The sequence below is a fragment of the Anolis carolinensis genome, chromosome 3, assembly GCF_035594765.1.
Source record: "Anolis carolinensis isolate JA03-04 chromosome 3, rAnoCar3.1.pri, whole genome shotgun sequence".
NCBI classification, from domain to species: Eukaryota; Metazoa; Chordata; class Lepidosauria; order Squamata; family Dactyloidae; genus Anolis; species Anolis carolinensis.
The window spans coordinates 168,560,414-168,632,502 of NC_085843.1; the positions used below are offsets into that span (position 1 = coordinate 168,560,414).

Sequence of the window (72,089 nt, forward strand, 5' to 3'; positions counted from 1 at the left end):
AAAGGTGTTTAGAGTGGCTTGTAGATCTTCTTCTGAATGTGCACAGACTACATTGTCATCAGCATATTGGAGTTCTATAACATATGTTGTGGTGACCTTGGTTTTGGCTCTCAGTCTGCTGAGGTTAAATAGCTTGCCATCTGTCCAATAGATTATTTCCACTCCGGTGCGAAGCTTCCCATCAACAAGGTTGTTGTTGTCCTTGTTGAGGACAGTATCACACAAGGCAGGCAAAGAGGGATTGCAGCGGGATCATCACCTTTAGTAACAGTTCCTATCTTACAGTGCTATGTGCATCCTGCTGAGATTCTGTCTGTGATTCTCCCAACAGTAGCTGCCAATTCTGCAACCTTTCTGTCCCCTGTTTTGGTGCAATGAATACATTCTGCATGCCAAAAGTAAAGTGATATCAGGCAGTGAAGGTCTCCTTCTCCCACCTCCCCCTTGCCATTTCCAAACTGTTCATTTTCGTGTTCATTTTCATGTATACTTTCTAGTTATATTAGCCTTTTTTTCAAAGCTGGAATTGCAAAATTGTTCTACAAGTAAAATAGATAAAGTTAAGGAACAGCACAGAGAGGGAAGGTGGGGTTAGAAGAGTATGTGGAAGTTCCACAAATTGGACATTTGAAGAGAGGTGCAATATCAAAATTGTTCAACCCAGTATGCATCTGCTATCAATGATAACATGACTGTAACAGAATAGCAAGTTTGTGTGATAAAGTCTTAAATTAGCAAGTCCATTCTTAACAGTGCGTAAGGAAAGCAGGTACTACTTTTACTGTTACGTACACACTGTTGTTTTCTACTATCAGCTTCTAACTACTAAAAAGTGTTATTTTTCTAATGGATATGAGCAAAAGTAAAGATTTAAATGGGCAGGGAGGGTTTGTCAGTAAAGCTCTTTCAAGTCACATGGAATCTGTTTTAAGTAGCATTTCAAGAAATGCCAGGAAATTGCTGCCGTTGATACAAAAGGTCACCTGCATTAATAGCCTAGAGAACAAGATCATTGGGGAGAATTATTCACAAGTGCCAAAACAAAGAAAAGAGGAGAATTAAAAGCCAGAGAGACACGGAAACAACGTGAAACAATTGCTTTCTATTGTTATTGCAACTGTATGGTAAAGCAGTGCCTGTTCTTTTGAGATTAATTTGAAGCTGTCTACTATTCTTTTCAAAGGCATCAGGATATATACAGCATATTTCCATTGTTTACTGTTGTAATTAAAGTTTTATTGGCAGAAAGGTTTTGAGAAAGAATATGCAAGGGCTGTCAAAATATGTGACAGCCGAAGCCTCTAACTAGTGTTAAAATCACAGTAAATTCCGGAAATGTTTGGACTACAATCTGGACCACAATTCTACTAAAAATACCACAGCAGAGATTTAAAGGTCTGATGAGAAAACTGGGAAAGTTCTGGAAAAGGGAGGTATTTTCTTCACATTTTATCTTTTCTGGCCACTTCATTTCCATCTGAAATGAAAGTATTAGAAACATATAAACTGGGAGTGGAGGAGCAAAATTCTTATGAAATATATTTTTTCTGTTGGAATGTTGGAAAGGAAATTAAACATGTTTGGAAAAAATAAGGTTGGAGGACTTCTATGGAATTGTTCACTAATTAAAAAAAACGGGTTTCAAATTAATGTTATTGATGCTTATTGAAGTTTAAACCCATGTTACTACACGGAAGTGTTATCTCAGCTGAATGCCTTGGACAGCATTCTAGATGTTTATTTTTAACAGTCACTTGTTCTTCCCATACTGCAAAAATGGCTTCTCCATAGTCCCTTAAAATGCCACATGGGGCTTATTGTTTTGCACAGAGAAAGCCTCGATCGTAAATTTCTGCTTCGTTGTAACATCTTTAAAGAATGTTTCATGTCATAGTTACTTTCAACCATCTTTGGTCCACCTATATTCTGTATTAGGTACTTAGCTCTATAGTCAGGGTAAGCAGAATGTTTTGAAGTAGATAATATGAAGAAAAAAAATAGCCAAAATTATTAATAGATAATCATGAATGTCATACATTGCTTAGGAAGGTATTGTATGTCAAACAATGGTGGGTTGAAATGACCCATGCTCTCCAGTTTAATCCTAAACAAGAGGCCCATTTACAGTACATGATTATATTGCTCCCAAACCAGTGAAATAATGAATCAACACAATAGTGTGGGTTAACTTTTATTAAATGTTACCAATCATTTTCTATGTGAACTGCCAACCAATTCAAGGGCATGAATTTGGTGTGTAAGTAAACCAAGGCAGTGGCCATTCAAGACCTATTCATCTATCAAGGGTAAGACACCATGGTCCCCAGCTGCAACAGCTGGTGATTCCAGGGTGACCTTTAAGGCAAATAGATGGATAATTCCGACCCAATTCCAGAGGATATTGATACCCAACAAGTCCTGCCCGGGACTATTTTATAACTTTCAATTCACTGCAAGGGAGCAAAGTGCTATCCCACCCACATATTGAGGTGGGGAAAGCAAGTCTCTTGATTCCCCTGTAACTTTCATGCTTCCATGTTGTAGAATTCTAGGGTACATAGAATTCTTGGAGTTTTACTGCTTCATCAAACTATGAATCGCAGGATTCCACAGTATTTTTTTTTACCATGCTAGTTAAAATAGAATTACAGAGCTAGATTGTAGTGTAAAATAGTCCCAGGTTAATAATTATAAAATGAAGTAATACAAGGTATAAGTTGGACGCATGTATAAGTCCATGACAAGTTTGGAAGCCAAAATTATGAATGTGGATATGACTTGTACTTAAGTCAAGGATGATTCTGCAGAGAGACCAGCACCTCTCCAGCCACCACTGACACTTTTCCACTCTAGCCAACATACAGATAACAGTAGACAGAAGTTTCTGTGACTTGCACCAGTGATCTATAGTATGGCAATCAGAAGTAGGATTTCCATTGCAATTCCTTCCCGCACTTGAGATTTTTGAACTGGAAACATCAGTCTGCAGGAAGAAGAGACATCTATTATTTGCAGGGCAAAACTGGGAGCACCCTAATTTAAGTTAAACATTCATAAGTGTAATTGTAATTAATTCATCTTTTCGTTCCTAGAATTCACGACTAAAAATGGTACTCTAACATCTGAAGAAAACTTCATAATCACACTCCTCTGGAAGACAAAACCTTTTCCATATCTAGTTCTTCCATACTGAGGTATTTTTAAGAATAAATATTAATCCACTGTGGCTTACCAATTTGAGAACTGTGAGAGGAATTCATCCTGCCAGTTCATCAATACTCTGCAAAATTGACTTTAAAAGATGAAAAAAGTCATATTTATATAGGTGCTTTTTGATGTGGATGAAGCAACAATGAATGATTAAAGCTTTAAAAACTCTGCACACATAGAGAGAAGTCAATACAGCTTTCCGTTATAGTCCCATCTCAGTCTGAATGCAGAACAGAAAATAATTTTTGCTAGAAGTTAAAGGTTATTCATATTTTTTTTCTTTTTGCAGCTGATCTCTGCCTCTCTTTTGTCTCCTTTGCTCTCTTTTCTCAAGCACTTCTGATCCTTGTATACTTCAGAAAGGGAGGGCTGTGAGCAATGTTTGCCATTTCACATACATAGCTAATAATGATGACTGGAAGCTTGTTCACAGGCTGGGAAGCAAGAAGTAAACAGATATAATCCTTGATGGTATGTTTCTTCTTCTTTATGTTTTATTGAATCTAACAGGGATTACATCCAGTACACATTGCATTATGAATGATTTCAGCTTCAGCACACTGATAAGAGTCCATCTTGTGAAACTTAATACAAGGTAGGAATGGATAGAATACCTAGGCTGAAAAACAGGGTTCCTGTCAGTTGAGAAATCCCATCAGGAAGAATAACAGATATGTGAGTATCTTGCACATTTTTTCTCTTATTTAAATGTTTCAATGTGGTCAGATGAGTTTTTCTGTTAGGAAAGAAATATATTTTCAACAAAAATAGTTTCCTATAGGAAATTTCCTGTAGGAAATTTTTTTCTGTGCAAAACACTGAATTTTCTTTTTCAATGCAGAATAATTCCTCTGTAACATTTTGGGACATCTGAATACAACACAGGGAGAATACTGCAAGGGAACATTTGTTTGCACTCACAGTGGGGGAAAAACCTATTGTGAAGATCCATTTCATATGCAATATGACTGGTGACCTGCTTGATCCTGTATTTTTCTTTGTAGCAGGTAGGAATAGTCTCACTGCCTTGGTGGAGATATGGACTGAGTCCATTAGCATTCTAACCACTACATTATTGTATTGACATCTCTATTTCATTTCTGAAAGAAGACCATATGAAAGACTTCAGGAGCCAAATGAAATTGATAAGAGAACTCCTAAACACAGATGGGACAATTAAGGATTGGAAAACGATAAAGGACAATTGTAGTCAATGTAACTGGCTTCTATGGAATAGACTGAACCAAAGGGTTTATTTATTTATTTATTTACAGTATTTATATTCCGCCCTTCTCACCCCGAAGGGGACTCAGGGCGGATCACATTACACATATAAGGCAAACATTCAATGCCTTAACATAGAACAAAGACAAGACAAACACGGGGCTCTGAGCTGGCCTCGAACTCATGACCTCTTGGTCAGAGTGATATGTTGCAGCTGGTTGCTCAACAGCCTGTGCCACAGCCCGGCCCAATTGGATTATGAATTGGAGGGAAAAGAAAGGTCCAGAAACAGATTTTGACCAAATTTTAAAATGAAAATTAGAAAAGGAGAAAGGCCTGATTGGTTTTATATACAAGAAATTAGTTGAAAAACAATATAAATTGAAACAAACATTAGTCAAGATATAGTAAGAGGGCCTGAATATCAATGAGTTAGATATTGAATACTGGATCAATTCAATAAAAAATCAAGCATATAAGGATTAGAGAAACAGAAAGGAAAATACTGTCTAAATGGTACAAAACCCCAATTCAATTCACTCATATCACTAAATCAATCACAAAATTGTGTTGGCATGGATGTGGCAAAATTGGCTCATATATGCATATGTGGTGGGAATGTGACAAAGTACAAAAAAATTATAACAAGGTAAAGAAGGAAATGGAAGATTTAATAGGACACAAATTGGTATTGAATAATAAAGAATTCTTCATCCAGAAATTAGACAAGAACGAAAACATTAAGAATTGGGGGGAAATTATAAAATGCATGATAGTTGCTGCCTAAATAACTGTTGCCTTGGGTTGGAAATAGCAAAGAAATTGGGAAGTTAAAAAAATGGTATGGATACCCAGCTGACTTTATACTCTAGGATGACATCCTTGAAAGGAGAACCAAATTTAAATCTGGCCGCATCAAAAAGAACTGGGATCTGAAATGGGGAAGATTGATAGATAAAGTCAAAGGAAAAGGAAAATACAAAGAACTGAACCATTCTCTTTTTACGATTGATAAATTAAAATAATATCTGAATGAAGGAAAGTATTGTTCCCAGAGGGTGGGGGAGCGGGGAAGGGGGAGGGATGAAATACCGATAGACACAAGTGGGAGGTAAAGGTGGAATCAGCAAAGTTAAGATTAAGAAAATAACATTTTATATATATATATATAAAAATGGTGATGGAGTTTGATATGATTCTACCTGTGTTTACAGTGAAATGATATTGAAAATAAAGGAGCCCAATGAAAACATGTTGTTCCTTAAAGTTCAAGATAAAACTGGCAGTGGATTCATCAGCTCACTAACATATCAGCCAGCAGATACTCTTTGCCATTTCTGGAAATGTGGACCATTTTAGGATCATTTGTGACCATACATTTTAGTTCATAGAGAAGAACATTTTGTTTGGAGGAGCATCAGAGAACAGTCGTATGTAATCCAAGTTAATGATAAAGATAAAGAAACTTAAGAAGAGAGAGTAGTGTGAGGAGGAGACTGTGCAGTAAGGACACGTCAAATATTCACAACCTTTCCTGGTCTCACAACATGGAGATGAATTTTTATGTAAACACTATTAAAATTTCCCCATTTGCATTCATACAGTTGATGCTAGCTTGTGTCCTTTTATGCCCCCTTTCCTCCTCAAACATTTTCTTTTCTTTGGCAAAATATCTGTGCAATCCTCCTAAGCCCCTACTTCTGGACCTCTTCTGTAGACTCCTGCTGCCAAAACTTTGAAGTGGTATGGATGTGTGGTTCTGTTTCTTTCTCTACAAACAGCAAGCTCCATTTCCAAAACTCTTCTCTGTTTCAGAATGTAAGAAAGCTGCCATGACTGGAGGGAATAATATGGAATGAATGAATTATGAAATACTTTGGATCTAGACCAGAGTCATTTCTTTATTCTTTCACTCATTTGAGAGAGCAGAAGGATCCAGCAATTTTCAGTATGAAGTATGAATGTGAAACAAGTTGAAGATGAAACAAGTTGTCAGCATTTCAATAGGAAAAAAATCTTATCTAATTACATCAAAGGCTAGGCAAGGGGAAAGGGTGAGCATGACTGCCTTCTCTGGTTCCCATGGCCAAGGAACCTAACACTACTTTAGAAATCAGGAAGTGTCAGAGCTCTTTTTTCTTAGACACAAACTTTTATGATAAATCAGAATGTTTTTTTAAAACTTCTCTTAGGTTCTGTGTAACTGGCGGAGTGACATGTGAGACTGTTACTTCTTCTACAGCTCTCTTGCTTGGTGGAAAGTTCAGAGCATAAAAGATAGACCTAAACAGCATGGATTTGCTCTAACAGTTGGCATGCTGAGCATGAAAACAGGAATGCCTATTCCCTCAGAAGGGTGGAGAAGGAGACTGTTGAAAAAAAATTATATGTTCCAATTATACCATCCCTAGTAGTGGAGACCTCAACTACCTAATCTCTTACCTCCTTGTTATCAAATTGTCATGAAACTCATAGAAGATCTCAGATAGGCTTACTCATAACAAAAAGATGAAAATATTGAGTCTTTCACATTAAGAATTTCTCTCTTTGGTTCAGTGGTTGCCAAATGATTACCTAGGGCAGTGATGGCCAACCTATGACACGCGTGTCAGCACTGACACACCTAGCCATTTTTGCTGACACGCTGCCGCATGCAGATTGATTGGATGACTATGTCTTTTGTGGCCAAATTTGATGCGATTTGGTCCAGTGGTTTTGTTGTTTACTCCATGGGAATTATGCACATTACACACACACACACACACACACACACACACATATATATATATTCATTCTATTATTGTTGTAATATTATCATATTATCACTATTATATTATTATTCATTATTCATGACTACATTGAAACTAGAATAAAGAGAAATCAGCATGGAAACTGCAAAAGGTACCATAGATTGTTGTACATGGAAATAATGGTAGTAAATAGTTTTTGATTTATTAAATACAGTTATATATTACAATTATATATTTTTGTTATTTAAACTAAACATATTGCGAAATTATGGTTTTTTCTCTCAAAGTGACACGCCACCCAAGTCATGCTGGGTTTATTTTTGGTGAATTTTGACACACCAAGTGCAAAAGCTTGCCCATAATTGACCTAGGGGCTCACATATATGTTTTATACAGTTTTAAAGTGAGTGAAGATTTAACTAGTAAATAGCTTTGCTTATAGCTTAGGTAAAAGGTTTTCCCTGACATTAAGTCTAGTCGTGTTCGACTCTGGAGGTTGGTGCTCAACCCCATTTTTAAACTGAAGAGGTACCTATTGATCTATTCCCATTTGAATGTTTTCAAACTGCTAGGTTGGCAGAAGCTGGAGCTAACAGTGGGAGCTCACCCTGCTCCCCGGATTCGAACTGCCAACCTTTTGGTCAGCAAGTTCAGCAGCTCAGTGGTTTAATCCACTGCACCACAGGAGGCTCCAGCTTTGCTTATACTACTCTCCAATAAGTACACTAAATGACATGCCTAACGGGGAGCTTGCGAGAAGACTGGAAAAGGAGAATTCGAGTAGTAGAGAAAGTAGGTGAGACCTAGATTATTGGTTTGACTAGAATTGGGAGTCCCAGGTTCAGATACAGAGAGAAGCAAGAAAAGTTTAAAGAATTGAGGTGAAATCTTTAGGCCATCAAGTAGGCCTTGTACTCTCATTTTTTCTTACAAGCAAGGATTTCTGCAGTATCTCATCAGGAATACACTTTTACACACAGTTTACAACTCTCATGTGCCTGGTAGAAAAAGCAGACAACATAGAAACTGTGGACTTCATGTAATCTTTCATGCCTGACAGTGTGGCCAACTTGAGTTGATGGGCTACTGTTCCCATCATGTTTTGGAGTCCAGCCAAAATCTTTTAGGATTTTTTATAGTACATTCAGTGGTGATAACAATGTTAGTAGGGGAAGGATGAACTGCGGAAAGATTCTGGGCCAGTGGCATTTACTGAAAGCAAAAAAATAAATAAATCACAATTTCTGCAGTAGTCATTTGCTAGAATTCCAAAGCATAGTATGAATACCAGAACACTGTACTTTAAACAGCCACAACATTAATGCAACCACCTACTGTTAGTTCCTCGTGATACAACAGGGCATCATAGGTGCTTTTCGCTTTCAAATCTTAATTTGAATGCGTGCTTTGGACTTTGCAATGTTCATGGAATGGGAGCCCCAGAAATTCTTATGGAAAGAGCTATTTTCCTGTGTATCAGCCTTGAATTCAAATACTTACAGGCTAAGCTGCATTCAGATCAATTGTGTCCTTTTATTGTCCCCCCTCTCAATTTATTTTCTCTCTCTGTTTTTATCCTCTCCCCTACCCAAATTTCTTGAGAAAATCTGTCATGGGGAAAATGAAAGTCATGGGAGGGAGGGAGAAAGGAAGGTAGGAAGGAATTTCATGAGCACCCGCAGCTAGTATTTTTGGCTACAGTTACCTTGAGTCTTCTGGACATGAGGCTGTGATCTGTAGGTTGCAACGTGGGTCAAACTTATAAGAACAACCCTTTCTCAGCCCTGGTTTTCTTCTGATGGCCTGATTATATTCTTGATGCTCAGCAACTGACGCGCACAAGAAGCAGACTGAAGGATCACTGCACATGTGTCAATAGAATTATGCAAAACCCATTATGAGCACAGGCGTAGCCACACAAAGAGCAGAATTTAGCAGACATGACTTGGGGAAATTCATGCATCCCCAATGATTCCAGTCTGGCTGTCTTGTGGGCTATTTTTATTTTCTCACTCCATCCTTTCCTCTCACTCCCTTGTCATAATGTCAGAAACAATCTTGCATTCTCATCATCGTCATGGCTGTGGGCTCCCAAGTTAGAAACCAACTTAGCCTTCTTCACTCTCCCCAAACAAATGTAACTTTGGTTTGCTTTATCTATCCCAGCAAGATTAGTGGTAGCCTGGGCGATTCTTCAAGACATAAAGCACCAACGCCTACTGCTGTCAATGGGACCTTCAAGGACATATCCAAGGGGGTGAATGTGGGCAGCTAAACATGGAAAGGCAGCATCAACTAGACAACCAGCACGATTAAAATATTGCAGTATGTTTTATCTGTTGCATTTTGCTTGGTCCATAAACCTCAAGGGACAGATTTATTCTTGTATGGGTCACTCAATCCTAAAGGCACAGACATCTCAGAAGCACATTTTAAATGGCCCATCATGTTCTTTGCCCCTTTCCTGATTACACAGGACTAACTTGGAATTATATTTGGTGGTGGCAGGGGATATCTTTTTAAAGTAAAACAAAATGAAAGTTAAAGACAAAACAAGAGTCCGGAGGTGAATAGATTTTCTTCACCCATAGGAATTCAGCTAATTTTGTCAACCATATGTTAGCCTCTCTTGAAATTACCTTCAGAGGGTTTTTAATAATCTATCCTGTTTTTATTATGATTTTACCATTTATGTGTTTTAAATGCAATTTTTTATCCTGTATTTTTGTTTTAATTGATATATTGTATTACTGTTTTATCTTTTTATGGTGTGATTTGTATAATGTTGCCTATGTTTTGTTCTATGTTATTTGGGCCTCTGCCCCATGTAAGCCGCCCCGAGTCCCCACAGGGAGATGGTGGTGGGGTATAAATAAAGTGGGTTTTTTATTATTATTATTCATATTTTACCTCAGGAAAATTGTGGTAAACATGGTGAAAGTTCCTTCTTTGGAGGCTTTTAAGCAGAGGATAGATGACCATCTCTCAGGGGTGCTTTGAATGTGATTCTCCTGCTTCTTGGCAGGAAGTTGGACTCGATGGCCCATGAGGTCTCTTCCAAATCTATGATTCTGTGATTCTAAGTTCCAAGTAACGCTCATTAAATAAAAATGTTGCAATTGAAGAAATGATTACAAAGAGGGGAATAAAACTCTCCAAATATTGGTAACTTTTACAAACATCTGATCATTTTTACTATTGTGGATTTTCAAACCGTTCCTGATTTAAGATAACCCGTGGCAAGATTTGTTCAGAATTGGTCTGCCATTGTCTTCCTCTTCAGGTAAGATGGTGTTATTTACCCAAGGTTACTTTATGGATTTCCATGATTGAGTAACGGCGCTCCATGCAGTCATGCCAGCCACATGACCTTGGAGGTGTCTACGGACAACGCCGGCTCTTCGGCTTAGAAATGGAGATGAGCACCAACCCCCAGAGTCGGTCACGACTGGACTTAAAGTCAGGGGAAAACCTTTACCTTTACCTATGATTGAGTATGGATTTGAATGCTGGTCAACCTGAGTCCTAAGCCCCTTCTGCACAGGTGAATAAAATCCCACATTATCTGCTTTGAATTGGGATATATGACAGTGTGGACTCAGATAACCCAGTACAAAGCAGATATTGTGGGTTATTCTGCTTTGATATTCTGGGTTATATGACTGTGTGGAAGGGCCACTAGTCTACTAATAAAGAATAAATACAGCCATATTCTGTAATGGGATTTTTCCATGGCTGCTCCCAGTCTCTAGAATTTCTTAATTGGGGAACTAGACAGGTCTCTCCTTTTTGTACATCTGCTAACAGCCAGAGATGCTGATTACTGAAGGTAATCTTTGGATGGTGTATTTTTCTTAACGAGGCACTTTCCATTTTTTTCAAGTTTTTAAATTAATTCTGCTTAATCCTTGATCTTGTTTTGTGTTTCAATTGTATTACAAGTTGCCTTCAATAATTTATTGTAGAACAGTAAGATATAAATCTAGTAAGTAAATAAGTACGACTATAACCACCTAGACTTTAAGTTAACTGCACCCATGGGAGTTGGTAGATGCCGGATAAATGTAGTTTCCAGTTGCTTGAGAATTATTATTTTAAATAGGTCTAATGCCACCTATGTGCAGATGACACTCAACTTTACTACTCCTTTCCTCCTGATGCCATGGAAGTTGGCATTGATCTCATTTTGTGTTTCAATTGTATTACAAGTTGCCTTCAATAATTTATTGTAGTAAATAAGTAGGACTGGATGGTGTATTTTTCTTAACGAGGCACTTTCCATTTTTTTCAAGTTTTTAAATTAATTCTGCTTAATCCTTGATCTTGTTTTGTGTTTCAATTGTATTACAAGTTGCCTTCAATAATTTATTGTAGAACAGTAAGATATAAATCTAGTAAGTAAATAAGTACGACTATAACCACCTAGACTTTAAGTTAACTGCACCCATGGGAGTTGGTAGATGCCGGATAAATGTAGTTTCCAGTTGCTTGAGAATTATTATTTTAAATAGGCCTAATGCCATCTATATGCAGATGACACTCAACTTTACTACTCCTTTCCACCTAATGCCATGGAAGCTGTCCTGATCCTAAACCAGTGTCTGTCATCAGTAATGGACTGTATGAGGGCAAACAAATTGAAACTTAATTCAGACAAGATAGAGGTACTCCTGGTCAGTTGGAAGGCAGATCAGGGAATAGGAATTCATCCCGTGCTGAATGGGGTCACACTCCCCCTGAAGACACAAGTCTGCAGTTTGGAGGTCCTCTTGGACTCGGTACTAAATCTGGAGGCCCAGGTATCAGTGGTGGCCAGGAGGGCCTCATTACACCTCCCAACAAAGGATTCTCCCAGGCAGAAATCAGCCAGCTTTGAAGCTGAAAGGCCATTACATGCTAATCATTATGGCTAATTGCAAAATTAATACTTGCCTCCAACAGACAAAAAAAAAAAAGAAAAAAGAACAACCAGTATTTTCGTAAGCTTTAGGAAATAACATATACTAACTACCACCACGTCCTCAATACTTTATTTCCCATACCACCAGACTTCACCACAACAGCGCATGGCAGGATACAGCTAGTATTATTAATAAAGAAGAATGGAGTCCAGTTTTCTATAGTTTCACAACATCTCTGTGAATATTGGTATTGGATTTTGCATGTAAGCTTCTGATTGTTGTACACAAGTTATATCCATGTCAGGTTCTATTATTATGCTTCCTCTTTCCTTCTTCCTCCCCTGCTCTGACATCACCCCCAGATTGACATCTGCATTTAATTGCTTGGTATTAAATTCGATTCTGAGAAAGTGACTCTTCTAAACCAAGTAAAGGTGGATGGATTGAGAATAGTTTCAATAGTGCCTCCTCACTGAAATCTCAGATGACATGACTCAGAAATCAATGCTAATGGCAATTATGTCACTAACGGTTCCAGCTCACTGCTATTGATGCTGCCATTGCTTCCAATGTATGCATGGTGAAGACCTAAAAAACCAGAATGGCTTATATTCTTTCATGCATTAGGAATGTGCCAATATGCTATCTTTTTGGGATGTACAGGGAAATGGAAACCAAATAAAAATATAAATAAGATCAAACCTCTATCTCTGACAAAACTACCTTTGTTAGTAAAACTACCAGTGACAGGCTCTCACACTTGTATTCCCTTCCACGTACTCTCAAGAGGTCTGGAGAACTCTTCAGTGTAGTTTTTCAGGGGGTTACAGAGAGTTGCTGGGGAAAGACAAGAGGAAAATGTCCCTGAGAACAAGCAGATGTACACTTCACTTCACTTCACTTTATTTCTTAGTCGCTCTCCACCCGAGTGCTCCAAGCGACTTACAATTGAAAATATCATTCCACAATATAAAAACATTCAACATAAAAACATTCAACAGTGACTATTTGGCAAATTAGATCTGAATTACTTAAATGCACAACCAAACAGCCAAGTCTTGAGCGCTTTTACAAAAGGTTGCAACTCCGACATTGCTCTAACATATGGAGGCAATGAGTTCCACAGAATTGGAGCATAGATCGAAAAGGCTCTATGCCTTGTAGCTTCCAGGTGTTACCTCCCTAGGGTCCGGTAAATATAGGAGACTTTTCTGGGAGGATCGAGGTGACCACTGATGGAAAAAAGGAATGAGGTGGTCCCTAAGATATAATGGTCCTTGGCCATTTAGAGCTTTAAATGTCAGGATCAGTATCTTGTAAGAGATCCGATGTTCTATTGGCAGCCAATGCAGTCGTTTCAGAATTGGTGTAATATGGGATCTTATAGATGATCCCACTAGCAGCCTGGCAGCCGCATTTTGGACCATTCGGATCTTCTGGGTTTTTATCTTCGGAAGGCCGGCGTATAAAGCGTTACAATAATCCAGCCTAGTGGTGACTATTGCATGGATTACCGTTGCCAATGCTTCTTTCGAAAGGTAGGATGTCAATTTCCTTGCCTGGCGAAGATGAAAAAAGGCCTGTTTACTTATGGCAGTGATCTGGGCCTCCATCGTCAGTGATGAGTCCAACACAACCCCAAGGCTTTTAACAGTAGCAGACGGAACCAGAACTTCCCCATCAAAATCAGGCTGTGACTGGATTAACTCTGGTGGCTGGCCGGGCCAGAGTATCTCAGTTTTTGCGGGATTCACTTTTAGTCTACTTGCTTGCAGCCAACTCATCACTTGAATGACACTGGATTCTCTCCTCCCACCCCAAATAATAATCACATAGTGAGCATTTACATAGCACTCATTTGGTTTTTAAAATACTTTGTATTATGAGCCCATTGATCTCAATCACAATTCTGCATGGCAAGCCTATAATTATCTTCCCAATGCTGATGGGGAAACTATAGCTGATCTGAGGTCACCTAGTGAGTTTTTGGCTAAATATCAGACAGACTTCCCAGCTTACATTTGTAGATACCACAGTACAACTACTCCCAGAGAATAAAGAGCATAAATAATTTGGTTGCTGTATATTTTCCCTCTCATTAAAATAATTCACAGCAGTGGATGGGATCAGAACTGTTGCTTCACACTGCAGGGTCCAAAGAAAAAGGGAAAAGACTGCCTGGCTGAAAAGAATAGCCTTGATACTACTGAACATATTGTCCAGTGCAAGTTCTGTTTCACGTATTAATAATGGCCCAATGGCACAGGAAACAAGACAGAAAGAAAAAGTGAATAGCCAGAAAACAAAACCTAGAAATAGGAATAGTTGGGAGCTACACAGGACCAGCCTTACAGCAAACATAAGTAGTTGCCTCAGAAGGCATATGCAGAGACTTTTTCACATCAGGCAGCAAATTCCTTGGCCCACCTGTAGACTGTGCTTTGTTGCTAAGAAAAAAATTCAGCAGGAAACAGGAGTGAACAAAATTGTGGCAGTGTCAATCAATATAGTATCTGTAAATATGAAATATTTGCTGGCATGAGTGTATTATGTGTAAGCATCGTGTGTCTGAATATGTTAGCAAAATGGATGAATACAACCAGGAAAGAAGGAGGTACGAAAAGAACAAAAATTAAGACAAGGTATTATAGACCCATGCCCTAAATGTGCCTCATCTTTTTGGATTTTGGATACTAAGGGAGACCACTCTGGTTAGGGGAGACCATAAAATAAAATGCCAGGTTCTGTATTTTAGAGGAAAGGAATACCACTTTTGGATATTATTTATCTAAGAAAATCCTGCAAAATTCATGAGGTTGCCATAAGTCAACAGGCAATTCGAAGGTATATACGGACGTTATAAGTACAAAACATATCCAAAAATATATGCAGTCCATCTGTGGACTTCTAATATTCTCTCCTGCCCTTGATGTTTCAGTGTGTTCTGCAGTATGACAACAAAAGCTGCCTCCAAATGAATGTACTATGTACAAGCTGTTGTCCAGTTATTAAACTTACATTACAGTGGGTATACACAGGAGACACAGATTCTAAAATTTAGCAATGTGGACTTAATCCAATTGATGTATCCAGTCTAGGAAAGGGAATATTTTTCGTCCCTTTGCTGAGGTTGTTTTCGGGAAAAAAGGTGTGCTGGTCAATAATGTATGTAGCTGACAGTTTTATTCAGAATGTTGTATAGCAAGCATTTACTTCTTTTGAATGATTTTATCATTTGTGCAGCTTTGGCACTCTCAAATAAATAGTTAACCTAAGATCAGGGAGCTCATCCATCCATACACCTCCAGAACTCTGTGCATTGTGGAGCCAACAGAGGGCATGAATTATTTTCTGCTTCTTTATAAAGGCCAATGGATAAGTGAATTCCTGCAAAACTATTCCAAACAATGGTGTGGTGCCACTCATCCCACTTACACAAAAATCAACTCCAAAATAAAATTTATTGTTGAATGCTCATGTTACTCTCTCTCTCCATGTTAACCTCACAACAACTCTATGAGAAAGGATAGACATAGAGAAAGGGAACGACTGGCCTAAGATCACCCTATGAGTGGAGAGCTTAACCTGGATCTCCTAAGTTTCATTCTGGCTATTTCTACACAGCAACATAATCCTGATCATAATGTGGATTGAAAAATCCAGTTCCACTCCAGAAAGTCCATGTATCCCAGGAACCACGAAAAGCTCTCCTTATGCCAAATCAATCCAACGGAATGACATTTTTTTCTTATCCCATTAGGGGAAATGTTCTGAACTGCAGTACATCACCAGATGACTGTCGGCAATGGGACTAATCTTCCAACTCAAAAAGAAAAGTGGGGGGAGCAGTTTCTTAGAAGTGGGAGAACGTGTTTGGTTACTTTTCTGAGAGTGTCATATCCAAAATTTCCAGTAGTGATGCTGTTTACATGAGTGCTGTGCATGTTCCTCTGAAATTTCTGTTCTGCACCATCTATACAATGATCATCTGCAACACATTTTATTGCTGATTTTGGAGTTTTGGACTTTTTTAAACACATGTTTTCCATGCACATGCACATTACAGCATACATTAGGGGTGTGTTTTCTTGTGCACCCCTCTTATAATCCACATCATTCTGGTTTTAGATATGGCCTCTGATACTCCCATGGGCTACTCAACAAGCCAATAGAAATAGGAAAACAAAAAGTAGAACACCCACCCATACACACACACCCCTGTGTGTGTTATGTGTATTATAAATAGATAAAAAGAAATTGAAAACAAATCTACATTAAAATTATTGACAATAAATACATGAGCACAACAGTTTTGTATTAACACTGGGGGCAAAACACTGTATCTGTGAAGATCAGTTTGCCATGAATATTTGCACTGGTAAAAGACTAATGAACATTAACATAACAAAGCCAACATTTGGACCAAGGCAAAATGCTTTCTGACACAACTGTTTGTCTCAGTGGCCATTAGAGAGCAACTTAGCAGTTCTGGTATCCAGAGTTTTAACTAACTGCTTCTGACAAAAAATGCCCTCCTTAGAAATTTGCCAGGTCTTCCAGGTGACTCCATGGTATGCTTCCATTTGAAGTTACCATCAAATCACACTGGAAGATCTAGAAACTGCTAGGAATTGTGGGAGCTGAAGTCCAAAACCTCTGGAGGAGCACAATTTGAGAAAATCAACTCTAGAAAATTAATAGAGAAAATACCTCTCTAGGATTTTTCAGGTCCTCCAGAAAAATTCTATAGCAATTTCCCATGGAAGTCATTCATTTCAATAGGGCTTACTATTATCCACAGTTTCTTGTTGCCAAGGTAAGTTTTGGATATAGGATTAGGAGTTGTTCTGCATTGTCTGTTTCAGAAATCTTTTAATTTCTTCAAGCAGTCAGAGCCTGACATTTTATTTTAAAAGAGCTGCACAGACATGCTTATATCTAGTTATGTACGATTGATTTAAAAAGTTTCAAAAGTCATTACAAAACTGAGGAGTGCTGGTGTTTCATTTGTAAAGTGTTTCTAAAGTATCATTAGAAAAAAATTGTTACTATAATGACACATTTTTGTTCCTTTTTTGTTATAATAATAACAAGTCGCAAGGGGAAAATCTGCTGCAGATTTGTTCAGCATATGTGCTGATATGTAAGCGTGTGTTTGCAGGCTTTTAATAAAAATAAACATAAAAAATATTTATGGGAAAATAGCAGTTGCTGGTCTGCCTGCCAGCATTTGTTGCGCCCCAGCCATGGGACATGTTTTCACCCAGACACCATGCAGAGATGAGAGAATCCACTAAGTAAAGTTTATTAAGAAAATCATAAAAGATAAGAAATATTACTGTATATGCATGTATTTAATTAAGTTTCTGTGGGATCACTACTTGTGTATGTGTGTGTTAAGGGAAAAACACCTGGTCAATTACAACTCATAGTTGTAATTAGAACAACTCATAGTTGAGTAATTAGAACAATCAAGGCTAACAAGCTTGAACCACTCCCTGAATGGGGTATATTTGGGAAATGTTTGTAATGTCGTTTGGGGACTTACTGAATACTTGCTGAGAGCCTACTATGAAGATGCATGAGTTTAATGCAAGGAACTTTATGTGAGTTTTGTTGCTGGAAGTTTTATTGTGATTTTTTGACTCTGCTACCTAAGAGCAATTTTTTTTTGATTTTCTTCCATTTTCCTGGCTTGTTTCTTTTGCTCATTGTGGATACAACAAAGGACTGGATAAGTCTGGACAGGACTGCACGCAGTTTGTTTTTCAACAAACCCGTAACAAGAAAAAGCACCATAAAAATACAATCCAAAGACAAATCCAGAAACTCCAAAATTGCTGATTATAGGTGGCATTCAGTTTCATGAATCAAATTACAGGAATGCAAAAACTTGGAACTGCACTTAGAGACAATACAAGGAAACAATGCAAAATCCATACACTTCATCAAAATTACATCCAGAACTTGAGAACAAAACAGAGCATAATCCAGACCAAAAGCCATGAACAGGAATTACAATTCAGAAACTTGAATATGAACAAGACACACAGTCCAGAAATGTATACATTTGTAGCAAGGCCATAGAACTTAGGAGTTGTATCCACTTGAAATGCAATGTGTTTCTCACAAAGAACTACACTTGAAGCCCACTGAAAAGCCCAAATTGCCTTCCATGACATCATTCCTTGTACACTTGCTTTTTCGCTGCTTATCTTGAAGCCACTGGGAAAAGCGAGTCTGTCTTTCTTTCACATTCTCACACTCCCCCACATTCCTCTAAGGAGCAAACTATGGCAGAGTCTAATGGAAACAGATTTTGCTTACTCTAACATCCTGAGAATTCTCCATGCCACTTCCATCCTTCAAAACTGCCTCTTGAGACCCCACAAAATCCCCTTCCTCATCCTCTGAAGGATCAGATTCTTCACAAACCACAACAGTATGTTCTTTGTAGAGGTTCTGTTAAAGAAAAATCATCTTTATTCCAGTGTCCTTGAAGAACTACAAATTGGATTGGTGAAATAGGGCTGTGTTCAACAATCTTGGTTGCTCTGGAAATTATTAAGCTGTCATAAACACATATCAGTTGGGATATAAGTGAAACAAAAATTCCACCTCTGATGCAAATAACTGGGGAAATATTAAAGAAATACTATGAGAAAGAGATTACATGACTTTTGTATAAATCTGAGGCTATATTTTTTAAAGATATTAACTCCACATTGTTATCCCCCTTCCCCTCAGAAATGTATTGTGAACTTATGAAAATTGACTGAGAAGTATGCTAACTGTAGCAAAGGCTTCATTGTGATCAGTTTTTAGCAATAGAAAAGATAGAAGCCCTTCCATAAACAAGCACAGACTGGACTGGTATGTGAAAGTATTGCAGGTGAAAAATGGGAGTAAATAAGAAGGCATGATCCAGAGTGCATGGTCCATGGCTCTTTTCTTTAACATTTTGTTGCCAGATTCCACCAAGGTCCAGTTGAGATGACTGTCTCCTTCCCTAAAGTACAATAGAGCATTTTGGAAACAGTATTGACTGTTTTTGTTTTGAAGTTATTCTGCTTTCTGTGACCCTTAGCCCACCCTCACTTTGATCTGTGCCTCACTAAGAACATAAGAAGAGCTCTGCTGGATCATATTAAAGACCTACCAAGACAGGCTTCTCACTTCTTGCAGTGGACAGCCCTCTATCCTCACTTTTCTTTTTTCTGTCTTTACAGTTCCACTGAGTAAGTCTCACATCTGTTCCTATTTCCAACCCGCAGGTATTGTCCACAGCTCAGTTTTCCGATAATCTGTGTCTCTATATATACTGTTCTGCTTGCACCATCCCTATTACTCTCCTCTTTCTTCTGCTCCTTCCCTTGCCCCTCCTCATTCTTGTTTCTCATTTACCATTACAAAGATATCTTTCTGATAGCATTCTCCAGTCAGCACTCAGTGACATTCCATTCTCTGAAACCTCAGAGTCAGAACTTGAGACTGAGTCAGGCATGAGATGTCATTGGGTGGCTCATTGTGATGTCATAAATGCAAGGGATAAAAAAGTGGCAGGGGAATTTCAGGTTTCTTGTGATAGTGAAAATGGGCGTGGAGGACAAAACCTATCTAACAAGGTAATACAGCAAGACAGAGGTGGGGGACATTATTTGCAGGCAGCATATTTTGAAGGCTGAAAGATACATCCAGCAGCTGTGTAAGTTGCCTACCCTCTTACTAGCAGCTGCATTCTGCTTAGCTTTACCTACAGTGCATACAATATATGTCTTTTAAGCCATACATGGGTACTTTGACTTGTGGAAGCTGTAACACCAGTTGTTCCTCCCTAGCTCCCTTGTCAATCACATGTTGAGGGACTAGGAAGTAGAGATGCAGAGCCTCAGGTATGTATCCTTTTACTCTGCCTTTTCTAGGGTTGGATTTGGGGAAACATAAACAGTGGGAATCCAGCCCATGATCAGCTATGTTGAACTGGCTCCAGCATAGCTGGCTATTGGGTCAGTGTCTCTTCACTGAGGTTGGCTCAGGATACCCTGTCAGGATCTGATTCCAGGTTTTCCGCTTTAAACTGGATTACATGAGTCCGCACTGTCAGATAATCTGGGATAAACAGAAAACCTGGGATCAGATTCTGAGCCCCAGTTGTATTGGGATGATAACTCTGAATATCATAATTACTGGGGATAATCAGTATTGGAGAACAAAATGTCTAGTAAGCACCTCACTTATCTCACTAAGAAGGGTAGTTCTATTCTCAGTCATAATTCTCAATTCCCTATGTTCTTATATCACAAAAATTATTGGCATGTGCAGAGGCGGTTCAACCACCAGGCCAACTAGGCAGTTGCCTGTGGTGCCATCTTGTTGGGGGTGCCATCGAGGCAACTCCTGTCTCCTGCGGCCTGCCTCTGCAAGGTATTGAACTGCTTTTTCTGTTGATTTGTTGTAAAACATGATGTTTTAGTGCTTAATTTGTAAAATCTTAATGTAGTTTGATGTTTAATAGGCTTTTCCTTAATCCCTCCTTATTATCAAACATTTTCGCTCATCCAACACTTTTATTTTTCAGTGATTGGTTTTAGGGGGTGCGCCAAATTTCTGTTTGCCTACACTTGAAAAATACCTAGGGCCGGCTCTGGGCATGTGCACAACATTTTAGTTTTGTAGTTACTTAGGTATTATATGTGCTTTTTGACTTACTTTTTCTTTTTGGTTCCTTCTTTGTTTTCTTTATACATGCTTTAAAATTTAATAAGTATAACTTTATTTTTTTTTCCCCATGTGATGCTACTCAAAACTAAGAAGAGTCAAAGGTCTATGCAGTTTAGTCACTGTGGTGTTTCTCAAAACTAAAAATGAGTCAAAGGCTTAGGTAAACAGAATAGCCAATCAGTTTCTAATTGGAAGCCCAAAAGCAGGATGAAAGTGCTTGAGAAATCTCCCATTCATGTCACCCATAGCTGACAGAGAGAGACATACCACTGTGGATGTTGGACCTGACTAAATATAGACTAAATATATCTGATATTTCTCTGTACACATTGTGAACTTATTTTTGTAATTTAGTGTCCCAGCATTTCTTTTTAAAAATGATTTATTTTCCTAAAAGGAGATTAGTTTTTGTTGTTTTCAGAAAGATAGAAAACTAGCTTTCTTTTAAATAAATGTAAAAATGGAAACTAGCAATCAAATCAATTTTATATGTATCAGGATAATGGACAGTATAATTTTTTTTAAAAAAAATTACAGGCTGGAATCCCTCCTTATGAGGTGTCTATATGGCACATAACCATGTCTCCATAGCTACATCTATGGGGAGGGGGATCCATGGAGGCACATCCAGCTATACTCTTGAAACTGGACATGTTGTAATAAGGAACTGCAGGTACATCTAAGAATTCTTAGGAAGTCACTGAAGATAATGATCACATAATACATCCAGTTAGAAGAAAATAGTGGTTGTGTCTCTGTTGTGCCCCCCTCTTCAATGTTATAGAAAATATGGGTTAGGAGACTTTGACTATTGTGCAATCAATAAAGAATTCTGACCTCTGTAACATTCAAGAGAGTGAGTCACAATAGTGTAAGTCTGACTTAATGCCATAACAATCCACTGACATCAATCTTGCAATTATACAAAAAACAATTCAACCCCTCATCTGCAGGATTGGTACCCATGGTTTCATTTATCCACCTACAACAAAATATTTCCTCTTTAGGCATTTTCTAAGTCCCCCAACATGGCTCTGCAATATCCCTGAGCTAGAAGTCCTTCATTTCAATAGAATGTGCTATTATTTGCAGTTTCATATGCCCACACAAAATCCGAGATGTATTCCCCATGAATACTGGAAGTAACCTTCAGTGGCACAATGGGTTAATCCCTTGTGCCAGCAGGACTGTTGACTGAAAAGTCATTAGTTCTAATGGGGTGAGCTCCCGTCTGCCAGCTCTAGCTCCTTATGAGAGAAGCCTCCCATAGTATGGTAGTGAAGGTAAAGGTTTCCCCTGACGTTATGTCCAGTCATGACCGACTCTGTGGGTTGGTGCTCATCTCCATTGCTAAGCTGAAGAGCTGACATTGTCCATAGACACCTCAAAGGTCATGTGGCTGGCATGACTGCATGTAGCGCTGTTACTTTCCCGCCTATTGATCTACTCACATTTGCATGTTTTCGAATTGCTAGGTTGACAGAAGCTGGTAAAGCATCAAATATCCAGGCATCCCCTGGACAATATCCTTACAGACTGCCAATTCTCTTACCACAGAGATGACTTGCAGTTTCTGCAGTTGTTCCTGACACAGAAAAAAAAACTTTAGAGGGAACCTTTTCTAATCTGAAGTCAATTTAGATTGAATTTTTTTAATTAGGAAGCCCTTTTTTCCTTCCCAGGAAACATTGAATATTTGGTTCCTAAGAGAAAACAGATTATCTAAAGTTGCCTGAGAGCAATGCTTATTAACAAAAGACAGCCAAATTGTCTTCACATTTAACTTTAACTAGCAAACTATGCAGGAATATACCTGTTGGGGGAATAAGTCATCTAACATTTCTGCTTTAATCACAGGTATGAAATCTTCATAATGAGTTAAAAAACAGTTGCGTGATTACTTCTCAGATGTCTTGGCAGCATTAATCTTTCCCACTTGCTCTATATTCGGAAAAGGTGCGAGGAGGCTCAAGTGGATACAAATTAGATTTGTTTTCATATCTGAGCTCTATCCTAAATATGTGATTTTTGCAGGCTCTCTTGATACTTCTGATTTAAGTACCTGCAGGTAAAATTATAACTATATCCCCACTAATGAGCAAAAGACACAGGAATAGCCTGCCATTCAGTTCAAGTGGTACTGGAATGTTGCTAAATTTTGCACGATATTTGGAGCAAAAATATCTATACTAAAGATATGAATTCCATGCTCCTCCCTTGTACTATTTCCTACTTGTGTATGGTTTAAGTGAATTAAACTGTGAATTTCAAAACATTTAGAGTAGCAATGGGTTCACAATGCTAAAAAAACTACAAAACTTAGAGGATATGCACATACTAAGGATGTGAATATTTGTTGCTTCCCATTTCATTGTATTTCTCAGAATCCACCAGTATTCTTGTCCTATTGGAGTTTCGCATTTGACACTTACTTTTTTACTTTACCTACACAATGTTTTTGCATTTCCATATGTCCTCTTTTTAATGTACAGGCCTTTTACACATTTTTTTAAAATGTGTGTGTGTAAAGAAGTGTATGATTTTATTTTGTTTAATGATGACATGTTTATTTGATTTGTTTAAACAGTCAGGTTTGGTTAATTTAAAATTGTGAGTATTAGAGCTGCTAATACCAAGAGGTAGCCAGCTCAGCTTTGAAGGACAGGTAGTCATGACAACGGGGGCGGAGCCAACCGCCATTTGGAAAGGAAAAGGGGAAATGTTTTAAAACCCAGTTTCAGTCTGTGATTTCTAGTCGCAGGGAAGAGACTGATTCTCATGTGGAGGATCAGGGTGGCTCAAATAAAAGAATTTGAGTCAGATCTAAAATAAAGTGATTTATTTTAGACAGTCTGTGATTTTAAATCACAGGGAGCAGTCTGGTTTCAAGACTGAAGGAAACCAGGAGGGACAGACCTCTATTAGGCCAGACTAAGCAAGTTAGGAGACTTGTTTAGGGTTAGTTATAGAGGCTGGGGATTAGGGAAAGTTAATCCCAGTGGATCTAGGAGGATCAGGTTCTAGTTTAGTTTGGAGAAAGAAGTATTTTGAAAGTTTGAACACCTCATATCTATTTGTAACCATTAAGCTAAGTGCCTTTAACAAGTTATAAGAAACCATCAAGCTCTGTACATGCAATAAACTTGTTTTGAATTTATTCCATCTAAGTCTCTGTCATACTCCTATACTAAGTTAAGCAACATCAACATCTGAAGTAAAATAAACAAAGAAAGCATAAAAACAACAAGCGCCATCTGCCTGACATCTCCTCCATTGGTGGCAGTGAAGAAGAAGATAGTTAAAACATATAATAATATAATTAAAATCATCATCCATAAGACATCTTTATATTGGTGGTAACTGCGTGTGTGGTGGGATCAGAAAGGATTCCTCTACCTCACCTCTTTACAATTGGTGGCAGCGGTGGGATCAAAAGGATTCTTCCCTGCCACAGTTCTTTACAATGTGTGCTTTTTACACATTTGTTTTAGTGTGTGTTTGGGTATGAGTACTTAATTAGTTTTGGAATGTCTCCTATACTATTTTCTTTATTCTCCCCTCTCTTCTGAAAATGAGTTATTATCATGTACAGATATATTTGCTTGAAGGAAGAAATGAATGATTTTAATAATTTTATTCCCACTATAAGAGAATATTTGCACACTTTAAACATCATATTCTCTTCAGAAAACAGCATTTTCTGCACAGAAAACAATATTCTGCAGATAAATATTATTTGATGTGCACAAAATAGCATTTTTAATTGAGGAAATACTGTCATTGAAAATTATTCTGTGCAAAATTTACCTCTGCATTTTGGTGCAGGAAATATTTTCTGCTCTTTTTTCTGCACAAAAGTTGCTATATCCTGCTATTTTCTGCACAATTAAAACCACACACTAAACCAGTTTTAAAGAGCTGTTTTATGTATAATGAAAACCACCTGCCATTCTTTTACAAACTAAATCATGGACTACAAAGATTTTCTATGGGCACGATGAAGGGACTGACAGATTCAAAATAATAATAATAATAATAATAATAATAATAATAATAATAATAATAATAATAATTTATTTATATCCCGCCTCCATCTCCCCCGAAGGGGACTCGGGGCGGCTTACAGCGAAATCAAAATACAAGCAATGATAAAATATAAAACATCAAAGGACAAAAACAAAAACCAATAATAAAATATACACGATAGGTGAAAAAACACAACACATAATTAAAACATCAAATGAAAAACAATGAGGTTGCAATAGTGGATAAGCAAGGTGCAAGTTGCAAATACACAAGAGCTTTCTACCTGTCTTACTGTGATGTTGTTTTGTGTGTTTTCAACTTTTGCCTGTTCTCTATAAATTGTCAAAACTAAATCAATGCTAGATTTGAGCATCCTGTTATTTCAAATATAATGCTGTCTCAATATGTTGTTTCATATAGCTTGAGTCCAGACTGAAAGACGGTATCTCCTCTTATAAGCCTGCCTAATTTTTGTGATAATAATAATAATAATAATAATAATAATAATAATAATAATAATAATATCACTTTATTTATATTCTGCCCTATCTCCCCAAGGGGACTCAGGGCAGATCACAATACACATACACAGCAAACAATCAATACCGTTTGGACAAACAGGACAGAACAGAACAGACAGACAGAAGGAGGTATGTTGTCTTGAAGTCCAGTTTTTTTTGGTGCCTTGGAGGTTGAGATTAATCTCGGATTTAGTCATGGGGGTGCTGTTGCTCCATTCTCTATGATGAAGCGCCATCAGGACTTCCTCCTTACAAAATGTCTTGGGGGATATTTTGTCTCAATCACGACATCCCTTTGCTAGAATGTTTGGTGACAGCATAGGAGTGAGCCTTCCCAGTGGCTGCTCCCAGCTGTGGAATCCCTCCCATGGAGCTAATCGGATCTCCTCTCTGGTCTCTTCCCACAAGCAAACAAATATTGTTTAATTTGAATGAGTTTATGAATATGGAAGGGCATGTTATGGATGGGTGTTGCATTCTTAACTTTCAGCTGCACATTATGTGGATTGTTAGCCACAATAGCGAGGTGATTTTGTTTTATTTGGCCCAGTTCAATATTTACTGACTTGTAATCTAGATTAACAACCTTATAAATCTGGCCATTCAAATATATTGTTATCACATTATTGTTGTGAAAGGACCCTACAAATGAGTGATTGTGAGAGGACCCTGTAGGGATCACCTCTGTGATTTATCACATCATCACCAATGGGTGGGAGGGAGCTGGATGTATCACCCTTCAGTACCTTACTTGCCACAACAGCAGAACTTCTTCAGTTGGTGCAGCTGACTTGCTTTTAAAGATTGGGGAAGGGGGGAGGGTCTTTTGATCAGAAGACTGATCATATATCATAGATATATCTGCCACACAGAATTGCAGTCTCAGACTTATCTAGACTTATCTTTAATAGCTTTTTTATTGTTTTCCAATTACTCTTCAGAACAAAAATGCATTGGCTTTTTAGCTATGTTCTGTCTTAATTCGTATTGTAAGCCACCTTTGGTTTGTGCCAAGGCAGGATATAAAATAAAGAGAAAATATTAAAAGACTTTCCAAGTAAACCTAATTATTTAAGATATTTAAACTGCTTACAGATTGAGCATCTCTTAACTAGAATTCCAAAATCCAAAATAGACAAAAGTCAAAAATTGTTCACATGGGTCGCAGAAATAGTGATACTTTTGCTTTCTGGTGATTCAAGACAAACTCTGTTTCTGTCATAAAATTATTTAAAATATTGTGTAAAATTACTTTCATATTATGTGTATTAAGTGTGCAATATATGAAATGTAAATGAATTTCATATGTATACTGGGGCCAATATCCAAGAGAGCTCATTATGTATAGGTTAACGTAAAGGTTTTCCCCTGACGTTAAGTCTAGTCGTGACCGACTCTGGGGGTTGGTGCTCATCTCCATTTCTAAGCCGAAGAGCCAGTGTTGTCCATAGACACCTCTAAGGTCATGTGGCCAGCATGACTGCATGGAGCACCGTTACCTTCCCGCCGGAGTGGTACCTATTGATCTACTCACATTTTGCATGTTTTCGAACTGCTAGGTTGGCAGGAGCTGGGGCTAACAGCGGGTGCTCATTCCGCTCTCGGGATTTGAACCTGGGACCTTTTGGTCCGCAAGTTCAGCAGCTCAGTGCTTTAACACACTGTGCCACCAGAGGCCCCAGCATATATATACATATTTGCATGTATATATATGCAAATATGGGGATTCTAAAATGTGGTCCTAAGCATTTTGTATACAGGATAATCAAACTGTACTACTAAATATAATACTTTAATAAACAAACTATATATTTAAGCTCCTAGAAGAACTAATAGCTTTTATATGAATATAGAGTCAAATGAATGAATGAAAGTAGGAGGACAAACTTGTGGCAGTATTTTTTGCTCTCAGCACAGTGAAACCTGCTCCAGAGAGTTTCCCAACCCTCCAAAGCAGATGTACTAAGCTGCTGGGCTCATTTGTAAGAATTATCTAGAGTTAGTGGCTCCATAAATACCCTTCTACTCTGTGTTTGCTTACATAAGAATAGGGATTGCCAGAATGGAGGTGGAAATGCATGTTTCCACTGCTGGTTGGTTACCTTTTTAAAACTTTTAAATTCTCAACACACAAAGGCTCTTAAATATGCACTGACTTGAAACTAAACTTTTAAGGCACTACAGTTAGGAGGTGTTCTTTGACATATTGGTCTTGAAGTCCTTGAAACTTTTTGAAGAACTAGACTGCAAGAGAAAGGGACATATAAGAGTCTTGTTGTATTGATTATTACTCTTCATTGCCCATTAAATGCCACCAAGCAGCTCTGATTTTCCTAATGAGGTGCACATAAGTTCTTAGTCCATCCCAGGGAATGCTGTGTCACCCAGCTTGCCAATTACAGCTAATTATAAAAGCCTTGATCTGTCATCAAAGCTACAAAATGGCCTCTCCATGCTTTCACGAACATCTGTCAAACATGAATGGGTTTGTATGGAAATGAATGTCTGAGGTATGGTAATCCAATATGCTTACTACCTCACTGGAATGGCTGCCAGGACAGTTTCCCTTCTGTCCTGTTCTATCTCATGAGGATTAATTAAAAAGCACAAGGAAATACGATTTCGGCTATAGCTCTCAAAACCACCAGAGTTCCAAAGTGGCCTCATTAAAGTCAGTGGGAAAGTGACTGGGATAAGGATTATTGCTTGAGTGCCTTACGGGAAATGTTAACGTGTTTTTATTTCATGCCTTTGGATGAAAAAAAACCATGTTTCGTCTGATGAAGCAAGGAGAGGGCTGCACACTGTTTAGGTAAGATTAAAAATGAAAGCATAATTCATTATCATCTTAATTAAAATGAAGTCCAATTAAAATTAAAAGACTGAAATATTATGCTTTTCCTTGAAGCAGGAAGCGAGCTCCTGAGCTTGCTACCCCAGTTATGTGGAGCTCAAGTCTGAGAAAATTAGTCACTTTAGTTACTTTGAGTTCTTCAGTTGTACATTACATTTGATCCTATAGTAGTATACCTCAGATTACATGTGGGCTGATACTTGGGGTTAGGAAGCTATACTGAGATTTTTACATCCTTGATGAAGCATAAAAGAGCAGTGGCTACAGTGAGGCAAAATGAGGACTTCCTTGATAAGAATTCTGTTCTTCCATTCAATTTTTCTTCGGTTGCAAAATTTCTAGCACTGTAGACAGGAAGAGACTGACAATTGTTCCGACCTAAAAATCTGGGGACTGGAGGACAATTCTATCTTGGGGTGGATTCTTATTTGGGATGGCAACTGCCTCATTTTCAGCCCCTGAGCCACACTATTCTTTTCCCAAAGATGTCGAAGTAATTCACAATTTTGAGGAGCAAACACAATTTTTCACAACAAAATGGACCCTCCCCCAAATAAACAGCTGTTTGGCCAACATCCAGCAGCTTTATTTCTGCAAAGGTGCCTGAGAGGAGTTCACCCCCACATGGCCTGTCTAACATCAGAATCATTCTATTTTTGAAGCAACTGTGGTAGTGGGTGGAAGGTCGAGCATGACTACGTATGAAACTTATGACATAAAACCCCATATAGCCCATGTCCTAGGCATTTCCGTGATTTCTGAATATCATTTGCAAAGAACCTTATCAAATTGAAACCAAAGGCTTGAAGGAAGTTAGTCACTAGAAGCAATGCAGTTGAACTTCTATGGCTCAATGCTATGGAATCATGGAAGTTCTAATTTTACCAAGTTGTTAGATTTCTCTGCCGAATAGTGGTGATGAAAGTTATACTAAATTGTAACTTTCATGATTCCATAGAAATGAGGCATCAAGTGATGCAAAATTCCATTAATTTCATATCATAGAGGCACCCTTGCAGCCCCCGATGGTGCAGCAGATTAAACCACTAAGCTGGTGAACATGCTGACTGAAATGTTGGTGGTTCAGATTTGGAGAGCGGGGTGAACTCCTGCTGTTAGCCCCAGCTCCTGCCAACCTAAAAGTTCAAAAACATGTAAATGTGAGTAGATCAATAGGTATTACTCTGGCTGGAAGGTAACGGTGCTCCATACAGTCATGCTGGCCACATGATCTTGGAGGTGTCTATGGGCAACGCTGGCTCTTCAGCTTAGAAATGGAGATGAGCACCAACCCCCAGAGTCGGACATAACTAGACTTCATATCAGGGGAAAACCTTTATCTTTACCTTGATGCACCCTGGGCTTGTGGCATCTCTGCTGGGGCCGGGCTGTGGCACAGGCTGGAGAGCAGCCTGCTGCAATAAATCACTCTGACCATGAGGTCATGAGTTCGAGGCCAGCCTGTGGCGGGGTGAGCACCCGTCAATTAAAAATAAAAAATAGCCCCTGCTCGTTGCTGACCTAGCAACCCAAAAGATAGTTGCATCTATCAAGTAGGAAATAAGAACCACTTATAAAAAAAGTGGGGAGGCAAGTTTAACTAATTTACGACATTGGAATGAGGAAGTGCCGTCAGAGTGGATGATGAAGCAGCTGCTCCCCCCTGTGGCCAGAATCGAACATCCCCTCAGGAGGTTAAATTGTCTCTGCGTCTGTCTGTCTCTGTCTTGGTTCGATGTGTTTATGGGCATTGAATGTTTGCCCTATATGTATATAATTTGATCCGACCTGAGTCCCCTTTGGGGTGAGAAGGGCGGAAAATAAATACTGTATATAAATAAATAAATAAATAAATAAAATAATGACATACGAAATCTGTCATACAAATGTGTGAATTTGTAACATACCTGATTAAAAAAATAAAATAAGGATGTGGATGTGCAGACCCGATTGTCCCCTGGCAATCTTCTCATCTTCCTTGGATAGTTCTGCCAAGTCTTGTGCATTGTGAGAAATGTGAATTTCTCTGCATATTAGTCATTCTTTTTGCAGTCCCAACATTTTCATCTCTGTGCCTGTTTTATTTCTTTTGTTGAACCACAGAAGCACTGTTGGCAGCAAAGGGAATGGCCACTGTCAAACAAGAAACAACCACCAGATAAAAGGCCAGCCTGAAGAGAATGGTCTGAATTTTAAAACAGGGATCCTGCTTCCTGGACGTGCAGATTTATGTCTACTGATTGACTAGCTAGTTAACATCTCTGGAGAACTGGCAATACATTGATTACCTGCAGTCTACAAAAGACTTTTGAAGTGAAAACAAAGGCAGAGAAGAAAAGAAAGCAGTCTTCCCCCATAAGATTCCTTCACCCTTCACACAGCATTGCCTGAATTTTTCTTTTTCGATTGATATTTAAAGAGCGAAGAAATGACTGCAATGAAGAGTCACACACACAAAATATTTCTAGGCTGAGAAACATACTGTGAAGCACACCATAGCCTGCTGTATCTTGGATAAACCAAGTGTGGGGCAGAGGTATCAACAGCAGTATACAAACACTTGTCATTCTGCCACACATTGGGATAGGGTCCCTAAGCATCTCTAGATAAAAAAAAGCTGTCATTGTTGAGGAAACTGAATTTATAGTTCTTTTCTAGAGGCCAGAAAGTGCTCACAAGAGGTACTTCAATCAAAAATTAGACAGTCTTGTGAGGACATACAAAGCGGAGCTGATGAAAGCAGAAACCATTACAGGTAGCTTGACAATGCTTTTCAAAATGAATTATTGTATACTTCCTTGGCAGTCAATGTACAGCATATCAAAACTGTGATACAATTGTTCCCAAGACTTACATCTTCTTATGCCCAATGGAATCTGCAATGTGGAGCTTTTCTATAAAAAGCAAATCAGAAATAAGATGTTCACAATTATTTCTTCCCAAGCTGAGAAACATTTGAACAAAAAAAAAATCACCATGTAACACAATTTTCATTCCTGGGACATTTCCTAATTTCGTAATTGGGCCTATCATAAAAGTATGGAAACATGGAAAAGGTTTATTAAATTTAAAAAAATGTTGTGGGACATCCTGCAGCACATTTTGCTATAGTTTTTCAATGAATATCTTGTAAAGCCTCAACCAATTCAACCTAGTTTGTATCAGTCACAAAAATAAAGTTTTTGGAGTATGACAACTACTTTCAAAATAAGTACTGCACAATTAAACAGGAAAAAAACCACTTTCCACCCTGAGTCCCCCCTCGGGGGTGAGAAGGACAGGATATAAATGTTTGAAATGAATAATTAAATAAACACACGCGCATACGCACACACATGAATATATATAATATTAATATTAATAATAATATTATGTTGTAATACAATGAAATAATAATTATAATTCATTATTATAATTGTATATTTATATTACATGCAATATTACTAATAATATTGAAATATAGTTGTATAATATAATATATTGTATGTATATATACTTGTAAACCGCCCTGAGTCCCCTTCGGGGTGAGAAGGGCGGTATATAAATGTCGCAAATAAATAAATAAATAAATAAACAAACAAGGAACAGGAAATTTTTCAAAACAATTTTTTAATGTAGTGTAATAACTGAAGAGCAAGACTTTGAGCAACTTTCTTCTGGCATTTGATATCTCAGGCTATTGCTAAGGCATCAGCATTCTTTGGCAGAGAAGGCTAAAGATCTTGTAAACTAGAACTCCATAGCATCGAGACATGCTATTTTATTTTAGTTAAGAGAACACATCTCTAGGTTCTTCAGCAAAATCCTCTGATAACATAACTTGAAGGTTGGGTTGCTGACCTGAAGGCTGCCAGGTTCGAATCCCACCCGGGGAGAGTGCAGATGAGCTCCCGCTATCAGCTCCAGCTCCATGCGGGGACATGAGAGAAGCCTCCCACAAGGATGGTAAAAACATCAAAACATCCGGCCGTCCCCTGGGCAAGGCCCTCGCAGACAGCCAATTCTCTCACACCAGAAGCAACTCCGGTTGCTCCTGACATGAGAAAAAAAATCTGGTGGGAAATGGCCATAGAGATTAGAGATTCTTAGAAATATGTTTTTTCAGATTTAAAAAAGCATATTTTATTAATGGTTTTTCAACTTTCTTGGGGACCTGAACTACAAACTTCTGCAATGCACTTTACATTAGGCTACCTTTGTACCAAGTTGGGAAACTCCAGTTGTGTCAAAATACAGCAGCCAGATTGGTTAGTCCATGAGGTCACAAAGAGTCAGAAGCGACTGAACGAGTAAACAACAAATTATGTATTTATTTACTTTTATTCTGCTTTTCTCCCACAAATGGGACTCAATGCAGCATACAAAATAGAAAAACAACCCTATGATGCAAAAGCCATCATCTCCCAACCCAACATGTAAACCATAAACCAACACATTGCATAGACCTTAATTACATAAATAGAAATAAGCATAAAAAGCAACACACACACATATAATTATCATTTAAAATATCTACACCACAGGCCACATTATACCCATATTAATGTCACTTCACTGGCTGCCAGTTAGTTTCCAGGCAAAGTATGAAGTGTTGGCTTTGACCTTTAAAGCCCAACATGGTTTGAGTCCAGGTTACTTACAGGATTGCCTTCTTCTGCCACTATCCAGAGGACTGTTTCATTAGCCACCCCAAAACTGTGGAACAACCTGCCTATATTGCTTCGACAGTTAGATCAGCTGTCGAAATTTAAGACAAAAGTGAGGACTTATCTCTTCCGGCAGCCCTACCCAGACAGTTTTAATGAGAAATTTTAAACCTCCACTCTATGTCTAACTTTTGTTTTGTGTATTTTGATATGTATTTCATGGAAATATGCTTTAATATGTGTATTCTATGGAGTGTTTTTGAATGATTATGTGTTTGATTATGTGTTTTAGCAATATTGTAACCCACCTCAAACCGTGAGGAGTTGTGGGTAAGAAATAATAATCATCATCATCATCGTCATCATCCCCAACAAATGTGGAGAATTCAATGTTGTTATTCATTATACTTATTTTATATGGTTTATATAATGTCTTTAGGTAATTGTTTATTGTTTACTTGGTGGGGTTGGGGGGGGGGGTTGATGTTATGTTTTTGTATTATGTAATTGTTGTTTTTTAACCATTTGTTCACTGCTTTGAGTCCCACCCATGGGAGAAAAGTGGGAATAATAATAATAATAATAATAATAATAATAATAATAATAATAATAATAATAATAATATAAATTATGTAAGATAATAATATATCTATTCATGTGATTCTGCTTCTGTCTGTCAAAATGGGTAGGATTGGCCATCATGATGTTATACTGATGTAGTTATCTTGATAGAGAAAGACTAGCCATCATATCTTTTTGTTGGCAGAGCTTGCCTGAAAGAGAAAGAGAAATTGTATTGTGCCGCCTGTCTGAAGCAAAGACTGGTCACTGTGATCTCAGACTGATGTTTATTGTCTCGACAAGAAGGATTGTACATTGTAACTTCATGCTGATGCTGTCTCCCTAAAGGACTTGGGACACTGTGGCTTTGTGCTCTTGTCTGCATGAAGGAGAAAAATGAGGCATTATAACTTTGTGCTGATGTGGCTATAAGAAAAAGAGACATCTCCCACTGTGAGCTTGCTCATGTCAGTGAACCGAAAGATACTGCCTAGCCATTGTGACTTCATGCCGAAATTCATACTTGAAAGAGAGAGACTAGTTACTGCAATTCACACTCATTCTTGACACTGTGCAGTGGAAAGAGACTATCTATAGTGTGATGTCTTGCTATAATGTGAAATTCATATAAGTAGAAAAATATTTTTAATATCAGAGTTATGTTTCAGATGACTTCATTAAGTCATATGTAGTCATACCTTAGTAATTCAAAGAAAGTCCTAAATACAGGCAAATTTGTTGTATGCAAATAGTCGCTTTTACAGTCTATACAATTTAAAGTCAAGTTCTTAAATGTTGTCAAATAGCAAGCATGTACGCACTTTTGTTTACACAGAGAGATGATAATGGTGGTTAAGGATATGTCTACTTGATTGTAATTATTATGACGAATGCCATACTAAATTGAAGTACAAATGTGACATATTTCCCCATTTTGAATAGAAAAAGGCAGCAGTCCGGTCCAGCTTGTTACTCCTCAAGCATTGTCTTGTGATTCATGTGAACTTTCCATTTTTTTTATTTAAAGGGAATTATTGTATACTTGTTGTGAAATCACCTTGGCCTGTAGGGCTATGGTTGCATGGCCTTGCCCACTTCTGAATTGAGAGAGGTGTCACATAACTGAATACTCCCCCATTTTAAATGGAGGAGAGAGAGGAAGAGAAACATAGATAGGATTCAATATTCTGTCACAAACCTCCCTCCCTCACTAATAACCCAACATAGTTTTGAGAGGGCCCTTTTGGGGAGAACAAAAGTTTTGTGAATTCTCAGAGAATAATAATAATAATAATAATAATAATAATAATAATAACAACAACAACAACAACAACAACAACAACAACAACGTATCAAGTTTTTCTAACTGTCTTTTTCATAACTTCCATCAGTCCACAGCTTGGAAGATTAGATTTGAAAAGCAAGTTGATAATGTTAAATGTCAACCACTGGAAAATTCATTCACTACCATAAATAGTAGTGTTTAAAATAAATGAGTTAATTTATCAATAATTAACTCATTGATCAAGACATTAGTATTGGGTTGTGGTATGGGGATATTTTATTTAAAAATGGCATGTACGCTGTCACTTGTCACTATTGATTTTGGAGGAATAAACTGAAGGAGGGATATAAAAGACACAATTTTAAACAGTTCCAATGAAGACAAAAAAATGAGAAGTGGATAGATGACTAAAGAACTCTTATTAGCTCATTGTCCTTTTATATATGACTTCCTCCAGTGTGGATTCCCTACTGCCACTGTATGGATTATAAAGTGCACAATATAATTGCTGTCTGGTAACGGTCCAATACCTCTGGCAATTGTCATAGTGTTTCAAAGCATAGGATCCCATGTGACAACCTTTTGAAATATTTGTCACTCATCTGAATTTCTTTTCTTTCCATTCCAATCAACATGAACACTCCACATCCACACTCACATTCCAAATGATTTGTTTATTAAAGGTTAATAAGGAGTAACTTATTTCAGTTAGAGGACATTAATCCACCACTAATTCAGCAATAAGTCGTTGGATAGATACAAAGACTGATCAATGAATCAAAAATGAAGAATTCTTAATCTGAACTGAAGGCCATTGAATATGCATGGAGCAATTGTTCTGTACAGTGAAATCACTCCCTTCTTTCTGACTAGCCTTTCCCAATCTGAAAATATGGGTTGTAAAGATGCATGGTGGACCAAAGATTTTGCATGGATGCACCCAGTATCCTAAATTATGTCAGTGGTATCTTCTGTGATAGCTAAGAGGCCCATTTTTTCTTGCACTCATCTTACTGTATCTGTATAAATTAAGTAGCATGAATAGCAAAAAATAAAGATAGCAATAAGAATAAGGGGTTAGTAAAAATGAAATAGCACAATAAGGAAAAAGAGAGAGAAAGAAGAGAAGAGAGAGAGAAAAAAGGGAGGACTACAAAGAAAACATTTCACTTAATCATTCAAGTGCTCTCTCTTGCTTTCATGTCAGGCGGGTTTTCGTACCATGAGGGCCCTTACTGTTACGTGCTCCTGAAGTACTGAAGATACTGAAGGAAAGGGAAGAAACAAAATATGTGCACAACCCTAGTTCATATGGGGCTGATGAATGTTGCTCTCTAAGACATTTACCACCTTATGTATCACACCAGGGCCGGTCCTAACAATGAGGCGAATTAAGCGGTCGCTTCGGGTGCAAAACATATGGGGGCGCAGTCGAGACTGCTTTTTCTGTTGATTTCTTGTAAAACATGATGTTTTGGTGCTTAATTTGTAAAATCTTAATGTAATTTGATGTTTAATAGGCTTTTCCTTAATCCCTCCTTATTATCCAACATTTTTGCTTATCCAACACTTTTATTTTTCAGTGATTGGGTTGGGGGGGGGGTGTCAAAATTCTGTTCACCTACACTTGAAAAATACCTAAGTCTGGCTCTGTATCACACTGAGAAATGTCCCAGTCTTAGGACAATTCAATTAAACTACTTCTGGCTGTCATGCATAGCCCTCCATGGTTGAAAAGAGGCAGAAGTGTCTTGACCTCATCACATTGAGAAATTTTCCCCTGCTAGGACACTTCAGCCTCTTTTCAAGCAAGGAGAGGCATGGAGCTCTTCACATGTTTCAGGCTTGAAAAGAGGCAGAAATTTCTTGAAAAGAGGGAACCCTGAACATGGGCCAGCAATTGTGCTCAGAGCTCCTACCTGTTATCACACTTTACTCCCATGTTTACAACTGAAAAACAGGTGCGATGGGAACCATCAGTTTCCCATCCTGTTTCATTGCCCAACCGTAAGCAATGGTTTTAACCTGGATCATTGTCTCTTGTATCCTATGGAGTTTGATGCAGAACCATAGGATCCCATGGAAATAAATGATTTTAAACTGGTGTCAATCTCCTTTAATGTAAGAGGATTTGGGAGGGTCGAGGGATCTCTTGGGTTTTGGATATTGTTGTTTCTCCTGATTAAAAACAAAAAAGTCATCCTAACTTTATGATGAATTAAGATAAATGTATTGCCAGTTCTTAAGTTTCCACGTATGAGGGTGTGTGTGACGGGGAGGCAAAATACGAAATGGGACTGCTGACTATATGGGGGGGGGGCAATTCTCTTAAAGCGATGGTCACCCATGCTTTCCCCTCAATATAATGTGGTGGTTAGAGTATATCAGGTTGGACAGGCCTCCATAAACTTCAAAGGGAATGGGGAAGGGAAGCCAGTGGAAGAGATGCTAAGAATGTCCAATTTTGCATAGATTAGAGAGCACAAAAATAGACACATGAGAGAAAGGCCTTACTTCCCTACTAGCCTAATTTCCCCATACTAGTTTATCTAGGTCTTTACTTTTTCATGGTTCCATTCTCTGTCCTGCTATCTATTACATGTGCTGCCAGTATAACATGAAGGAACTAGAAATGTATGTATAGATAATGAATATTGCCCTTTGTTCCACCCCTGCTGCCTCTCTCCTCCTCTTTCTATGACCTGCTTGTCATTTTTGAGGATGAAATATTCCTGCAGACAAGTGAGGTCAACTCAAATAAATGAATCATAATTAATATTTGCATTAGGGAAATCCAAAGCCAAATTAAAGTCAAAGGAGGAAACGAACTGATAAGATTTCAAGAGCACCTTCTGTTTCTTAGAATAGTAAGAAATATAAGGGGCGCTGAAACAACTTCATCTAGACTAGGAAAAGAAGTCTAGAAAGATTAAAAGCTATTTTGACCTGCAGCCATAAACATGATCAGGGGATTGCTTGCTAATCCAATTCTGAAAAAATAAAGTTACTTTAAGACATCAGAGCCATAAATAGGTGCTTGGAAGAATATGACTTTTTTTGGAAGACGAGTGTTAGAAGGCTGACTCAGTAAGTGTTAGTTACAGCTGCTTATGTTCCAGTCTAAAAATAGTTATAGTATACTTTTTCTTACTAAAGCAGAATCATCACATGAAAATGGGGAACACTGAAGTGGCGGGAGAGGAAAGAACCACAGAATTATAGCATTTACTTATTCCATTTATATCCCATTTTCCCTCAAGTATCTTTTCCCACCCAATTTTATTTCCTCAACAGCCTCATGAAGTAGATGAGCATGAGATATTGTGATTAACCAAGATGATCTTTATAGCTGTATGGTTTTAATTACTTAACAATGAGCTCATAACTTCTACAGAGCAGTGTGCTGTTCTGGAAGATTTACGGTTACTGCCTTTACTCAGTTTTACTCATTAGTTACACTGTCCAGTAGGAATCCAAGGAACTGCCTTCTGCTAAATAAGCCAATCAGTCAATATAGCTCAGAAACTTTGGCCGGGCTCTCTATGGTTTTATTCTGGAGTCTTTCTCAGTGCAACTAGTCTGTTGCTCATCTTTACTCTCTAAAGTCAATACAATACAAATAACCTGGAATACATCTGTCCTACATTTGTTGTTTATTCATTCAGTTGCTTCTGACTCTTCATGATCTCATGGACCAGCCGACACCTCCCCCAGCTCCTTCAAGGCCAAGCCATTCACTTCAAGGATAACATCCATTCATCTTGCCCTTGGTCGGTCCCTCTTCCCTTTTCCTCCTATTTTCCGCAGCATCATTATCTTCTCCAAGCTTTCCTGTCTTCTCATTATGTGGCCAAGATACATAATCTTTGCCTTTAATATCCTTCCCTCCAGTGAGCAGTCAGGCATTATTTCCTGGAATATCGACTGGTTTGATCTTCTTGTGGTCCAAGGCACTCTCAGAATTTTCCTCCAACACCACAGGTCTACATACCCTGTTTCCCCGAAAATAAGACAGGGTTTTATATTAATTTTTGCTCCCAAAGATGCACTAGGTCTTATTTTCAGGGGATGTCTTATTTTTCCATGAAGAAGAATTCATATTCATTGTTGAACAACAAAATGAACATTTATTATATACTGTAAAGTAGTTGTCATCACAAACCAGCATAACCAGACAAACTATGAATCCTATCAAGAATTTCTTGTTACTACCATTATTTGCATGTACAACAATCTATGGTACCTCTTGCAATTTAGGTTTCACAAGGTTTCCACGCTGATTTCTCTCTATTCTAGTTTCAATGTAGTCATGAATGATGAAAAATATAATATACTATAATAATAATATGATAATATAATAATAATATAATTATATACAATATATTAATGAGATAATATAATATAGGATATAATAATAACAGAAAATGATAATAATATGGTATTAATAGGATAATATAATAATGGGATATAATAACAGAATAGCATAATAATATAATAATAATAGGATAATATAATAGAATAATAGAATGGAATAGAATGATATAAAATATATTAATAGGATAATATAAAATGGAATATAATAATAATAACAGAATATGCTAATAATAATAAAATAATAATATGATAATATAATAGAATAATAGTATAGAATCTAATGATATAAAATATATTAATAGGGTAATATAAAATGGAATTTAATAATAACAGAATAATAATATAATAATATGAAAATATAATAGAATAATAATAGAATAATAATATAATGATATAATAATAATAGAAAAATATAATATAATGATTTAAAATATATTAATAGGATAATATAATAATGGGATATAATAATAGTAACAGAATATGATGATAATAATATGGCAATAGAATAATAGTATAAAATAATCAGTTTCATGGCATAGGATAGGAAGATGAGAGGAGAATCCCAATGCGTCCTGTACCTTTAAGGAGCAAAAGCAGCAGGACGAAAGTCCTCTTCCTTCCCTCCCTCCCACCCTCCCTTGCCCTGGCTCCAGGAGCCAATCAGAAGCCTCTGGGAAGCAAGGCAGCATGGCCAGCATGGCCTTGTCTCCGAAGGAAGAAACGGCAGCACAGTAGCAGCCACGGAAGGTTTTTTAAGCCTCGGCTGGGGGACAGGCAAGGCAAGGCAAGGCAGGGAGGGAGGGAGGCACAGAAAGCAAGCACTTTCCCTCCCTCCCTCCGGTGTGTGTATGAGTGCTGCTTTAGCCCTGCAGCCATGCTTCCCAATGGAACTCTGCTGCAGCCTTAGTTGCTAAGTCTTACTTTCAGGGAAGACCTTATATTTGGCAATCTCCCCAAACCCCTGCTAGGTCTTATTCTTTGGGGAGGTCTTATTTTCGGGGAAACACGGTAGTAATAACAATTTCATACCACTTTAATACCATGCCTTCATCCAAAGATTTTTAGATTGGCAAGACACATAGATTTCTCACCAAAGACATCTAGCCCACTCCATTGGACTAAATATATATATATGTGTAATGTGGTTACAAAATCTGAGTAATCCAAAGCCAGTGAAGGTAATTTACTGTAAAATTTTGTTCCTATGCAGTTTGAGGGAGCCCCAGTGGTGCAGTGGATTAAACTGCTGAGCTGCTGAACATGCTGACTGAAAGGTTGGCGGTTCAAATTCAGGGAGCAGAGTGAGCTCCCACTATTAGCCCCAGCTTCTGCCAACCCAGCAGTACAAAAACACGTAAATGTGAGTCGATCAATAGGTACCACTTCTGTGGGAAAGTAATAGCACTCCATAAAGTCATGCTGGCCACATGACCTAGGTGGTGTCTATGGACAACGCCGGCTCTTCAGCTTAGAAATGGAGATGAGCACCTATTCCCAGAGTTGGACATGACTAGTCTTAATGTCAGGGGAAAACCTTTACCTTTACTATGTAGTTTGAAAATACATAATCTTACCCTAAATCTCTTCGACTGGACCATTGCAAAGCTATGATACTTTAATGTGGAATAAATTGTATGACTTTTCTGTTAATAGGCACAATTATATATATATATATATATATATATATATATATATATATATCTGTGTACAATACTTTATATACTGATTTATTAATTGGTTTATGAAAACCTATCCAATCAACTTGTAGAACATTTTGGAGCAACCTGGTGATCAAGTCTAGACCAATTTATTTGCCTCCAAGATCCATTATAGGTCACACCTGTTCTAAAAATGCAAATATAGGTTGAATATTCCTTATCCAAATTGCTTAATGAGAGATCACTACCAGGCCCCAGGCCCCAATGATTATCTTTTGAGTACACAATCAATTCACACTGTTTTGTGAACGCTAGTTGGCTGTTATAAATTAATGTGGATGTTTGCTTAGATTTTAGGCTATTATATAATTTTGTTTTACTACACCTAGTTTAATTTATTGGTGTTAGATTTAATTTCCTTATGTTAGGTTTTAATTTGATGTTAGGTTATTAATGTTATTTTCATATGTGGGGTTCCTCTGGGATTTTATGCCAGTATTTGTTTGTTTTATGGAGTCATTGAATGTTTGCCATTGTATGTTGGAATCTGCTCTGAGTCCCCTTGGGGAGATAGGGTAGAATACAAACAAAGTTTGTTGTTGTTGTTGTTGTTGTTGTTGTTGTTGTTGTTGTTGTTATAATATTGCTTGAGACCAGATTTTGGAATATTTATGTAAGGTGAGATCTTGGAGATGGGACCAAAGTCTAAATATGAAATTAATGGAAGTTTCATATATACTTGTACATCTATCCTGAAGTTTCTTTTTTACACAATTGTTTAAATAATTTTATATATATAACAAAGTTGGGGTATACTGAACCATCAGAACACAAAAGTGTCATTATCTCAGCCACCCATGTGGATAATTGTGGGTTATGTAGTATTTGGGATTTTTATTTAAGACAACATGCTCAAACAGTAAATATGTTCAAAACCAGAAGTGGCTGGAAGTCACTTGGATTTTTTCCTTAAGTTTCAAGGTTGTTGTTGTTTTAAATAAATGTTTAGAAAATCTGCAATCTTCAATGTTGAAAACCCCAGAAGTCTTAGTGTATGTGTGTGTATCAGAAGAGCTCAAAAAGGCTTTTAAAAGGCCTTTGGAACTGAACTTTGCCCATCATTACTTCTAGTTTTGTATGATCTACGGTAGGAGTCACACAAACTGTTAACATTTTCCTCTGTCTACAGAATGCGAGTGGAGATCAGAAATAAGCAGGATTGTCTTTTACAAAGCTTGTTCAGACCAATGACTCAAAAATAGGGATGTAAATGTTTATGTTCCTCATTCTCACAACAGGAATGAATAATAGCCTCACTGCTTCCGCTCCTGTACCAGATTTTTGTATTGTCATTGAGTACTTTCAGAATTCTCTCTGCATCTTTAGAATGCATCTTTCCTGTTCAATAACATTCTCCCTCCACCCTGCCTCCATAAAATACATTGTTCCCCATGCAAAAAAAATTACTTTTTCTGCGCAGAATACTTATCTTCTGTGGAAAATCCCTACACAGAAATATAGTTAGTACTCACAGCTTCTGTTATTCCATGAAACTGGTAGAATAACAAGAGGACAAAAATGATTTCCTTCTCTGAAAAGTGTATTTTCCCATAACAGCACTTCTCCTGTGAACATCCTTTCCACTGAGGCAGTATCTAATATGTATTCCTACTGAAGATCCACCAGTTTGCTAAGACTTTTAAATTACTATTGCTGCTTCATCATTGTAATGTTGTTCATCATTGTTGTTTTCTTTGCTGCATACTGCTTAGGGATGATTTTAAGATCAGCAGTCTATACAAATGACTAACTCACTAAATGAAATAAATACATTACAACTCTTTTCCAAGATAAACTTCCAAGGAGGCATTGAGAATTGCAGCTTGGGAACCTCAGGAGTTTGTGGTTGTTAACAAGAGAAGCTGTGCATTGCCTCCATCCACATGACCTCAACAAAAGTTCAAAGTCACAGTTACATTTTTGCCTGAACATGCATAAGAGAACATTTTCCTTCTGCTGCTGAGACCCATGTGCCGGTGGGCAGCTGCAAGCAATACTCTTGTACCTGTAGGCGAGCTCTGGTTGCTTGAGTTTAAATATTTTAAGAAAACACTCTGAGCATTTGTAGTGAGTCGAATTTGGCACATGTGCCCCCAGCAATCCTCTCCTGTGAGGGATAACTTCAGGCAAAGCTTTGATGTGCCCTTCACATTCTCTTCTTCACAGTTAGATAGTTGGTGCAATTATGCATCAGATACTACAACACAGCCACCAAACTATTCCTATCAGTATCTGAAAGCAGTAGCCAGTTTTTAAAAAGGAAGCTAATTCTTGGGTTTGAAGATATCTTTTTTTTTCTGTGAGCTCTGGAGTTGTTTTTGTCTTAAGTGGCTTCCCTGCCTTAGTGTCTCCTTTTCCTGCTGTCACCAGAGGCTGTAATTATATTCTTTCATCTTCTTTCTGCCTCCTCCACAAGACTCAGGAGGACCAGCCTCCAAGGCAGTCCTCTTTCTTTCTTCCTTTCTTTGATTCATTTCTCCTCTGTGTTTCCATCTAGATGTGATTCAAATTATGATGACCATACTTTACCAGTAGGTAGTTCCTCTAGCAGGTGGCTTTTAATGTTTTCTCAACAAAAGTACTGGTCTATGATGAAGTGAGCAGGGTCCAGATGATTTCCTGTTCGCTCTCTCCCTCTGCTTGCCTGTCCACATAAATTACATAAAGTATTGTGCTAGAGATATGTCAGAAAATACAGTAGCAATGCCATTGTGTTCAATAAAATTCATTTTTTTTTCTATCTCATTAACTTCCAAATAGTTCTTCCCAGCTCACATGTATTGAAGATTGTCATGGACTGAAGGATTCTGAGAATTTTTGACATTCCTAAAGAAACCTTTAGATGTTTAGAATGAGGAGGACTCACTCACTTCACTTCTAAGGTTGCTTAACATAGCATTTGGTGAGATAAAGTATAGTAACGTATCTTCCCCTATGAGCCCACGAGAACCTTAAGGTCATCTGGAGAGGCCCTGCTCTCGGTCCCACCCGCCTCACAGGCACGGTTGGTGGGGACGAGAGACAGGGCCTTCCCAGTGGTGGCTCCCCGGCTGTGGAACTCCTTCCCCAGTGACATTCGGCAGGCTCCATCCCTTCTGGGGTTCAGAAAAAAACTGAAGACCTGGCTATGTACGCAGGAGTTTGAAGAATAAGCATGTGTTGGCTTTGACGCGGTCTGAATTACGACTCTTGTATAAGGTCTGGTGGATGAATGGCATAAGCACTTTGCATTGTTTTAAACTTTGTATATTGTGTTTTCTGACTGTTTTAACTGTTTTAACATTTTAGTTCATTGTATAACAATGTAACGGCATCAATTGCCACTTGTAAGCCGCCCTGAGTCCCCTCAGGTGAGAAGGGCGGGGTATAAATATTTGAAATAAATAAATAACAGAGATGTGCAGAATCCTCCTGAGATATTTCAAAACTCTCTGGCTTTCCCTCAAAAACCTTTCACATGTTCTGCCCGACAAGGAACACCCAGTTCCCTTTACTGGGAAACTGGATATTTGAAGAGTGTGTGGCAGCTCATAATTTGTGAACTCATTCACATGTGCAAAATTACCCAGACACTGCAGTTATCAATTTGATGATGATGTCAGTGTGAATGTTGGATCAAAAGCGGCGGATCCTGCCAGCTTAAATATAGAAAGAGCTATCTTTGAAAAATCTTGGCATTTTCATTTCATTTTGTATTCAAAACAGAAGCCTAAATCTGAATGCTAGTCCCTCTTTGAGCGTGTCCATTGAATCAATTGCTGTATGGTGAATCAACACTTATGTAAATATATTGATTCAGTAGGCCAACTCTAGTTGACCCTAGCATTTGAACGCAGGCCAGAAACTATTTACTTCTTGTCAGACTGAATGCCACTAGCAAAAAATAGACATATACATCTGAGCCAACAAAACAGAATGAACCAAAAACACACACTGAAGCATTTCATTGCAGAAAGCCAATTCTTTGATTTAAAATTGGAAAGCAATAACTCACTACTAATTTATCAGGCTAATGAGAGAAAGCAAGGTCATCAACTTTTGTACGGTCCTCTGTTTTCAACATACCTCCTGGAATGGGTTATTTAAAATTTCTTTCAATATAACAGAAACAAATTGTGCTTTTAGCTGAAGGAGGTCTGCCTCATCCTGCATTAGTAATTGGATTGTAATTCACAATATGCAGGTGAAATGCATTAAGGACATGGGTAACTGCACAATAAAGGGAGGCAATTGAAGCACTCTACTCAACATGACCTTGGTTGTAAAATGTCAACCTACATTATTTTCAGGATGATAGATTCTAAAAGGACATTGTGCCACTCATCAAGCCAAACCTCTTTGATGAACCATTTACGTGAGTGGATTAATGGATAGAATATTTGGGATTCCATTTTAGTACCTTGTGGGTAGTTCCATTATCTCATGCTACACTGTCCACCAGCTTCCTATTGAATTTTGTTTTGAGGACCTTTGATGCCAGATGAGAGATGATAGCTTAGCATCTCTAGACCCTATAAAGCATAAAGTAGCAAAATAGGAATATAGTTATGTTATTATTACTGACATGGAAAGCAAGGTCAGCTGCAGAGCCTTGGCTGCTTCTGGATACTTTGTTCCAAAAGTAAATAACTGTGATAAAATCAATTAGTTGTTTCTATTGTTATGTATTGTAAACATGCCTCTTTGCTTTCATATTTCTCAGAAACAATTACAAACTCCCTATTTAGTTTTTATTCATAAAATTCTAAATGTGAACAATTGTTAGGATTTGCATCAGAATTACTTCATTATTATCTCAACTATCATAACAAGGCATTACTCAACAACAAGAATAATCATGTGAACCACTATTTAGAAAAGCCAACATATCTTTAATTTAAAAAATAATTAAACATTACATTAAATTAAAAAAGGAATGATATTATCCTCAAGTTTATACTATCATAACACAATACAGGTATACAGTATGTTCCCTGTATCTGTGGAACCAATATCTACAATGGTATAATACAAATCCATGTCAGTGAGAACTATGTTCCCACATATGGAAATGCACAATCTTGAATATTAGTAAACCCCATTGAAATAAATGACTTCTGGCCTGAGAACACCATAGAATCATACTGAATTACCTAGAAAATGCTTAGGGAAAACATCTCTGATAAAATATGTCTTCTCCAGGCATTTTCTAGGTAATTCACTATGACTATGATATTCTCAGGTCAGAAGTCATTTATTTCAATAGGGTTTACTAATATCCAAGATTGTGCATTTCCACATGTAGGAACACATTTCTTGTTGACATGGATTTGTATTATACTACCATTCTTTTAAAAAGGAATTGATTACATGTATATCTTTATTCCAGAACTTTACAATGGTCAAACTTTACTTTTTAGGCTCCCATTGCATAGAGGATCTTGTGATATCCTAACATAGGGCACATATAACGTTAAGTGATTACAAAATACCTTGTCCAAATCATACATTTTGTCTAGTGCTGAAACTTGTCTACGCCTTGGCACTTATGAAGCAGGCAATGAAGATATTTAAATGCCATTTGTGGGTGACTAGAACCAGTGGTGTCACTAGAAGGTGCATGCCCCTCTCTCCTCCTGAATGATGAGCTGGAGGGTGGACAACATGGTGCTGCCTGCAGGTGACAGCTTGGTCACAGAAGTGATGAGTGGAAGCAGAGCCATCCCGAGGTAATTTTTGGGAGTAGGCGACCAGAATTTTGGCACCCCTCCTGAATTTTGGCACCCCCCCAAACAAATTGCTGATAAATACTGGCGGCGGCAGTGGCGGCGGAAGGCCCTGCCACCCGTCCGCGCGGCCACCCTCCTGCTCTCCCTCGCTGTCCGAGGACTCCTCGCCCACCGCCCACCCGTCGATGGGCCTGTGTGTGTGCGCAGGCCTTCCAATTGACCACACGGTACAATTGGAAGGCCTGCGCATGCACGCAGGCCCATTGACTATGCTTTTTGGGCCTCCTCGACAGTGTCCCGCATGGTCTGCGCCAGAAGCGACCGCCTAATTCGCCTCATTGTTGGACTGCCTCTGCATGGAAGTGGGGAAGATCAGTCTTTTCTTCTCCTTCTCTAAGGACCTCTTCACTTTGCCCTTTCAGTCCATGCCATTGCACTGACAATTGCCAGCAAAAGGGAAGATGTGTGCGGTGACTTGTGGCACCTTGCTCACCCTCTCTCCTCCCCTCATTACATGGAGGGGAAGGGAGAGTGTGCTTTGGCACACTTTCCCTCCCCCATCAGATGGCAGAAAGGGTGGCAATGCACATTGCCCTGCTGCCCTTTCCTCTATAACACAGGGAAATGGAAGGGAAAGTGAGGGTAGATCTGTCAGAGCTACCCAAAATTCACTTACCTCCATGTAGCAGTGGAGGAAGCACTTTTGGCAGCTTCCTCTTGACTTTGGGAGGAAAGTGGGTGGGGTCTGCTGTGCATTGTGTGATGGAGCATGGCAGGCCCAATCCTTGCCATGAAGCAAAGTGGCAAAGGTAAAGGTTTTCCCCTGATGTTAAGTCCAGTCATGTCTGACTCTGGGGGTTGGTGCTCATCTCCATTTCTAAGCCGAAGAGCTAGCGTTGTCCATAGACACCTCCAAGGTCATGTGGCCGGCATGACTGCATGGAGCGCCGTTACCTTCCCACTGGAGCAGTACCTATTGATTTACTCACATTAGCATGTTTTCAAAATGCTAGGTTGGCAGAAGCTGGAGCTAACAGTGGCCGCTCCCGCCGCTCCCGGGGCTTGAACCTGGGACCTTTCAGTCTGCAAGTTCAGCATCTCAGTGCTTTAACACACTTCAACACCGGCAAAATGAGGCAATAATTCCCCATGTGAATAAATGGTACCATTCAATCATCATGGCAATGTGTGCTAATTGCCACATCTACACTTCCAGGAAGCTGGCATGCCACCCACCTTGCTGCTCAAGATGTGACTGGTAGATGATAGGAAGGGGCTGTGGCAGAATTTTACAGCCCAAACTCATGGAGATTTTTTTGCGGTTCCTGATTTGTGTAGATGGGTCATTAGAAAATAAATTCTACATCATTTTTCTGAGATTGTATATAACAATCTTTCCTAACCTAGTACCTCCCTAATTCACTAGAGACAGAAGCTGTCATTCAACACATATAGGAGAGCTGGAATCCGCACTTGCCCATGGATACCCACTGGGTGTAATCTTAATATAATAACTTTATTCTTATACCCCGCCACCATCTCCCCAATGGGACTCAGGGCGGCTTACACAGGGACAAGCCTGAACAACAAGATCACATAGCATTACATGTATAAAATTTAACAGTAAATTAAAACATTTCAACAGTAAACAAAAATGACATAACAAGACAATTATTTTAAAAGCCTGAGCATCAATTTTTGCACATGGCAAAAGGTGACTAATGCAGAGCTCAAGGGTCCTTAGATAAAATCAGAGTGAATAAAGGAGGAATACGGGGACAGTTTCCATTAAAGTGCTATAACATATGGAATAAGAAACAGTGATAAAATGCCTGTCGGTTTTGTAAACATAGACAAATAACAGTCTGATGACAAGTCTGAAGGGCCTATTCATTCAAACGCGCACTGGAACATCCATGTTTTTAGTTCCCAGCAGAAGATGGGCAAAGAGGGAGCCAACCTGATCTCCCTGGGGAGAGAGGTCCAGAGCCGGGGCCACTGCCGAAAAGGCCCTCTCCCTTGTCCCCACTAGCCACATATGAGACAAGGGTGGCAGCAAGAGGAGCGCCTCCCCAGATGATATTAGGGTCCGCATAGGTTCGTAGGGGAGGGGGCGATCGCGGAGATAGGCAGGTCTTGAACTATTGGATATTTTATGGTATCTTGGCAACAGCAAAGGAACAAATCTTTCCAAGAAAATCTCATGATTGCCTTAGGTTCAGTACAAGTTGGAAACAACTTGGAGGCACACAAAAACAACAAAAGCTGGGCAACTCTAATGAGATAACAACAAGGTAGGCAGAAGGGAAGTATGCTTTGTATTATAGGCAACATTCCTTTTTTAAGAATATGTAAATGTTATTTCTGAGAAATGAGAGGGTTGTTTTTTCAATTGTCACTATAATTAAAGCCAATTGTTTTGGTGGAATTAGGCATATTATTTTAAAGAATTATTTTCAAAAGCAGCATTTTAAACAATTCTGGAAATAATGTTTCTCTCTAGCTGCATGACTGCAGCAACACATAATGCTAAACTGCAACTCTGTAGTAGGAAGTCATTTATTTCTGATGTGCTTTGATGGTGTATCTACTCATAATTTTGTTTCATCCTTTTTCTACAATAATCTGATTTTTTTAAATTAAAAAATATCCGCACGAACCTTTCTACTTAAATGCATATTTCCAGGCGTAATGTTCTCTCAAAATATGCCTTTCCAAAAATTTGTTTAGCAAAGAATGTTGTCAGAACCTTTGGGTGACATAAATAATGGAATCCTGATTGACACATGAATCCAGAGATATAGGTCAGGTCAATTTGTATTGGAAAGAGCATGAACATGACTGGGAGATGATAGCAACCAAACATTGACACAGACTCTGCCAATAGGAAACAGTGAGCAGGTAAGAGAAATCAGGTGGATAGGTTGGTAGGGGAAGAGTAGTTGTCTTCTATAAAGACCATTTTACCCTGACCAGATTAACTATTAGAGGACTGAACCACATTGAATGTTCATACCTGAGGCTGAAGACCAGGGATAGACTGAAAATTCTTTTAAAGTGCCATTCACTGTGCTTCCTATAAGACTATCTAGTCCAGGGGTCCTCAAACTTTTAAATCAGAGGGCCAGTCCACAATCCTTCAGACTGTTGAGAGGCTGAATTATCATTTGAAAAAAAAACACAAACAAATTCCTATGCACACTGCATATTTGTCTTATTTGTAGTGCAAAACAACAACAACAACAAAGAACAATACAATATTTAAAAATGAAAACAATCTTAACTAACATAAACCTATCAGGATTTCAATGGAAAGTGTGGGTCTGCTTCTGGCCAATGAGATCGTCAAGGTAATTGGGATTGTTGCTGTTGTGTGCCTTCAAGTCATTTCAGAGTTTGGCCGAGCCCGTCTAAAATTAATTATTTATTTATTTACTATATTTATTTACTACATTTATATCCCACCCTTCTCACCCCGAAGGGGACTCAGAGCAGCTGTAGGTACATGCAATATATTGTATTATTAGCATAGCACAATATTAGCATTATATATTACTATAGTGAACTATACCACTATACTGTAATATTATGTGTAATATATAACATATAATATTATATTGTATTATTATTAGTATTCTATTGTATAACATTATAATATTTTTTATCAATATTATATGTATCTACAATACAGTAGAGTCTCACTTATCCAAGCTTCACTTACCCAAGGTTCTGTATTATCCAAGGCAGTCTGCCTTTTAGTAGTCATTGTTTTTGTAGTAAATGTTGCAATGTTTTGGTGCTAAATTAGTAAATACAGTAATTACTACATAACATTACTGTGTATTGAACTGCTTTTTCTGTCAATTTGTTGCAAAACATGATGTTTTGGTGCTTAATTTGTAAAATCATAATGTAATTTTATGTTTAATAGGCTTTTTTCTTAATCCCTCCTTATTATCCAAGATTTTCGCTTATTTGAGGTTCTACCGGCCCGTTTATCTTGGATAAGTGAGACTCTACTGTATATTATAATATTAAAACTGATATAAAAATATTATATTATAAAACGGAGGGTGGGGGCCAGGTAAAGGTAAGGCCCCTGGGCCTTAGTTTGGGGACCCCTGCTCTAGTCAAACTCATAGAATTGATGTTGGTATCACTTAGTCTTTTGATCTTGGGAGAATTTCAACATCTCAGTTGAGACCAGTTTGTCAGGTGCAGCTCGGGAGTTGATGGCATCCAGGGCAAACTGGGACTATCCCAACTGTTTTCAGGGTCCACACATTATGCCCCTTTCAGTTTGAAGCATGCTAGATCATGAGCAGAAATCGTTAATACTTCTGATTTATCATAATAAACAGATCATATTCTGGTCGGAATTAGCATTCTGGCTACTATCTGTCACTGCATAGGTGGTTGACTGCATAGATGGTGCACCTTTAACTGGCCCTATGTAAATGTGGGCCCGCCTGACATTCATTTTACTTAAGACACTGGACAATCACATGTATCAGTAGGTAATATAAAGATTGGGAATGACACAAAAGGCATTAAGTCCACTGTGCCAATATTGAACATTAAATGGGATTTCACAATTTAAAAAGCTTACATTCTCAGAAAATATTGTTTATTAAGACTTGAATCATGTACAGGAGTCCAAAACAAATAAGGAGTGATGATTATGGAGTAATCAAAAAACAAGACTTGGAGAACAAACAAGCAGCAAGGGTCAAGGTGCATGGTCCCAAACAGAAATTACACCAGAGGTTAAGTAGAGCTTGCTGCTTAAACAAGGCTCAGGTACAACAGAAAAAATTTTGTACTCCTTTCTACTCATTAAGAAAAAGCAGTCAAATTGAACTGCCCAGTTAGATTTTCATCCTGACATTGTCAGGAACACATTCAAAGAAAATTTTAAAACCAGAAAAATTATTTAACAACACTCCCAGTCCGTCAATTCAGATTATCCCATTTTTAATAAGTTTATCCCAGTACTCCCAGTTCTCATTTTGTATGTTTATTTGAGATGTAAAGGAAAACATTGGACGAAAACACTCAGTTTTCAAGCAAGGTTTAACTATTTTCTTTGTCAGGTTTCTTTTGAAATAAAACTATCAGACAAATTTGGCACTGATTTGAGATGATTCATTTTAACCACACATATATGCATGCACAATAGATGACACTTGGAGGAACCATTTGCTTCAGGGAAAAAAATGCTTACCGATAGCAAAGAATAGCAAACATTCAAATCTGCATTTAAATAGGCTTGTGATGTGTGACAGCTTGTATCAATTTTCCACACAGAAAGGTTTAGTGTAGTTTGTGTTCATCATACACAATTTAAATCTTCCAGGCTCATTATAGATTGTTAGTGCTCAACACCCAAGGGAATGTCAATTAATTTTGCCTTGGTATTTTTCTTGGAATTTGATGCACACTGTTTATCCATCTGAGATTTAAAGGTAAATCAGAAATGTTCCCCAAATAATGACCTGATCTCTGGCTACAGAGTTATGTTCTCTCTTATGCATTTGTAAACACACCAAGTCAGTTATGAACCTCAACATGAAGTTGTCTTCCGTTTAATGATCACATATAAGAGATGCTGACAGACACATGTTCCAGGGTTTTGTTTACCATATATACCCATACATAAGTCAACCTCATGCATGATTCAAAGGCAGAATTTGGACCAAATTTATGAATGTTGATATGAGCCATGGATGAGTCAAGGATTCATGACGAGGGGAAAGTGCAAGCACAGCCTCAGTAGTTTGGTAGCCCCATGGCTCCTGTTGCTGCTGCCACTATCTCATGTTCTCGTTCAAAAAGCCTTTCTACTCAGAAAAGATAATGGTTTCTTTTTGATAAAAGTTAAGGTTCAGTACTATCTAAAAGTTCTGGTTTAATGTATTGGAAATGGATTTTTACCTTTTACTTTGTTTTAATATTGTTCGTGTCATTGGGTTTTATTGATTTTATGATTATTTAATTTATGATTGATTGTTTACATTACTCATTTGCTTTATTATTTCATGTTGTTAGCCGCCCTGAGTCCCCACAGGGAGAGGGGGCAGGATACAAATAAAGTTTTGATTGATGGTTTTGATTTTCCCCATAAGCTTCCCCTATAGCATTCCAAAGGCTATGGCTGGCTGGCTATATTGAAACTTCTATAGCTCCTCTCTTTATTAGGCATGTCGATCAATAAATTAGGAAAGTGTCACAGGACAGGCAATTTTGCCCATGCAATGAGGTCGTATGAGAGGTTTTAGTGTACTTTCTCACGAAGTACAACACCATTTTGAAGTATTCTCCACATATAAACATCCAGGTAAACATCCAGGTAAATCACCAGTTAAGTGACTATCTGTATTCATTTTCTAACCAAGTGCACAGTTGTGGTAACATTTGCCTCAGCATCTGAGAGATCAATGTAGATGCCCAGTTTAACAAGTGGTTAATTTATATACACAATTAGTAAATTATCACCCATAAATTGGCCATCTATACTGAATTGTAAAAGAGGCCTTGTTTAGTATGCCACTTCTATGTAGCAGCACAACATGGGAGCGAGAGACTCCAGCAGACTTCTGTCTATAGTCTTCAGAAGTGTCATCCTGGAGGAGCCGCAGGATGTTCACAAATTTGTCAGGGCACCCGATTTTTTGGAGGATGGTCCAGAGAGCGCTATGATTCACTGTGTCGAATGCCTTTGCAAGGTCAATGAATGCAATGTACAGAGGTTGATGTTGTTCCCTGCATTTTTCTTGCGGTTGTCATGCAGTGAAGATCATGTCCACTATTCCTCTGGAGGGACAGAAGCCATTCTGGGATTCTGGGAGGGTTTCTTCTGAAACAGGGAGAAGGCGGTTTGCAAGGATTCTTGCGAGAATTTTCCCAGCGGAGATTGTCATTTGGGAGTTGGAGTTGCTGGATTTACTTTCAGCCAATCTTTCCTTTCCAATTTTTAAAGTACAGGACAAGTCTATTGAATGGAAGTATTCCTGAAAGACAGCTGTTCAATCTCATTTTTAAAATCTCAAAAGAAGAAGATAAAATACAGGTAGAATCTCTTTTTAATTAATGCCACCATCAAAGAGCTCTTACAGCAAAGACATTCTTAATTTTAGGTGGAATATTTTATGTTACAATTTGGATCCATGTGTTCTAGTCCCTGGAGCAGGAAAAAAACCAAGTTTTCCTCTACATGATATCCCTCCAGTTATTCAAAGATAAATATACCTTGCTCTTGAAGTTATTCCTCATACAGCTCGATTTCTAGAACTTCCTTTGATTTCCATCATCTGACTAAATTCCAGTTTGTCAAAATACTTCTTATCTTTTTGAGCTAAGAACTATTCCAAGTAAGGTTTGGCCAAAGCAAAGCAGGGTGTGCTCTTATTTCCCTTAATCCAATCTGTTTGTGTGACCCAGAATTGCACTGGGATTATACTGTGGATATATATTGTGGTCTACTATGACCTCTAGATCCTTTTCACATCTCCTACTTTCCTAATTGGGTGGAAATGTCTTTGAAAAAGATTTTACTCATACAATTTTTTTTTAAAAAAAAACATTTGAGGAGAAAAAGTGGGCTCATTTTAATTATAAAGTATACTGGCTGATTTTCTTTCATGTCAGATCAAGTGCTATATTAAATCAATCCCAATTGTGTTCCTTTGAGAGATGGAAGATGAAATGTTTAACTGTGTTAACACTATCTCTGTTGTGTATGAGTGTGGGTGTCTACATACACGGAGTCTTTGTATTTTATTTTAATTATCTTGCTACCACAGACCAACCAGATGTCAGAAATCCCCATTTCTGGGTTAGTTATAGCAGTCACTCAGTGTACAGTGCTAGTATTTCTTATTTCATTACAGTGGGTATTAAATCCACTTAAAAACTTATTTACTGCTTCATATACTTCACTCAGCTGCTTTGAGTGGGAGAAACTGTAATTAATCTGCTAATAAGGAAACACTTGCCAACAGACTTTTAAAGAGTTTTGTTGATCAACTCAGAAAAAGCACTTGCACATATCCTCACTTCTGAAAAGTTTTTTTCTCAGATATTTTAATGATCTTGTTTTCCTTTTTAAAAAGATGCATCTGTTCATTTAATTTTTCTTCCCCCTGGAATACTTATCCTAAAAATAACTTTTCTCAATCTCTTATATATTTATCTTACAACACATTAATTAGTTATTTTTATTTTTCTGTAGGCTTTGCATGAAACAAGCAGGGCCAATGAAAGAAGAGGAGCTCCATTTGGGCCTCACTAATAACTTGCTCCGATTAAAGGCAAAATCAGCAACTTTTATAGGATCAGCTGAGAACTTACTGAACTGTTGTTTCACCTGGTCACTGGTGACCTCAAACAATAGCATTCAGTTTTCATAGCAATACAAAGTGGAGCAAACCAGTAGTTACTTCAGTAAACCTTTACAATGTGGCAAAGAGCAAGGTGTCAGATTGACCCTATGACATTTTGACACTTGAGATAAAGAATCAAGTGCATTTCAGCAGCCAAATCAAGAGATCTCATCACATTAGGACAAATTTGGCAGCATGCACTGGTTTGCCTATCCTTTTATGACAGAGCCCACCAGCTCCCATCCCACAACACACTACAACTTTTGGCAGGGCTCTATTGTAAAATGGAAGGCGAAGTGGCACATGCTGCTGTGGCGGTAACATGGGCGGCTTCCCATGTTACCTTGGATCAATGGGGGGAAGCCAGGTGGCAAATGTTTCTCCCATGGGATGAGGACTTCAGTAAAGTTAGGCTATGTGGGGCATGAAGTGACGAGTTCCTTATGTCCCTGGACATGCGTTGCTGAAATCACCATGATCTGTGGCAATTCCAGCAACACGTTTGATGAGGTCATAAGTGTCCTGCACTGTAGCCCCTAAACAGTCTATTGCTGAAATTATTTAGGTCACTCCTAACTACCTTTTGACCAGAGATGGGAAAATATGCATTCATGTGAGACTGAGCCATCTCAATCCTTTTGTTGGTCCCACTCCCATTCAGACATGTCCAGATACCTTATTTTCCCTGATTTTCATTTTCAAAAGACATTTCCCGACAGCATTTTGAATGAGTAAAGAGTAAAAATCCATACTATTTTAGATTTCTTTTCCCACTTCTCTTCCCTTATCTTCAGAAGATGCAGGACTACCATTTCAACTATTGGCTATGATGGTTGGTGCTGATAGAAGCTATCCAATACCTGAAGAACCTTATCTATTCTTTTTACATTATATAATTTGTTTACTCATATTCACCTTAACTTAAGAAGGTATTTTCACTGCAGTGAATGTGGTTTGTATATATGCATGCATTTATAAGAAACCAGTGTAGTGGTTTAAGTACTGCAGTACAACTTTGGGAGATCAGGAGCCAAATCCCTATTCAACCATGGAACGCCATTGGGTGACCTTGGGCAAGTCATACTCCCCCAGTCTTAAAGAAAGGCAATGACATCAACCCCCTCCCCCACATAAATATTTCCAAGAAAAACTCATGAAAAATTCATCTTATGTTCACCAGTGACCAGTGCATGAGGCAATAACTCTAAATAAAGGTTTACATTAAACAGTATAGACTCCGGAGATGAATTTTAATGGTGATTCAGCAATGAGAGAACCCCAATTTGTCAGTTGAGAGGATGGCTCATACCACTGGATCTTTTTTTCTGTTCACAAGGATTAGAGCATCTCCACTTCTGCATTAAGGAACAGGAACATCTTTTACCTTGCACCTCTAGTTGCATGACAGTCACTTTGCTTGTTGTTAAAGTAGGGCTATAAATCTACCTTAAATGAGTAGAAAAGCCAACCATCCATGTGTAGAGGTCATAGCAGTAGCTGTTGAGAGATCCATTAGCCCCAAGAAATGAAAATTGAGGTGGTTGCATGTCACTTTCTGGCTCTGTAAAACCTCTAACAATGAGGGCACCCTGTACATTGTTTTCAAAGATAAACACTTATTTCAAGACATCCAGGACAAACTATTCTTCTTTGGAACTGAATACCTTTTGAGGGTATCGAGGGTGTTGGTGGTTGTAGATGTAAATAAATAGAAGCTTTACCATGGCTTCTGAACCAAAATTTATTCTGCAGCGTAATAATGTGTCACTCAGGTTTGTGAGATAAGTAACAGTAACTTTACTTCAGTTCAGTAGATCAAACAGCAACAATATATAGTTTCTCTTTGCTCTCTGAGGTAAAAGTGCCTGCTCAAACCATTTCTCTCAGCAACAAGCCAGTCAGAATGTTGGCTCCTGGCACACTTAGCCAATCAGCTGCTGACACATGTCTTTCCAGTCAACCCATTACACCATGGTGCCTTTTACAAATCTCCACAGAGGGAGAGGCCAAGGGAATTTCTTTTTAAAAAGCCCTGGGGTGCAAATGGCCCATGTGCCATATGATTTCTGCATTGCCAGAGACAAAAGTCCCTTTTATACAACACAGATAATGTGCTTTAATTTTACTTCAAAATGTGCTATGGATTCACAGGATTTGTTGGTTATGGGAGGGCATTTAGAATGCTCAACAAGAGATTCCTTAGGATGCAACCATGACAGTTAAAATAAAATCACAGTGCTTTTATATGCTTGTGGTGTGAAAGTGTCCCATGTGACATAGCAAGGGACTGGAGCCCTACTTTGTTTGTTAAATCTGCAGAATCTAGTTAGCAGCATCTAGACATCAAAACCCAACATACATATGTGGCATAACGGGTTATAGGCCAATTCCCATTTCATCAGATGTATGTAATAAGAATCTAAGTAAGAATAAATATATTTAACATTTTATTTCCTAGCCATTTTTCCCAATGAGCTCAAGACAGCATGCATGGCTTTTTATCTAGCTGTTTCACACTTATGTAAGACTTGTCAGTAAAATCTGCCTGTGAGTGACTACTAGCCCAAGGTGTTACAGTGATAGTACTGTGTAAGGACTAGAGCTTGGATTTCTTAAGTTAATCATTACACCATTAATAACATGGTTTAAAAATACATATCTCTAGTAGACCAAGCCTATGTTTTCTTAAACGTTTTATTACAAACCCACTGTTATTTTTAAATTGAAAAGATATATGAAAAAAAAATTCTCTTCAATGTCCCCCTTTCACTCAAATGGGAAAGATATTCTTTCTCAAAAACAGATATGCGGGATCAATACTTGGTTTGCCTGTTTTCTAACTTGGCTGAAAATAATAGTCAATCTTGTGATTCATAATAAGTGACTATTTCAGTTATAATCCCTCTTGAAGAGAAGCCAGAAAACTATTTCTCATAAGGAAGAGGCTTAAAGGAAAAAGTAACATGCTTGGCTTTACTTCCTTCCCTGCAACAAAACATAAGCAAAACTTCTTTGGCATCTGTTGAAAATTCAGGAATTGTTTTGATGGCATAAAACGTGTTTACTATGAAACTATGTTGGATCTACAGCCAAAATTGCATTTTCCCACAGATTTCCCAACTATTAATTCAATTTGCACATTTTCTGTTACCCTGGGACTCCAGAAGAAGAAGGGATAAGTAAGTTTTACATCTAACCAGTCAAAAGGGGTTGCTCTTCCTAAGGGCAAGAAGGAACAAGAAAGTGTGGCTGTAAACTCAGGTCTTATGCAGCAAAGGCAGAATCAGGATCTAAAGGACATGAACATCCTCCGAATATGCTCTATGGATCATTTGATCAGCTACAGACCTAAGCAGATCTGCTAAACATCTATAGGTGAAAGCCTGTAGAAAAATAGAACTAAGACTTAAGAAATGCACTGTTCTGTTATTTGCCTTCAGCTCATTTCTTTGCCTTATCTTCTAAGAGCTTGAAGTGGTAATGGGCTTGGAATGGCTGATTAGTTGGAGGAATGATAGATCTTTTCTGAAGACATGAAGGATTTAAAGCTCCAGTATTTGGAATTAAATCTAAGATGCATCCTCCATACCATAGCAGTGATTACTTCTCCTTTGGTATCACTGTTTGAGATACCGGTTTGGAGATAACGGAGAACCTCTTTGAACTTCTGTTGGACATCAACCATGTTTCTTATCCTCTCTCTGAACGTTTCTCCCAGTCTTGCTAACAACTTCTGTTTTGACTTTGCTTGGCATACCCATTTCACACAAAATGCCTGTAACTGCCTCTAACAATGCATTATACAAAGCGCTTTGTTTGGCTGTGCTACAGCAATTATTATTAATTAAATATTGATATCTCTCCAATGGAGCCCAGTGAGCTTCTATGAGCATAATGAAAACTGAATATATGCCTGGCATGGCCTTATCTCTGAAATTACAGAAACAATGAGCACACAATTACTGCCTTATTAGAGCAATAAAGCTGAAAGGACTGTTTAGATGCTTAATGAGTGTCAAACAATGCCACTGTAGTGTGCTAACTAGATATAAATTAGCGCAAAATGTTGATTGACAATTCAGAAGTGCAGGAACAGATTGTTAACTTGATGATGTCATTCAATTAAATGACATAATTCCTCTCCAAAAGCCTTTGATTTCCCCTCCCTCAAATAAACAACCCTATTCTACTGCCTCAAAGTAATCTGTGAACATTTAGGAATCCAAAGAGGTCTATGAATCTATCAGAAGAATTTAGAATTTTACCTGATTGGATGTCTAAAAATATTACAGGCAGCTGGGTTAATGGCCACACTAGCCGTGGTATTCTGGAACCAAAGGTGAAAAAGAAGCCCTGCTATATTAAATCTTATGATCTCAGTCCTGTCTATTCTAATTGACTGTGGCTCTCCTAGATCTCAGGTGGAGTGTGATTCCAGATCTAGTACTTAGAAATAGTTAAACATAGGACTTCATGACAAAGGCCAGGTGAAGCATCCTGCTTTGCCGAGAAAGGAAAGGGGCAGCAGGACTAATCCATCACCCCACATGCTGCTCCCACTCAGTGACACTTTCCCCATCACATGAGGGAATTATCCTACTCCTGGCAAGGCCCTGTGCTATCTATGATTAGTATTCATAGTAGCTACATGCTACCTCCAGAATCAGAGGCAGCAAAATGTTGAATACCTATCACTGGAAAACAAACACAGGAGAGAAATATTTCCTTCATAATCTTGAGGGTGAATAAGCTGAAGCTTAATCCTGACAAGACAGAGGTCCTCCAGGTCAGTTGTACGTCCGATCAGGGTATTGGGTGGCAACTTGTGATTGACGGGGTCACACTCCCCCTGAAGGCGCAGGTCCGCAGCTTGGGGGTCCTTCTGGACTCAACACTGACACTTGGTGCTCAGGTGTCGGCGGTGGCCGGGAGGGCCTTTGCACAATTAAAACTTGTGTGCCAGCTGCTATCTTACCTTGTGAAGTCTGATCTGGCTACGGTGGTCCATGCCTTAGTTACCTTGAGATTGGATTATTGTAACGCACTCTACGTGAAGCTGCCCTTGAAAACGGCCCAGAAACTTCAGTTAGTCCAGCGTTTGACAGCCAGGCTTCTAACTGGAGCAAATTACAGGGAGAGGTCTACCCCCTGTTTAAGGAGCTCCACTGGCTGCTGTTTATTTTCCGGATCTAATTCAAGGTGCAGGTGATGACCTACAAAGCCCTGAACAGTTTGGGACCCACCTACCTATGTGACTGCATATCCCCCTATGAACCCACACAATCTCTTCGTTCATCAGGGGAGGCCCTCCTGTCGCTTCCCCCACCGTCACAAGCGCGGTTGGTGGGGACGAGAGAGAGGGCCTTCTCTGTAGTGGCCCCCCAGCTCTGGAACGCACTCCCAAGGGAAATTCGGCTAGCTGCCACTTTGGAAGAGTTTAGGAAAAGCCTGAAAACATGACTGTTCACACAGGCTTTTGAATAAGTACCACCCTCTTGAATGTTAAATTCTTGTACAAATGGTTATCCTTGTTCGGTTGCATCCGCACGGGTAATTTCTCTATATAGCCTCAGGGTTCAACTCACTTTTGGGTTTTCCCCCATGTACTTATAGCACTTTTAACTTCCTCCATGTTTACAAGTCTCACTTAGTGCACTTTGATCAGCCCATCCTTACGTTTTATTGCTGTGTTTTTAACTTTGTCTTATTAATGGTTTGATTTTAATTGTATGTTTTAATTTTTCATTTGTGCATTTTCGGTATTTGATGTTTTTGTATGTATACTCTTTTTCATTTGTAAGCTGCCCTGAGTCCCTGCGGGGAGATAGAGGCGGGTACAAGAATAAAATTATTATTATTATTATTATATTATTATCTTCTGGTGGTGTTGCAATGGTATAAGAACAACCACTGCAGGGGCCCACCAGATGCTGTTGGAATTCAACACGGAACTTTCTCTGTTAAGCGTTATCCTCAATAAAGGTGACTTGCAAGCAAGATCGTGCTAAAACAGTTTGAACAGCAAGAGGCAGGGGATAATATTCTGGATCTCTGGCCCCCTTGAAGGTTTCAAGCTTCGTTTTTAAGTATAAAATGCCATTTTCCTTCAAACTCCCCCCCTCCCGCTGACAAGGAAATTGTCTCATTGTTGCATTGAAAAGAGTAAGTGCTTAACTATTTTGTTTATTCCTCATGTCTATTTTTTTCCAATTCCACTGTTTTCATTAGCAGACCATCTTAGGGCCCTTCCACACAGCCAGAATATAACCCAGAATATCAAGGCAATATCTGATTTGAACTGGGCTATCTGAATCCACACTGCCATATAACCCAGTTCAAAGCAGATAATATGGGATTTTATACTGCTGTGTGGAAGGGGACTTAGAATTATAAGGAGCTGTTACCATACGGTGACATCCAAAGGTCATGTTCACGCCTGCCCTTTTCACAGGCTATTTTTTATTTTCACATGAGACGTAAGATCTGCATTGATTACTTTAAGCACATGGAGCCTTTTCTCGTGAACTCCCCATAGAATAGCCTAAAGACCATGTTTTCCCCTACCCAGAGGAATTTCCTTCACTCTAGGTAACAGTTTCTAAGTTAGGAAAAGGTTAAAGATAGGCATAGGGGCAAAGCAAAAGCAAATTCCACAGACTCTCGAACACGGAGAAACAAAAACAGACCTCCACAAAATCAAAAGTCTTCAGAGAAAGTAAAGCATATCCTCTAGCGGCAGTCTCCAGAAAATTTCCCAGCAAGAAAAGAAGAAATGTCCAAAGGTCCCACAGAAGCGCTGCCCCCCCCTTTTTTTTTTTACTTTACTCCTCATGAGAGGATGAGAAAATCCATCTGTGTCCACTTAAACTTAGCTGCACCATTCTAGTCTCCTAGATCATTAAGGAGTAGGAGTTTTAGCATTTGTTTTTCCCCTTTGAGAAAGAGCTTGCATCGAACACTATTCTATTGGGTTTCTACTATCTTCTTTTAAAAAAAGATATGATTATTTTTGATTCAGAATCAGCTTGTCCTCAAATTTAGCCCCCTTCCCCTTTTTTGGAGCTACTCTGGTTAATTGTCTTTATTTAAGATATTTTGCCTGCAAGATCCTTGATGGGATTTTATCCATTGAAGTCTTGGAGGTCTATCTGGTCATTAGAGATGGAAATAATATTTATCATTTCCTAGGTTGATATTTATATCCAGGTTGAAAAATGCTCCTCCCTGCAAAAGCATCATTAGATCAGTGAGAATTTTGTCCAATTTTATAGATATTTGCACATATGTATTTCATGTAACGATTCTGCAGAGGAATTTTTTGCACCTGCAAAATGTTTTTTGCATTCACACACACACACAAAAAGGGTTTCCTGAGTGGTGAAGAATGTAAACAGTGGTTTTTCTGTATAACTGCCACACCTTCCACATATTTCTCTGTAGTGCAATTCCTTTACCACATATTTGGACATTTGAATCTGTGGGAAATAGTGTTATGGGGACATTAATTTTCTCCCGCAATTGAGAGAAAATTCATTGTTCATCTTTGGATGAGATGATGAAATAGTTGAGGATTCACATCCTTGCATCATAATTCTGTTTGCCACAGTGGTTGCTGATATGCCCCAGTGACACTCATGACATGGCTTGATCCAACAAGATCCTCATGCTCTTATAAAGTCTTCAGAGTGGAAACTATCAAACAGATAGATGTGTTCATCTGCTCAACATAAATTTGAAATGGAAAGGGAAGTAGGCATGTAGCAACAGTTTTAAGACTGATTTATTTAAGTATGACAGTTGTCTAAGATGTAAATGTACCAATAGATCAGTGTGTCTGTTCAAACCTCTACTAAGGATTAGGAAATTGTAAATATATCCAAGTGAATTGTTTCTCTTTCTAAAAGTTCCTTGACATACTTTTTTTTCAGAACACTAGATTAAGTTTATTGATTGCATGTCTAGGAAGATTATAATGTTCTCTCATGCATTATAGGATAGTGCCATTTCTAATATTAAATTTCAGTCAATTTATTCTTCTGGATAGAGATTCTTCAGTTTGTTCAGTGGTTTCCAGGCACACAACATATATTTTCATCACAAATATGCATATATTAGAAAAATTCTCTATAGAAAATGGCTTTTGGATAATCAGATTACATTGCACTTACCAACTGCATGTGAAGAGCTAGCCTCTGGAGAATTCTGTTATAATCTTATACAATTCTTACAAAGTTTGTAGCCAACATTTTTCTTTATCTTATTTTGATACTAGCATCACAACTGTAATTGTGCTAATACACAGGCAGCTTTGATATTGTTCTGCATCAGTATATTCTTCAATTGCAAACTCATGCTGAAATAAATCACTTCATCTTCATGATACAGCTACAGTGATACCTTGACTTAAGAGTATAATTTGTTCTGTAATTGAGCTCTTAACTCAAAATGCTCTTATCTCAAGGTGATTTTTTTCCCCATTAAAATACTATTAATCCATTCCAGGCCCGGAACACCCCCTTCCATTTTTGGTTATGTGTTTTTAAAAAACAAAAAATACTTTATAAATAACAAATAATGCATAAATGCACACTCACATGGAACAATAAAAAAAATCAACATTAAAATGATAGAAGCACAAAGTTGTGGCAAGGAAGCACAAAGCAAAGAGGCAGAAGCATCATTTTCTTCATACTGTGCTCCTTCTGGTGTTAGCTCAACTCAAAATGTTACTCTTATGTCAAAGCAAAACAAGGGCCAAATGACAGCTCTTAATTCAAAATGCTCCTAAGTTGTGGTGCTGTAAGTAGAGGTTCTACTGTGTATCATTCTCTACCCACAGCACAACGTTTCCCTTTTGATTTAGTGGACAATGTGGCAATATACCAATGTTCTCACATCACAGCTATGGAAGTGCAGGTTAAAATGTTTCTGTGTGTATTGTGTGTGTTAGGTAAAGTAAAGGTAAAGGTATTCCCTGACATTAAGTCCAGTAATGTCTGACTCTGGGGGTTGGTGCTCATCTCCATTTCTAAGCTGAAGAGCCGGCGTTGTCTGTAAACACCTCCAAGGTCATGGTGGCCGGCATGACTGCATGGAGCGCCGTTACCTTCCCGCCGGAGCGGTACCTATTGATCTTCTCACATTGGCATGTTTTTGAACTGCTAGGTTGGCAGGAGCTGGAGCTAACAGCAGCCGCTCACGCCGTTCCCGGGGTTTGAACTTGAGACCTTTCGGTCTCCGGCTCAGTGCTTTAACGCACTTTGCCACCCGGGCTCCTGTGTGTGTTATTTAAGTAAATTATTTAAGTTTGGAAGAGAGCGATTTTAAAAAGCAGTTTTTCTTTTTACAGAAAATGCAGTTTTCTCTCAAATATATTTTGAATGCCAACAAGTGTCATTAGCTTAATGTGGTGCTAAAATGATCTTAAAATGGCTCTGTTTGGTGCACATGGCACATTTCTTTGGGAAATGCCTTGCTTTACTATTTTCTTTCTTCTTTTGTCTACTTCATTTCCTAAGATACCTTTGATGTGTGACATACAACACTAATTCAAGCAGCTTGAATGAGCCCCATATAATCATCATTACATTCCCATTAAAAAAAAAAGAATTGTATGTGTGTGGGGGGGGGGGAGGTATTACTGCATGCTGCAACCCACACAGTCAATCTACTATTTGTAGCTAACTATCGCTAAGCTAAATTGCTATCTTTGAGAAAAAAGCTGTCTTTGCATAAAACAATCTAGCAGAATAATATTGCCGTTTTCAGAGGGGGGATGTCATTCATGATACCTTAATATAACTAGAGTTGTAACCTGTTCTTTCTGATTCCCTTGTGCTTTTGGCAGTCATGTGACATTTTGATGTTCACCAGGTGAAACAAATCCTAAGTCATATTTTTGGTTTGGGAATGCTTGAACCTGTTGAATGTTTACATGACAGCTGTCAAAAGCCCTAAAAGCAGGAGCCATAAAGCAGCTGTCAAAGGCATGGGAGAACTACTAAGAAAAGGGTGGCAGACCATCATTTTGTGCACACAACTAGTGATCCAACAAGCTAAATGCTGCTTGTCAACCGTATTATGATGTAGTCTGCCAAAGTGATTGACACTCCACCCTAATATTTTTTTCTGCAATCATAGAAGGGGCAAATCTAAGTTTTAATGAAGGATACTTTATATGGGTGGTTAGTTGCATCTGACTTTAGGATCTTTTATTATTCTAGATCAGTGTGCCATTTTGGCAGGTACAAATAGGTTGCTGAGCTACATGGGTTGCCAAAAAATCCCAAGAAAAAAAAACTGGCCAGAAATCTATTTCTAGTTTTGAAAAAAAATGATGCATATATGTGTGTATGGAGAGCAGATTCTGGAGAACTCTCAGGAGTGGAGACTGTCATCTGACATTTGTTTATTATACTTAGGGAAATGCTAGCACTTAGGGCAGTGGTTCTCAACCTGGGGTCGCTAAATGGGCAGATGTCTATAATCTACAGTGAAATGTAAAAATGAAAGTATGGTATATAATATAGTATAAAGTAATAGATATAATATAGTATAAAGTAATAGATATATAAGTTCTATATTTGTAATGTAATATTATCTTCTATATAAACAAATTTTAGTAACAACTGTTTTCCAAATCATAGCCTGATCCCTGTAAAATCTCTCACGTCTACTAGTAGTATATGTAGCATATGTAGCAACGTATATTCTACCACTGATTCCATTCAAATTCAGTTTAGATTGAGGTTAGTACGACACCATAATCCCCCTTTTAGCAGTTTGGAAAACAGTTGGTTCTAAAATTTATTTATATAGAAGATAATATTACATTACAAATACAGAACTTATATATCTATTACTTTATACTGTATTATATACCATACTTTCCTTTTTACGTTTCACTCTCAACCTGGGGTCCTCAGATGTTTTTGGCCTTCAGCTCCCAGAAATCCTAACAGCTGGTAAACTGGCTGGGATTTCTGGGAATTGTAGGCCAAAAACATCTGGGTGCACCAGATTGAGAACCACTGACTTAGGGAAATCTTGTATTTGGGACTTCTTCCTGAAGTCTTGAAGATGTACTGGTGAAAAAAATCAACCCATTTGTTTACTCGGCCCTTTTGCTCAGCTTGTTTGGATACAGAGCACACATTTTCTTACAAGGAGTGCCAAAACCCTATTTCTTTTCCTGGATGAGCTCTCAGCAGCTCGGCCTCTTTTCCCTGTTTTCCATCTGTGAGAGAACATAAAGGAGAAGTGACTCACAGTACTTGCATCATGTACTGTAGGTAATTGGAAGGCTGAAACAGAAAGGTATTTCCCAGCTCCCACTGCATAGCAACAATTGCTTTGGCTTTTTGGATGGTGAAATAATTGTTGGAACAAATCTATAATGACTTCAATTGGAGCCCTTTGGGAGTACAAGTAAATGCCATTTCCAATAGGAATGACCTCTATAAGAAGAGACAGACCTAAGATTCAGAATGATCCCTAATGGCTTTTTCTTTTTCTTTTGACAGAATAAAAGAAGGAGTGCGAGGATTTAAGTGCTTTACATTTTGCCATTCCTTCTTACCTAATACATCCACATCCACCAAGGAAAAGGCCTATTTTCTATTATGTTAACAAACTATGATGAATGAGACTAGATGCGGGTGGGACCTCATTTCATCTCTTGTTTCAGTATGTTTGCTTGCTGAGCCACTTAGACTCTTTGGGAGCTCTTCAAAGTGAAAGCTGCATTTCCTTTTCACCTTTTGAAGTCCTGTTAGAAGCATCATGTTTTGTCTTCTGTCAAATACACTCTTAGAAAAAAAGTCAATGGAACTGCTGAAGGCAATGATTGCAATGATGATGTCTTAGATTAGTGACTTCCAAACTCTGTTACTCCAGATGTTTTGGCTTTCAGCTGCTAGCAGCCACAGTAACTTTGACAAAGAGTCAATTATTTTGAAAGCTGAAGTCCAAAACATCTGGAGAACCAGAGTTTGGGAATAACTGGCTGAGATGGTTAATTTGCTGTGTACATCTGCCTAGGAACATACACACACACTCATATATATTTCTTGGAAGTTACAATCCCAGTTTTATTATTTTAAATTATCTTTAAGGAAATGAATGTATTAAATATATTAATTTTTATTATGCTTAGTTACAAACATGGGCATTTGAAGGAGAGAAAGAAAGAAGGTGGTCTTCTTAACCTCACTATCTTCTGATAGGTGAGCCTGCAATTCTGGTTCCATTGTCCCTTTGTTGACTCCCTGTTGGTATTAACCAAATAGTCTGTTTCTAGGACAGTTTGAAAAATTTAAAAGACAAAATATAATTTATTGGACCTTACAGTATTTACACGGTCCATGAATTCAAACATGTTTCAAACAAAGAAAATTCTTCTTTTGTAGAGAAATGTTATTTAATTTAATAAGCAATTGGGAGCATGTTATTTGGGCATGAAGTCAATCGCTATATTAACAGACCATCCAAAGGCACTACTCATAGAGTCTATGAAATTAACACTCTCTGCAGATTAAAAATGAGATTTAGACACCTATTGCTGTGCTATGGTTGCTATAGGAATTAAACCTTTTTAAACTGAGTCTGTCTCTAAAATCTGTTCATTCACATCTTTACATTAGCTTAACACCTTTGTGCATTTTTCATGTTGAGAAAGGAATGAGGCACTAAAAATTGAATAAAAATGAAGTAGACTGGGCAATATTACATTCAAATATTCAAGAAGTAAGTGTACCTTAGGCAGAATATTTCTGTTTCACACAAATATGCAGTGCTAATGGCTTACTAGAATCCCATCCCTTCTTTAAGACAGAAAGTTGGAAGGAGAATAAAACTATCAAATCGTGGTCATCCCAACTCTCCTTGTGTTTTATGTTTTAGTAGGAGAGGAGACAGAGCATGTATATTTGTATATAGCTGTTTGTGTCTGTGTTGCTGAAGTTTAATATACAGAATCTTTTCAATTGGGAAAAAACAACCCTTGGCTGTCTGCTGTGATTGCTGTTCCTTCAGGTACCTCTTGAGCACTTAGAGAATTTAGAGACTGCCTTGGGTCAAACAGAGCCAAACATTGGTTATGGGCCCAGCATTCTAACAGCTCAGTATTTTACCTGCCTACCCCTAATTCTTCTGTGTCTGGAGTGAAAAAGACTGTGCTATAAAAATGGCACTCTCCATGAGCAACCTACCGTTCAAGAGGCTGAATGCTCAGAACTAGTATTTTGAATGTGTCATGTTTATGAAACATGCACACTCATGATAATTGTATTTATTACATGCACAGACTTCATGCTTCAGGGTTACATTTTCAAAAGGAGAATTGAATACTAGGGGTGTGCAAAATTATCATTATCCTCATAAGGTTGATCAAATTCATCCAATATGATATCCAACACATGGGAATGGCTCGTGCCAAAAACTGAAGAATCAAAACTTACCAAATACTTTTTCATTTGCATTTTGTAAGCCTTGGAAGCCCTCCAAAGTCAGTATTATTTTCAGTAAAAACAAGCAAAGCAAAGACAAAAAGGCTGCCTTTCCTTTTTAAATTAATGGCCTCTTAGAAGAGGGAAGCAGCAGGGAGAAAGCAGAGTTCACTGGGAAAGAGAATGAGAAAGCACAGAATCTGGAATTTTGGAGTTGGATGGTGATCTGTATGCAGAAGATGTTTAACTATATCACTCCTTTCCGCCTGTTACTAAGACAGCTGTTCAGATCCTGAACCGGTGCTTGGCAGCTGTGACAGTCTGGACAAGGGCAAACAAAATTAAACTGAATCCAGACAAGGCAGAGGTACTCCTGGTCAGTTCTAAGGATGAACAGAGTATAGGGTTACAGCCTGTGATGGATGGGGTTACACTCCCCGGAAGACACAGGTTCGTAGTTTAGGGGTGATCCTGGATTCATCATTGAGCCTGGAGACACCATTTTAAAGTTGTTTTAAGTTCTATTCTTGAAATACCTGTGAATATTTGGGAGTTTTGCAAATGTGCTTATTCTAAGATGACCATGCAGAAAGGACCAAAAGAAATGGCAAATATTCAGATTTTTAGTATATCAAGAAAGGACAAAAGGTTACAGATTTGACCAGGGAAATGCCAGAGTAGTAATTTCAATGAGTGTAAATTTTGAGAAGAACACAGGGTGGGAACATGTCGACCAGAATACTAAAGTTTTCCTGCCAATAAAGAGCCCTGCACCCTCTAACAATCCTGTTATTAATCTTGAAGAATCAGAAAGTCAGGATCATGTGTCTAGTACTGATCAGGATCAAAAGGTTTTAAATAATATTAAAGATGTTTTAAATAATATTATAATATTATTCATTTCTACCAGGGATCTTCTGTACAATGGGAGTAATAAAAACGGATCAAATGCCCTTATAGAAAGGACATTGTAAAAGGACATGCCTGGCAGTTCCCTCTTTCTCCATGTTACATGGGCATACACACTCATGGTAGGGAATACTTATAAACCTACCCTGCTGTAATGCTGGTGGTAATACATTGATCCTGGCCAGGGTGAAGGACCTCCCAAATTTGGGATTGTGTGTGTAAAGTAAATCGCTGGAGCGAGAAACATTTCTGGGTATCTGCCCATTTCCTCCAGATGCTCTTATAGATCCACATCCATATGCAGTGCTTAATTATGGATTTGTATATTTGTATATAGCTGTTCTTGTCTATGTTGCCGAATTTCAATATAAAAAGCCTTCCTGGTTTAGCATGAACCTTGGCTGTTTGCTGTGTTTGCTATTCCTTCAGGTACCTCCTGAGAACTTAGAGAATTTAGAGCCTTACATTCTGCACAAGTCAAACAAAGCCTGACAGTTGTTAAGTGAATTGTTGTTCTGTGATGTCACTAGGGAAGAAAGGTGAAGAAAGGATATGAGAAGAAAGGATCATAGAATCACAGAGTTGGAAGAAACCTCATGGGCCATCCAGTCCAACCCTCTGCCAAGCAGCAGGAAAACCTCATTCAAAGTACCCCCAACAGGAAGGAAGGAAAGAAAGAGAAAAAGAAGGGAGAGAAGAAAGAAGGGATAAGAAAAAAGAAAGAAGAGAAAGGAAAGGGGGAAAGTATAAGAGGAGGGAAGGAAGGGATGATTGCAAGCAGGCAGTGGCCCCTTCGACACCGAATTCAATGCCAAATATATACACTAGTTCATGAGAGAAAAGCTAAATTAAATAGTCAGCATTACACTGTCTCCATAGGCAATTCAATACAGTACTTTGGTTAAAACAAAGCAACACCCCCCCCCCCCCCCCCGAATTCTTTCCACACTCTATGCTTCCTTTAAACCAAAGGTCCTCAAATGTTTTCAGACTGGGGGGAATGAGATGGGATGGACGGGCAGACTATAGTTTGAAAAAAGTGAATGAATTCATATGCACAGTGCACATATTTTATCTCTAGTGCAAAAAAAACCATGAACAATACAACATTTAAAATGAAGAGCTATTTTAACCAACATAAACTTACCATTATTTCAATAGGAAGTGTGGGTCTTCCTTTGGCTGATGATAGTCAAGTTAATGTTGTGTGCCTTCAAGTCGTTTCAGATGTAAGACAAACCTAAGTCTAAAGTTTAGGATGAGGACCAGGTAAATGACCTTAGAGGACTACATCCAGCCTACACTCCTTAGTTTGGGAACAACAACAACAACAACAACAACAACAACAACAACAACAACAACACTTTATTTATACCCCGCCACCATCTCCCCATGAGGACTCGGGGTGGCTCACACGGGGCAAGGCCCAACTAGCACAATTTACAGAAACAACAGCATAAATACATTGAACAATATACAAAAAATAATAAAACACAGTAAGATAATAAAACAAGAGTTAATACACTAGTATTAACTCCCACATTAAAACCAAGTTACTGTTTAGTCCTCATCAACCCAGTCTCTATTTCTCAAAATATATCCCTGGGGTTTATACTTTCCCTACACTTTGCATTTCCTAGCATTCTGAATGCTATTATTGGTTAGCTTTGCTCAGGTCAGGGGAATTAAAAAAAACACAACCCTTCCCAGTTTTAATGGGGGTTGCTTCTGGCTATTTGTATACAGGCTCACATCATATAATATTTGATGTTTGAAACATTTGGGAATTACTTGTCCTAATATCACAGGGGAATGTATTTCCCATTTCCCATTTTCAGGATAATGTGTGTTTATTTGTTTGACCAGTCATATGACCATTTCAAAGTGCAACATAATTAAAAACAAGGCAAATGGATGGGATGACAGCATCTGACCTTCTGTTTGCAGTCAAAATCTTATTTTCCTGATTCTTCTTTCAGGAAATGTGCTCTTTTCTTGATAGCTTTCAGGATAAAAAGGCTTACTCTGATTATGGTGGATTTTTCTTTTCCTTGCAAGAGGACTGTCAGAAGATCATTTCTGTTGGGGGACCTAAAATTAGATAGTAACGGATGAAAATATCTGTGTCGAAGTTCAACATATGCAAGGCAGTCAATCAAAAAATGTTCGATATCTTCCACTATTTGTTCTCCCCAGACACAAAATCTCTCATTTTTTGGGATGTTACAGTAGCGACCAGTTTGCATCATAATACTGAGCTGTTCAAACCTGGTCCTGGTATATATTCTTCTTAAGGGTAACGGAACTGGAATAGTCAGATAGTGTTCTCAATGAATATTCAATTTGTGGGAGGCTAAAAACTTTGTGGCAGAAGACCTACCTATACTTGCTAGGATGTGTGTGAACTAGAAACATTGGGCAACTTATTTGTAAAGCTGTCACTGAGGAAAAATAATGTTATGCTTTTATTTTCCTTGGTATTATCTCTAGTCTACCTTCACATTCCTTAAAAATCCAAATGTATTGATCTGTAATGTGAAAATGCCCTGAAATGCCATGTATGTATATCAAGCAATGTTCTACTGGAGCTCAATTCAATCAAGATCTTCTTATAAAAGACCGTGTCAATGGGCTACCCAAGTACTTTATAAACACCAGACAAACTTGAACAATGAATTATAGCATTTAATCTACAGCCTTCTGTTGGTATGTTTGCTTCAAACTGGGTCCTCGCCAACCCTTAACCTCCCATAGCTATTTACCAATACAATGTAGGCTTGTGGGAACTTTTTTCTTGTAAAGTGAGGCTTGACATTAACAGATAGGAATTTGCCACTAACATAGCAAGAAGATTA

General features: G+C 38.2%; 2 long non-coding RNA genes across 4 annotated transcripts; one reads left to right on the forward strand and one right to left on the reverse strand.

The window, feature by feature from the left end:
• Positions 1–2,178: 2,178 nt before the first annotated feature.
• Positions 2,179–19,528, reverse strand: LOC134297648 (uncharacterized). Of its 2 annotated transcripts, XR_010004463.1 has the most exons (4): positions 19,245–19,528; positions 18,413–18,547; positions 12,809–12,922; positions 2,179–2,983 (listed from the first exon to the last, which is right to left on the reverse strand). It is a non-coding gene; the product is annotated as an uncharacterized LOC134297648 (long non-coding RNA). The 2 variants fall into 2 exon arrangements; XR_010004462.1 differs by lacking the exon at positions 18,413–18,547.
• Positions 19,529–19,656: 128 nt separating this feature from the next.
• On the forward strand, positions 19,657–31,082 carry LOC134297649 (uncharacterized). Of its 2 annotated transcripts, none has more exons than XR_010004465.1 (2): positions 19,657–19,710; positions 30,311–31,082. It is a non-coding gene; the product is annotated as an uncharacterized LOC134297649 (long non-coding RNA). The 2 variants fall into 2 exon arrangements; XR_010004464.1 differs by having other exon boundaries at positions 19,691–19,790.
• Positions 31,083–72,089: the final 41,007 nt, after the last annotated feature.